The sequence below is a fragment of the Camponotus vicinus genome, unplaced genomic scaffold (assembly GCF_025532165.1).
Source record: "Camponotus vicinus isolate PSW18456_S1 unplaced genomic scaffold, iyCamVici1.0 SCAF_6, whole genome shotgun sequence".
NCBI classification, from domain to species: domain Eukaryota; kingdom Metazoa; phylum Arthropoda; class Insecta; order Hymenoptera; family Formicidae; genus Camponotus; species Camponotus vicinus.
In genome coordinates this window covers 19,733,090-19,805,178 of record NW_028141978.1, presented here as the reverse complement: position 1 = coordinate 19,805,178, position 72,089 = coordinate 19,733,090, and the positions used below count along the sequence as shown (strand labels likewise).

The 72,089-nt window shown below is 42.1% G+C and overlaps 3 protein-coding genes and 1 pseudogene across 3 annotated transcripts; 1 reads left to right on the top strand and 3 right to left on the bottom strand.

Annotated features, from left to right (window-relative positions):
• Positions 1-13,718: 13,718 nt before the first annotated feature.
• LOC145973832 (uncharacterized) lies at positions 13,719-21,719 on the bottom strand. The gene is made up of 4 exons (XM_083103406.1): positions 21,516-21,719; positions 16,467-17,587; positions 16,149-16,385; positions 13,719-13,797 (listed from the first exon to the last, which is right to left on the bottom strand). The coding sequence occupies exons 1-4, from the start codon at positions 21,717-21,719 to the stop codon at positions 13,719-13,721; spliced, it is 1,641 nt and encodes a 546-aa protein (XP_082959532.1).
• Positions 21,720-23,482: 1,763 nt separating this feature from the next.
• On the bottom strand, positions 23,483-26,241 carry LOC145973831 (uncharacterized; annotated as a pseudogene).
• A 2,272-nt stretch (positions 26,242-28,513) lies between these two features.
• LOC145973830 (uncharacterized) lies at positions 28,514-29,793 on the bottom strand. The gene is made up of 3 exons (XM_083103405.1): positions 29,269-29,793; positions 28,860-29,170; positions 28,514-28,748 (listed from the first exon to the last, which is right to left on the bottom strand). The coding sequence occupies exons 1-3, from the start codon at positions 29,791-29,793 to the stop codon at positions 28,514-28,516; spliced, it is 1,071 nt and encodes a 356-aa protein (XP_082959531.1).
• A 9,057-nt stretch (positions 29,794-38,850) lies between these two features.
• Positions 38,851-39,366, top strand: LOC145973829 (uncharacterized). The gene has a single exon (XM_083103403.1). The coding sequence runs from the start codon at positions 38,851-38,853 to the stop codon at positions 39,364-39,366; it is 516 nt and encodes a 171-aa protein (XP_082959529.1).
• The last annotated feature ends 32,723 nt before the right edge of the window (positions 39,367-72,089 follow it).

Here is a 72,089-nt window from a genome sequence, read left to right as displayed (position 1 = left end):
TAATTGCGCAAAATAAGACGAAAATAACACACATAAATCGTACAAAACCTGCTCAAATTACAGACCCGGGATGACCAAGAACGAATACACTATAACGCCGTTAAGAGATAACCCTGGGATATTCTACGAAACCATCGGTGAATTACGCACGACTAAAATCTATTGGAAAATAATTACTTATATAGATACAGGGTGACCCATTTTAACTTAGGCAGCCAAATAACTCGAAAAATAAGCAAGATAGAGAAAAATGTTTTAGACAAAAGTTGTATGGTTTCGAGGGGGCCATAAGATGGTATCATTGGTTTGACCTTGAAGAGTCATTTGAAGGTCACGTGAAGGTCACTTCAATTTTTTTAAATGGAATACCCTATATATTTTTGTACATTCTTGTAGCTTATTTCGAGAGCTTTCCAAAACACTATAATTAAGTACCTTTCCGTTAAGTACTTTTTGAGTTATGATGCTTGAAATAATTTCTTAATTTTACATAAACCGTAAAATATCTTGTAAAATATTCATTTTTCGATTATCTTACCTTAATACTTTTATGTACAAAATAATGAGAGGAATCAATTGGTGTAAAGAAAACACATAGTTGTTTTTAAGAAAAAATATGGAATTGTTAATTGCAAATTACATATTTTTTCTTCGAAACAACTATGTGTTTTCTTTACACCAATTGATTCCTCTCATTATTTTGTACATAAAACTATTAAGGTAAGGTAATCGAAAAATGAATATTTTACAAGATATTTTACGGTTTATGTAAAATTAAGAAATTATTTCAAGCCTCATAACTCAAAAAGTACTTAACGAAAATGTACTTAATTATAGTGTTTTGGAAAGCTCTCGAGATGAGCTACAAGAATGTACAAAAATATATAGGATGTTCCATTTAAAAAAATTGAAGTGACCTTCACGTGACCTTCAAATGACTCTTCAAGGTCAAACCAATGATACCATCTTATGGCCCCCTCGAAACCATACAACTTTTGTCTAAAACATTTTTCTCTATCTTGCTTATTTTTCGAGTTATTTGGCTGCCTAAGTTAAAATGGGTCACCCTGTATATGGAGAATTGGATGTTTTATCGCAAGTATAAGTAATATTATATTACATACCCGGTTATCGCAAGAATAAGTAATATTATATTACATACCCGGTTATCGCAATGATAAGTAATTTTATCGCACTGATAAGTAATATTGTATTACATACCCTAACGCGTCGGGACATGTTTTAGCAAACAAAATAGCTCTCCCCGGTACACCCCCTCACCCCCCTTACCCCAATATAAGTAACAGCTCTCGCGGTATCCCCCCCTCCTCACCCCCTCACCCCCAATATAAGTAATTCTAGATTTATTCCGTTCGATGTATCCTTATCTCTCTCTCTCTCTCTCGCATTGAATTACTCGTCACGCGAATTTATAAACAATATAAACAACGGTATTCCTTTGAAGAGGATTAGATTTTGAGGCTGACTAACGCGTCGGGACATGTTTCTTCGTGGATATTACATTACGGTGAGTGCCGATGTCCGGCTGCTGGAATTTATAAACAATATAAAATAGATAGTGCCTGATTTTATTACTATGATATTACTTCATGGAAGTTTTGAGAGGAATGGGGGTTGAAACTTATGGAGAGGATCTGTTTCCGCGTCAAAAAGTCTTCAGCTTTCGTGCAGTGAACGTAAGAGTAAAGTGCATAAAATGAATATAGAAGAAGAAGAAGAGGTTATTATCGTCGAAGATAGTGATGAAAATGTGGAGGTTATGGATGTTGAAGACTCATCTGATGATGAAAATATGGAAATAGATGTTGAAAATGTGGAGGTTGTGGATGTTGAAGACTCATCTGATGATGAGATAGGACATTTGGAAGACTTTGGCTACGACAGCGAGTGCAATGAGGAACTAAGTGAGGAACTATGTGAGATACAGGTGCGAGCGTTAAAACGAGCTGACATTCGCGATATCGACTTAATTCAAAAAATGTGCTGCATCTCCTTTTATTATGAAACACTTAACAGTGAAACACTGAACAGTGAAAAATTTTGCACAGCGTGTTTTCTACGAGTAGCAGACTTGTTTTCACGTGCTCGTGCTGTGCGTAAACATAAGACTCAACGATACGTTTTCCTATTAGGAGAAAAATGCTGTGAATGCAAAGCCTCAGTGTCTCAAATAGTTTCATGCGGTCTGTGTCCTATTTGCGTTCAATAAACTTTCAAAGATTGTGCTGGCACAGTGGACATTTATGAATGTGAAAATTCAGCAAGTGTTGTAAAAATGGTAACTAAAAAAAAATCAATGAACATGTCTTCGGTGTTGCAATATTTAAGAAATCGCGAACTTGGTGTAGGAAATTCTCCAACCGCAACCTCCAATCTACAATCTTATATACGGATTACAGAGAGGAATAGACTAGAGGCAGCCATTTGTAAAGATTGCTGTTTGCCAGGCGGGAATCGACAAGCGTGTTCTAAAAGGATGCAAGGAATCCATCAACATATCCATTGGTTGCTATATCTAGAATATACCATCGGTTATGATTCTGATTCTGATTCTGATTCTGATACGGATGCTGATCATTAATTGGAGCTAGGTCGCATGTGTAGGTATTTATTTTCAAATTATTAAAATAATTAATAAATTTTTTTATGTGCAGAAGGAGTCATCGACCATCACCCCGCGCCGTCACCTCTCTTCCACCACCCAGCCGCCCCACCATCGTCTCTCATCGACACCACCACATCGCCGTTGTCGTTGCCCTCCTATTCATTTATATTTTTATATTTTAAATTCTTTTAAATTTTTCTTACATTATCTTTTACACACACACACACACACACACACACTTTGTATAATACACATTTTATTTTTATTAAAAAAGTATTAATATAAAAAAATCTTATTTATTTTCAAAATTCCTCTCTCTTTCCTTTGCTCCATTTATTACTAAACTATAAAAAACAATTAAACAGAAAAATTATATTAAATTATCAAAAATAATTTTATTGCGCTATATCTCTCACCGCGCTCTTGCCGCGTGCGCTTCTTTCTCGCCGCGCCGTATCTCTCGCCGCGTGCGCCGTATCTCTCGTCGCGTGCGCCGTATCTCTCGTCGCGTGCGCCTCTCTCTCGCCGCGCCGCGCCGCGCTATCTCTTCTCTCGCGTGCGCCGTATCACTCCTTCGCGCTGTCTCTTTCTTTCCTAGTGTTTGCTCTCTCATGATAACTCTCTCGCAAAGAGTTATGCATGAAAGCTGGGACGGGAGAGCGCGCCAAACGCAAAGAAAGTACACCATGACATAGAGTTATAACTATATTTCTGCTTATATTTAGTATACAAATATAATTTTTGTCTTACATATTAAGAATTAAAAGCTAAAGCTGCCAGCTCGCAATCGACGAGTTGATGCTTGTTGAAGGTGTCGCTAGCGCGTATTACATTCGATACTTCTTTCGGATCCGTTACAGTGGACGCGATATTGGAGAATAGCGTAAATTTGACATCGACTGTCTCGGTCACTCTAACCCAGGCATGTTAAACTCGTATGATATTACGGGCCACATGATCTATTTTGTATTAAGTTGAGGGCCGCATGTTTTCAATGTTCAAAAAATAAATAAAATACGACTTTTATATACATACATAGTCGTTTTATATTTTATTATTTTTGAAACTAAAAATCTTTTACGATTCTTTATAAAAAGAAAAACAAAAATAGAAACTATAATAAAAAATATTTCACATTTTTTATAAAAAACAAAAGTAAAAGCTATAATAAGAAATAAACAAAATCACAGTTTAATATTTTTTAGAAGATATTTGACATCGTTTTTCACAAAGCAAGTTATCAAAATTTGGTTGAATATGTTGAGCTGATGCAATTTTCAAAATTGATGATAAATGTTGATCGGTTAATCTTGACCTTTCTGGATTTCTGTTATTTTTCATTAAAGAAAATAGTTGCTCGCATAAATAAGTGCTTCCGAACATAGCCAGTATACGCGTAACAAACGATAACATTTTAGGAAACCGATCTACAGATAAATATGTATAAAAATCTGGAATTCCAACTTCCATACATTTCTGCTTCAACAAAGAATCACATTGGATTTCAATTAATTCCATTTGTAAGTTTTCATCAACAATTTCAATATCGATAGATAGAGGTGAAGTAAAACAACGAAATTGTAATTCGCAGCTTTTAAAATCCTTCGATCGAATTCCGTTTCTAATAATTTAATTTGGTGAGTATATTCTGCAAATTTTAATTCAGGTGATTTTAGCAATAGATATTGACAGCTTTCAAAATGAGACAAGTTTTCTTTTTCTAATTGTTTTCGCCAAAGTAATAATTTTTGTTTGAAAGCGTTAATATTATCAAATAGCATTGTAACAACATGATTTTTGCCTTGAAGCTTAAGATTAAGTTGATTAAGATGACTTGTAATGTCAACTGAGAAAGTCAGGTCCTTTATCCATTGTTCATCTTTTAATTCAGCACATTCATAATTTTTTGTTTCCAAGAAAATTATGATTTCATCCAGCAATTTAAAGAATCGTTTTAACACTTTATGACTCGAAAGCCATCGAACTTCCGTATAATATGGTAGATCGATGTATTCACATCCTATATCTTCCAAAAATAAAGCAAATTGGCGATGATTAAGTCCACGTGCTCGAATAAAATTTACAATTTTGGTGACTATTTTTAAAACATGTCCGATATTTAAAACTTTGGAGCACAGTACTTGCTGATGAATAATGCAATGAAAATATTCAAAATTATTATTACCATGTTGTTTGCATGTTTCTTTTAATTTTGCAACAACTCCTTTAGTAATACCGGTCATGTTAGGTGCACCATCAGTTGCAAGACAAACCAACTTTTCCAGTGGTAACTTATACTTCTTCAAAACTTCCATAAGTGCATCAAAAATATCAGCTCCAGTAGTTGTATCATGCATAGGAATGATTTCCAAAAGCTCTTCACTTATTTTTAAATTAACATCACATCCACGAATGAAAACGGCCAGCTGAGCGATATTTTGAATGTCTGTACTTTCATCAATTGCAATAGAGTAGGCTTGAAATGTTGATATTGTTGAATTATGCTGATTTCTCAGATTCTCAGCTATTTCATCGATTCTGCTAGCTACAGTATTTCGACTTAAACTTACACCTTTAAATTTTTTTATTTGTTCTGGACACAATACTTCCGCTGCTTTAATTAAGCATTCACTAATAAATTCCCCTTCAGTAAATGGTTTCGATCTGCTTGCGATTAAATGTGATAATATGTAACTAACTTTTACAGCAGCTGTATTGTCTTCAACAGATTTAGTGAATACACTTTGTTGTTTTTGCAAAATTGATTTCAATTCCGACAATTTGTTTTCACGAAGTTTTTCAACGTATTGGTCATAGTTTGCTTTATGATTTGTATCATAGTGCCTTTTAAGATTATATTCCTTAGCAACTGCAATAGAGTTCATATCAGGCATAATATTTTATTCTTGCTTTGGACACAAAAATATTGTAGTTCCCATTTTTCTTAAAAATTACGATGTTCCTCTTCGATTGATCTTTTCTTACTCATTGTTCTCGAAGTTTGATTATATTTTTATTAAATAACTTTTTAATTTAATGTGAATAAAAATCAAAATCCACTTTACAGTTAAAAATATAATTCGCAAACGATTGAGCAAACACTGCAGATTAGATCGCACCGCATCACGTTACTATCATGTTTCTGATCGTCTTGTGTTTTTGTCTCCGTTCGGCCGCCGTTTCATGCACTATTCCCCCGCACCAGTGATGCCAGTCGGCAGACGGAATCCCCTCCACATGCCATAAACATGCTGTCCTGTCTGCCGACTGGCATCACTGGTGCGGGGAAATAGTGCATGAAACGACGGCCGAACGGAGATGCACATAAATGAGATTTATGTATGTTCAATTTAATTTAATCCTATATTTTCTCACTTTTTCGCACTAAATTAAAAATTATTGAAATGCAAAATTTAAACTAGTGCATACAAATAAAAATAAAATTTACTTCAAAATAATTGATTAATATTTTTTTCAAAAATTTTTCTAGAAGTCTCGGCGGGCCGCAACTTTTATATTGACGGGCCGCATGCGGCCCGCGGGCCGCGTGTTTGACATGCCTGCTCTAACCAATCGATCAAAAGTTACATCTATGCATTGATCGAGATCGAACATACGGTCTAACGTCGATTCAATCATCATCATGCGTACGTCTGAAGATTCGAGACTTATGAGTTTAGCGTCGTTAATCGTATGAACTCGCACTGTTAGTGGTCCAACGCTTATAAAATTGTAGATGTCTTGAGAGGCGTTCCGAAGGAGATTTAGAATGTTATGACGTTGCTCACAGAGTCCCTTCCGCAATAGCGGATACTCGTACAGATCCCACGAGCAAAAACCCATGCTGAGATATCGTCCGCTTTCCAGAGCACGCAGCATCGACAGTTTTTCGATCTCGCTCAACAGCACGTGTGGCATTCGCCATTGTATCTTGAATATGTTGATCGCAGGCTCCAGCGTCGAATCTCCAAGCAGACAATTGTCGTTGCGCGATCGTATTAAGATCAATTCGTGACGAGCGTTAATCACCACGCGTTTGTAATCCTCGCAAAATCCCAATAACATGTAGAGCGGTACGCAAAAATTGAAGTGTCCATTTGCATTGGTCGACGCATCCCAGCCGGCATTCCTCATAATCACGCTTCTATCGGATACCGTTACATAGTTTTTGAGCGTAGTAGTTATTCTTACGTTTCTATTGCGATCAATCTCAACGCCATCGAGTTTGTATCGAATCTCATCGAACATGAATGCGACGCAATTATTTCCCAGTGCCACATCAGCTCCTCCGTCAGCTGATGGTCTGTTTTTCATTAGTTCTCCCTCGATGTATAGGAAACTCTCATACGGCAACATATACAGATCCTGTTGTTGTATGGGTATTCTTATCTCATCACTGTATCCGAACGATGTATTGGCGAACGGGTTGTACGTGTGAGTCTCGATCTTGACGATACGATCGTCGAAGATTGGCGCGTCACCGATGTTGAGGATGTTGGTCATCGTTCAGCTGTTTCGCACCGCGAATCCCAAAGACTGTAAAAACGCAACGTTCGATGCGCTGAGTTTCTTTTTCTTGGATGATTGGATATTGGCGAACGTCGACGTTGTTGTTGTTGTTGTTGCTGGCCTCGTAAAGATTGCGTTATCTCTCACGTCTTTCGATCCGTTCAACACGAGCATCTCATACGTCGCATACGTATGTTATCGCCGTAGCCGTCGTACGTGTAATCTTACGGTGATCTCTTCTCCTCGAAAATCGAGCAATCGTCCGTTCTGATCGACAACGCGTAACGTTAAATCCGTAATGCTCCGCGCGATGATCGGCAGGTAAATGATCTGCGCCGGCGTTTCCGATATCTTATATCCCGGTGGTACCCTCGGTGAAAATTCATGTATCGTATGAACGAGTTTGCCGTTGTTGTACGCGCCCGCGGTCACGTTAAACTCTACGCGGATAATATTCACGTTGATAATGTTAATCGGCATGTTCGATTCGTACCATTTTCGCGGCTCGAGAATACGATTCGAGAATCCTAGCAACGATCCAATGTTGTCGGGCTTGCTAAAGTTTATTCTGTATGCGCATTTGATCTCGCTATTCATCGTCGCTTGAATCTACGGTGGGAAAGAAGTTTGCCGCGAGAACGCTACTCTTCCCAGTCAACGTGAATGTCATAGACATGTCGGCAAAACTGTTTAACGAATACTGAATTAAATAGCGCAATATCCGTCTTTAAATTCACGCGCATAGACCGTTCGAAGAAACTGCAAGCACAATTGTCCGCAGATGCTCTGATCGTAAGTTTGAACAGATGTGTGATTGTACTGTATCTTCGTTACGTTTCGTCCGAAATATCGCACCAATTCATTCGGTGGTCGAAGATTGCCGAAACTATCGAAATATACGACACGATTTCCCCTCTTTGCGTACGCTACCCAATGAGTACCCGGTCCTTCGACGCTATCCAAATTTACGATACCGCTCTCGTTTCGATATATGTATACCACCGATCGGTAAAGAGTCGCGCATGAAAACACCTCTAAAATATGGAATGCGCACACGTCTTGCCAGTTGTAGCAATTGTACGTTGGTATTTGCGCCCTGCGGCATTTTTAGCGTCTCTTTGACGTTTTTTTTTCTTCTCGTTGAGACTCCTCGTCCGTATTTGTAAGGAGCGAGATATAATCCGCGACCTTCCATGGCGCGATTGTGACGTAGCATCTCTTGCAAGTGACGTTGCGCGGCTTTTCCGTTGTTCACCGCCTTCGCTACACCCGCCGCTCCACCGATCAGGGATCCGAGCGCACCCAACATTGGTAGAATCGGCAACACGCCGCCGCGTTTCGCTACGGGAAGTATTCGTTTCTTCGCCGTTTTTTTCTTCGTCTTCGTCTTTGTCCTCTTCATACCCATACCGAGCTTTTTCTTGGCTTTCATCGCTGCCCAGACAGCTGTGGCGGCGGCTCTCTTACCGAGAGTCGAATCTCCCGCACCGATGCGATTTCGCGCTTTCTCGGCGAGTATCCTATCCGCCGCGTGTCTCTCGGTGAGATCGTTGCTCCGAGAGTATGCTATATCGTGTTCACGACACGCCGCGTCCAATGGATTGATACCACGATCGCCTCTGGCTAATCGCTTCTGCAACCGCGTACCTGGACCGCAAAACTGATAGCCGGGAATATGGAATTCGATCGGAAGCGCGTTTATCGCACGATTTAAGAGACCGCTGCCTCTCACAATTTTCGCTGACATACGTAGCAATCTTTTATTAACGGTGGCGGACCGTCGATGTGCGTTCGCTGCCACGGCTGATTGTAATGTTGCATGCACGAACGATATTGTTGAACCTCCGAATCAGCCTTTATATATTCTGGAAGCTTGTCCCACAATCGTTCCACGTAATCACCAAAATTTTGCAGTAAAACAATCTTTGGGACATACTGCAGTTGTTCGGCGGTAAGCCGGAAAATGTCTCTTTCATCCAACAGAAGGAGAAACATTTTTGATACTGAGTGGTTTCGAGTCGAGACACCTCTATAAATAGGTCTCCCCCCCTCGTGATCATTCGCAAAATTGATTCGAAAGAGAAAACATGCGGTTCGTACGACAACCTTTGACGATACGCGTGACGAATTGCGATGACAGATTACGATCAATGGGGGACAACGCGGAGATGCGCAGACACGGTACGATGCTACCGACTACTATACGCGCGATCGTTTGCGGCCCCTCGAATTGTGGTAAAACCAACGTTCTGATAAGTCTACTGGAAAGTCCGCACGGTGTACGTTTTGAGAACGTGTACGTGTACTCGAAGTCGTTGCAACAGCCGAAATATCGATATCTGGAGAATTTGTTGACGCCGATCGACGAAATCGGCTACTTTACGTTCTACAATAACAGTGACGTCATTCCAGCGAGCGAGGCACGTCCAAACTCGATTTTCGTCTTCGATGATGTGGCGTGCGACAAGCAAGATACGATAAGAGAGTACTTTGCAATGGGTCACTCGAACGTCGATCTCTGTCAGACGTATGCGAGAATACCAAAACATCTTATACGCGACAACGCGAACCTGCTGATCATGTTTAAACAGGATGGTACCAATTTGAAACACGTGCACAACGATCACGTGAATACCGACATGTCGTACGAGGATTTCAGTGAATTATGTCGTACTTGTTGGCAGCAAAAGTATGGATTCTTAGTGATAGATAAGGACAGCTCGCTTACGAACGGGCGATACAGAAAAGGATTTAACGTGTTCGCGATACCGCAAAACGATTAGTCGCTGCCGACATTCCGTCGAGAGGAGCGAAACGCTCGACATTCCGTCGACATGGCTGGAAGCGATAATATTCGCGAGCGTGAAAAGCTTGCGAAGCAGATTGAGAAAACGAGCGAATCTATCCGCATGAAACATCGCGCTTTGAAGACCGGTAAGATCGACGACGATATCGCGGTCAAGACCCATTTTGGGCCTATTATCGAGCCACTGCAAAAGATCGCCGACAACTCTAGCTCAATCACGGTGAAAAACAAGCCGGAGAGTAATGCTGACGCGAAGATTAAAACGTTACCCATCAAGCGGTACAAGGAGGAAGAGGAGGAGGTGGTGGTGGATGCAACACCGAAAAAGAGGAAACGTTTGAAGGCGAATCGTTTATCGACACCGCGTACATCCGATCTATCGGATGCTTTACTGGTTGAACCGCCGATAACCTCTACACTGTCAGCGACAACGAGAATCGTACAACCCACAGAGAATTCCCGATGACATCATATATACTGAGGACGATATGCAAAAATATAAGAGCATATTAATGGCAACGAGTGCGCATAAACGCAAATATGATGCGCAAGGTCGATTAAATAGCAACAAGGGATACAAGTATAAACAAATAATCGCACCGTTGATGTCGATCGAATCGAAAAAGAATAAATCCGGAACGGGAGTATTCATACCTCGCGCGATGACGCTAACCGACAATAAGATCGATTACGTGCACTGGGACGACCCCAACGAGCTAGTGGATCGGCTACGATTGCTCGACGCTTCGCACCGAGCTGGCCACAACGCTCACGACAACGAGATCCTGTCGATCCTAGAGGAACTTCGCGAAGCCGGTCTTATTATAAATTAAACGGTGTCTCGACAAAACTTATCAGTCGATCGATGTCACTCACATCGAAAAAAAATGCCTATCAACAAATTTGGATTATTCGAACGGAGAAATGATGCGATCGACACAAGCGATCATTGGGGTAAAGTGGTGACGAGTTACTTGCGTCAAAACGCTCTGTGTCGCGTCACTACGGACTATGACGCGAGGTCGCGCAAGATTCGCCGTGTAGCGCAACCTGTGGATGATACCGATGCAGTCAACAAACTGTACGTGGAACAATGCGTTAAAACGTTGAAGAATCAACAGAAAGAATCAGACGAGAAGCTGACTGCGTTCGAGAAGGACGTGCGAGCTTTGCAGACTGCTATAAACGAGCTTCGGCGTGCGATTAACACTAATTCAGAAACGGCTATCAATCTGTAATGAGCGGCTGTAGTGAACGGCTTAGGAGCGGCTATTGTACACTTATTGAGCATCTACAAAGGCTTATCGAACATCTACGAAGGGTTATCGAACGACTACAAACGGTTATCAAACTACAATGAGTCGCAGTGATCGAAGAGGAAACGGCTGCAAACGAGGCTACGAACAATTCAAGAACAGCTGCGAACGAGGCTATGAACACCTCAAGGACGGCTGCGAACAAGGCTATGAACACGTCAGGAACGGCTACATACGAGGCGGAATACAACTCCGGAACGGTTACGAACGGGTCAGAAACGATTGCCAACGAGGCTACGAACGGGTCAGAAACGACTGTGAACGAGACTACGGACTACTTAGAAGCGACTACCAACAGGGTCAAGGACGGCAACAAACGGGTCAAGAACGGCAGTGAACGACTATCAAACGTGTAAGGAACGTCTATCGAACGCCAATGAACGGGCCAGGAACGTCTATCGAACGTCTATCGAACGCCAAAGAACGCCAACGAACGGGCCAGGAACGTCTATCGAACGTCTATCGAACGACTATCGAACGTCAATGATGGATCGGCGATCGGGAATAACCGGGGAAGCGAAGAAACAACATAGTTTAGAGAAACGGCAGTTGGTGAACGAACTGCACGCACCGGCGAGAAAAAATTTTCCCCGAAGACACGTCATAGTGCGGGGATACGATGACCTGTGGCAAGCTGACATCGTCGAGATGCGTCCGTACTGTCGTTTCAACAGAGGTTACCACTACATACTCACTGTCATCGATGCGTTGAGCAAGCACGCGTGGGCTGTACCACTCAAAAGTAAAGGCGGAAGCGAGACAGCTGACGCTATCGCCGAGATAATTCGAGATAGCAAGAGGTGTCCGAAAAACATACAGACCGATAAGGGGAAGGAATTTTATAATGCCGACGTGCAACGGCTCGTGCGAAAATATAACATCAATCACTATTCTACGTATTCGGTATTGAAGGCATCGATCGTTGAGCGATTCAATCGCACGCTGAAAAACGACATGTGGAAGATGTTTACGCTGAACGGATCTTACAAGTGGATCAACGCGTTGCCGCGACTCGTATCGGATTACAACGCGCGCAAGCATCGAACGATCGGTATGCGATCCGTCGACGTTACCCCCGCGATCGCTGAAAGACTCTTGACTACGGTGTACAACCGCGTAAATATCGCGGGTCCGGCGAAATTCAAAGTAGGTGACTCGGTACGCGTTAGCAAGTACAAGACAATTTTCGAGAAGGGTTACACGCCAAATTGGACAACCGAGGTGTTTAAAATTGTAAAAGTGCAGCATACTAATCCCGTAAGCTATTTACTCGAGGACTATCGCAAAACATCTATCGCCGGAGCGTTCTACGAGCACGAGTTGCATCGCACGAATTATCCGGACGTATATCTCGTGGAGAAAGTACTGCGCAGGAGGGGTGACGAGGTTTACGTGAAATGGCTGGGATTTGACAATTCGCACAACTCTTGGATACATAAGGACAATGTGATTTAATTAATCATACAGTGTTTATTTTTCAAGAAAAAATATGTACAGCATATAAAAATATACATGAAATATATAAAATACAAAAATCTTTATTAATACATTCTTCTCAATAATCGTATATAATACAATATATGAAATATGAAATACATATACATATGAGATACATATACAAAAATAATATTTCTTCTAATAGTATAATACACACACACACACACACACACACACACACACACAATCGTAAAATATTGTAAGAGAGAAAGAGATGGATAGCGGGAGAGCGACGGATGATAATTAGAATAAACATATGAGAGTAAGCGCGTTTCAAGTATCACATTGGAATGAAAACAGTGGAAAGGGTCTATGGTAGAGATGAAGGTGGTGAGCGTTTAAGAAACAGAGCAACTGTCAGTATCGAATTAGATAGCGTCGAAAAGAGTGTCGAGCGAACGGTTGAAAAGAGTGTCGAGCAAACAGAAGGAAGTCTTATATATCGGATTAAATAGATTATAAAAAAGAAAAGAAGGAAGGTAAGAAATAAAGAAAAAGAAAATAAGGAACAAGAAATAATACAACGGATAATGAGATTATTTATCTTTTTCACATTAGCATGTGCCCCCCAGTAACATGCAGACCCCCCCTGTGCAACCCGCTACTCCGCGGATTGCGTAATGCAATGTGTGTGAAGGTCTATGGTCGTGTTTTAAAGGCTCCACCACTGTTTCCGGAAATGAAATTTTGCATAACTTGCTTTCCGGGAATTTTTCACCGGCATCAAGTAAAACCTTTTTGCCAAATGAGTTTTGCGACGGACCCTTCACTATGGAGCACTGCCGAAGATGTAAGAAGGTGATAACAACGGTGCAGCCCATCGATGATTGCGATGAATGTTTTCCAATGTACATATGTGTGTACAACATACTGAGCAGAACTCATAACATGAGCGAACTCCTGGTACTACATTTCGATATGTATGCGCTTAATTTGATCAAACTGCATTTTATATCACCTCCTTTTACTGAAAACCCTGATCGAGACCCTGAAGATCGTGATAACATGCTAGAACCGTACATGTAATTGCAGTTATTAGCAGCCTGTACATAGCAGGTATTATAATTATAATTATTATATTATTTTTAAATTTTTATTACTATTTCTTTTATTAGTATAACACACACACACACACACACACACAAATGTATTCATTAACACATTTATAATAAATTTATATTTTTATTGTAGAAAGAAACATTTATTTATACACCTTTCGTTGCGCTCCCATCCTTTGGCATCTCTCTCTCTCTCTCTCTCGCGCGCGCTAGTTGTATGTCTCGCGATATCTTCGTTACGCTCTCTCTCTCGCGCGTTAATCATAAGTCTCGCGATATCTTCGGCATGTGTCATTGTTCTTTCACGCTATCTCTTTCTCTCTCGCACTTAGATAGAATAAGTATAGTAATCTCTCTCTCGCATGCGCTATGATACAAAAATGTACACGGTTAAATAATTTTATATTTTATAAAGTTATCCTATAATGTCCCCACACACACACACACACACGGTAGCATATCGGTGGTTTCGGGTACGATACACCGCTTGTCATCGTACGGGCTCAGAGCAATTTTCGTCTCGCGAATTGTGTATACTTCATGCAATTTAGATCTTATACAGGACTGTTGTCTCGTCATTTCAATCTCATCGTGCAAACACCGCGTGTAATCGTCGAATGTTACCGCGACAACGTTGCTCTTGACGCCTTTTGCCTTTTTTGTGTCTGTCTTACCATCGACTCGTTACGCGTACATTTTTGCTCTAAGCCCGACGAATTCGGTCATTATCGCACCGTTATTTTCATCCTTCATCAAGCCCGGCACTTTTTTATTCACGAGCGGTATACCGTACGCATTGTTCGCAGCATAATCGCTCGTATCGAATCTAGCGATATCGCGCTTCATGTTCTCGTACACATCGACGCACTCGACGTGATATATTAGATGTCGGTGTACATGATCTTACATTTGTCGCGATACAGGGGAGACATGTACTCGTGGTGAAATTCGTACAGACACTCTTTCGATATGTCGAGTATGCACATACCGACGTGTGTGTAAATTGGTTTATAAAATTTTACTTTCAATTTGCGCAATTCTACGGCGATTAAATTTTCCGAAAAAACGCTTCGACTATGGAAATTTGGTTTGGCGATCATCGCTTCTGCGCCGTATCGTCCGTCCCACTTTGTTAATAATTTTACATCGACGCGATTACGCACATTTTCCATCGTTTTGCCAAATACCGCGTTATTCATCAGTTTATATAAATTTTTTTCAAAATCATTTTTCGCAAGTGTTCTAAACTGTGTATTTAATTCGATATAATTGCGAAGCCACGGAGATTGTGTTTGGAACATTGGCTCAGACCACCGCGTATACCGCGTTCGATAAACATGACCATGTCGATGTCGGTAAGCAATTCGAACGTAATCTTTGTATGCTTCAACATGGCATCCCACGTGTATCCGGGGAGAGTATAGTAATACGCGGGGTCGAGTCCGTAACTTTTGATGCAACTATCGCGAAAGTTTTCAAAAATATCGGCTAATAACAAGACATCGATTTTCAGGTACAAATCGCTATATTCGCCTAGCGTTCGAATGGAGAATCGCGTCCAGATATTCTCGGCGTGCGCGTAATCGCTCTCGGATATAGTTTCACCGGTCAAGGAACTGTAAAATGATTCGCGCGGTGGTAAACATGTATCTTGCAACCTATCTACAGAGTTGACGTATTCGTACGGAAAGACGCCTTTCCGTGTTAATAAACTGAAATTTTCTGCAGATAAATTTTGAAATTTCGATTTTAAAATTTTGAGTTTGTCTTTGTCTAGATAAGATGCCAATTTGTCGAGACTTGCCGTAAGAAATTTGTACGAATCGATGAAGCGTAATTTTATATGATTTTTCCATGATTTTTTTTTGTCTTCCTTAAGGTCAACATTTTTCGTAAACGAAATATATTTTTCCTTGGTTATCGGAAGTAATTCGATTTCCCCTTCGAACGCCGTGGCTATATCCTTGATAATAAAATGCGCGTCGTAACCGGATAAATTGTGAAAGACTATGGGAATGCAAAAAGATTCTTTGTAATTTAGATTGCAATTTGAGTGCGCGGGACCCCTATATCGCCCGGTCAAATGACAATGATCGTGTACACGCGTATCGTCTTCTTGCGTAAACAATTTTTCACATATATGACAATGCGTTGCACTGTGAAATTTTTCCCACTCTTCGGATGTTAAATCTACCTTGGGGACATTTGTTGTTAAAATAGTCTTAACGCGAATTGCTAAATTTTTAAGTTCTTCAGTGAACCACGAAACGCAATCGGCGCTATGGTGAGAATTATAAACGGATAACGAGTCGTCGAACGAACAATGCATATAATACGCTATGCTAAATACTTGGTGATGTTGGTACACATTTTGTTGTTCTTCCTCCTCCATCTTGGTCAAAACGCATTCCAAATCGGCATAGATCACAAATGGAAGCCGCTCTTTCCTCGTGTTGTTGAACTCGAGCCACTTGTCATTGTCGCTCGGCAATCGGATAGCGCATTCGTTCATCTCCCCGCAGTCGACCATGTGTGACTGCAACTTGTCGTTCGAACTAAAGTAATGTAAACATCTGTAAAAAATATTTAAATTAAAGATTTATGCAATGCATTATATATTTTATAATTACATAAACTATTTAAATTATACGTACCGATCACAGATATATCTTTGACCGTTGTGTTTTCTCAACTGTGAACTGACAAGTCGCGATAGATTTTTGATCCATGCGAAATGTCCGACGCTGTTACCGTCTTCCACGTACAACAAGTTGACGTGCTTATCTCGTTTCTGCTCCGAAAGACGTATCGGAACAATGTTGTTCTCTTTCTCGATGCTGTACATGTTGATCGAGATATTGTTTGTAAGTTCAAATTTTTTTAGTTGGTTCAACGTCACTGGAAACTCAATATTTTGTACATTTAACACCGTCGTATAGTGAGGATATGAAGATTCCCGATTCGTGTCTCTTTCAACGGGGTATAGAGCGGCCACCACTGCCCACGCGAAACACGCATTGTCTCTGGATTGCACGTTAACCACCGCTTTCTTCGCCGTAATTTCTCGCGGCAATTTAATATAACATCCCGCGCGCATAGAATTATATTTATTTACATTAACAGTCAAATTCTGTATTCGCGACAATGCCCAACCACTATCGCGTTCCTGAAATTCTTCCAACGATGCTAGGGTGGGCTCGATAATGCGACGCTCGTACCACTCGTGTAAATCGGACGTGCGAAAGAGTTCACAGTTTCTCGTATTGATACTTTTATTCGCACGCTTATCACCCGACACAAATTCACCGTTGAATATAGTGTTCACTTTTACACTGTTGTGTGTTTTTATAACGTCTTGCACTTGCTCGAGCACGATGTCTTTGGCATCCTCGAGAAATTGACGAGGTTCGATATAGTTTGTGTTAATCACAGCACCGGTCAGAATACGACTATCGAACGCGGTATCGATCTCTCGCCAAACGAGTCTTTCCGCGTTATTGTCGCCGCTGTAATCACCACCGCTGGGTATAAACCGTCTCTGCAATCGAGTCTTTGCACCTTCGAGTCGCGCGATTTTAGTCACCAGAGACTGTCTACTTCCGATCGAGAGTCGCGGACGCTTGACACGGCTGCGTTCTTCGAGCTGTTTGATAAATTCCTCGCAACGCTGCAGCCATGCAACATACTCGCCCAAGGTGGCAATTTGGCGGGACTGCTCCACCAGGTCGCGTTCAGTCTGCTCGATGTTTTCCATTTTCTTCCTGTCTTTTTCACACTTTTAAAACACTACGTCACAGTTTTCTATGGAGCACTTGCAACAAGTAATTGCTCTTTTCGACCGATCTATGCGCTCTCAATTCGTATTATGGTTTAACACGGTAGCAGTCCTCAATATATATTTCGTCCAACCCTTTGTTCCTATTCAACGTATGATGAAATTTTCTCCGAAACGTTGATAAGCGCCACTTCCAAGATCCCCATCCCTCAGATAATTCTTCGAAATATCTATCGTAGTATTAGATATCTGTTTATAAATTCCAGCGGCCGAGTATCGGCGCTCGTAATTCCGCGTATGGGGGTGATACCGCCAAAGAAAAGGTAATCTTAGCAACCCTAAGATAAAAGATATCGTAGTATTAGTTATCTGTTTATAAATTCCAGCAGCCGGACATCGGCGCTCACCGTAATGTAATATCCGTGAAGAAACATGTCCCGACGCGTTAGTCAGCCTCAAAATCTAATCCTCTTCAAAGGAATACCGTTGTTTATATTGTTTATAAATTCGCGTGACGAGTAATTCAATGCGAGAGAGAGAGAGAGATAAGGATACGTCAAACGGAATAAATCTAGAATTACTTATATTGGGGGTGAGGGGGTGAGGAGGGGGGGAATACCGCGAGAGCTGTTACTTATATTGGGGTAAGGGGGGTGAGGGGGTGTACCGGGGAGAGCTATTTTGTTTGCTAAAACATGTCCCGACGCGTTAGGGTATGTAATACAATATTACTTATCATTGCGATAACCGGGTATGTAATATAATATTACTTATTCTTGCGATAACCGGGTATGTAATATAATATTACTTATACTTGCGATAAAACATCCAATTCTCCTTATATACATATTTCATCTAATTCTTTCTTATCTTTGAAACAAAGGCGCAAAGCAGCCGAACATCGGCGCTGATACGCGTTGCATTCCTTCCGAGAAAAAATCGTGGAAGATGATTCTGGGGGTCGCCGTTTGTTTATACTGTTTATAAATTCGCGCGACGAGTAATTCAATGAGAGAGAGATAAGGATACGTCCAACGGAAAAAATCTAGAATTACTTATATTGGGGGTGAGGGGGTGAGGAGGGGGGGATACCGCGAGAGCTGTTACTTATATTGGGGGAGGGGTGTACCGGGGAGGTCCCCCCGCACGACGTCATTACCCCTCCCCCGCGTGACGTTATCACCCTCCCCCGCGTGACGTCACCACACCCCCCCCGCGTGACGTCATTACCCCTCCCGCGTGACGTCATTACCCCCGCGGTTCCCCCCGCCCCTCACCCCCCTGAGATCCCTGCGTTAGAACTCCCCTTGTATACCTACTCGTAAACTACCATGTTTGACGAGATTCCAATGTCCAGCGCAATTAGCGGATAGATCGGGAGTAAGATCAAAAGCGAATAAAGTATATCCTTTGAAATAATCGTCTCTGCTTATAGAATTTTCTTCGTTCAAAAAATGAATACCTGTTCCCGAAAAAAGCGTTTGATAAGCTTCGATGTAAAGCGGTTCTTCTACGGAGAAAACTGGTTGCAAAGGTCTACTGAAAATTTGCGTGCCATCGACGTACAGCGAAAAGAAATTAGTAGGGAGGAGGGGCCGTTCCGGAGCCACTTTTTCCATTGGTGCGAGAGAGAGCGCCGTAAGAGCGAGAGAGATAGAATGATATCTGAGGGGCAAGGTGTCGGCAGAGGGGAAGCGTGGGGGGTAAGTAGGGCGAGGGGAGCCGCTCGCCGTCGGGTGGGTAAACGGCGCGAGTCGTGACGTCACGCCGCGGGGGGTGGGCGCGCGTGGCGGAGGGCGTGGCGAGGGGGGAGGGCGCGGGGGAGCGAGCGGGTCGGGGGCGCGATCGAGACAGCGAGCGAGAAGGACGGAGGTAGCGCGAGCGAGAGGGGGATGGAGCGCGCGTTCGTCCTTAGATACGACGCGTCAGGAGCGTCCCTAGATACGGCGCGTTAGGCGCGCGCGATAGGCGACCGCGGATGTTTCCGTCAATTTGCGACGTTCTAGTCGCGCGCGCTTAGAAAAGAGCGATATGCGATAGGCGACCGCTGACGTTTCCGTCGGCTCGCGTTGTTTCGGACGCGTGCGAGGGAAAGATAGAGATAAAGTCGACGTTAACGAAAGAGAGAGATAAATTCGACGTAAATTGAGGAGAGAGATAAATTTCATGTAAAATTTTTATTCTGTTCGATTCACGTTACATACATACATACATAGGTATATAGGTCGAGAGCGCGAGGACAAGGTCGTATTCGTATTACATCGTTTATTCGTCGCACGCAAAGCTGCCAGATCTCCTCCGCAAGCAACATGCAACACGGCGTGAAGGGGGTAATGAGGATGTGTAAGCGTACGTGTGAGCTCGGCGCTTCGGCTAGCTTCGGATAGTAGAAGAGGACAGAATACAGTCTTCTGTCTCCTTCCTACCAAGCTGGCAACGAAAGACGGGCGACGCGCGACGCTGCTCGCTTTTCGATATCTCAATGCGTGCGACAGCGTTAAATGTTTTTCCCTTATTGCTTTTTATATTACACACATATTTTTTGACTGATAAATATTAATCTATTAAATATATTTTTTAACTGATAAATATATTATACATTTATCAGTTGTAAGAAAATATCGATATATTTTTTCATGTGAAAAATTAAATGACAATTCTTATAAACAAATGTATATATATATATATATATATATATATATATATATATATGTATATATATTCATTTTTAAGAATTATATGATTTGATTTTTTAATATGAAAAGATATATCATAATATTTTCTTACGATTAGCTAATATATATAATATATTTACCAGTTATAAAAATATCTAATATAACAAGCTAAAAGAGAAAAACGTTTAACGCTGTCATACGTATCGAGATATCGAGACGCAAGCAGCGTCGAAAATTTATATGCTCGTTATATATCGAGCGGAAAGAAGCATAGCGTAGTGGGTAAGGCGCCTGATTAGTACGCTGCCTGTCGCTGGTTCAAATCTTACCTTTGAATTTTTTTTATCTTATTATTGTGCTATATATTTTTATTATTTTAACAGACAAATTAGTATTTTAATTATAAAATATATTTAAAAATCATTGAATTAATATTTTTTTATGAAATAAACATTTATTTATAGTTCTCATTGCATAGCAAATAAATTAATTCAATGATTTTTAAATATATTTTATAATTAAAATACTAATTTGTCTGTTAAATTAATAAAAATATATAGCACAATAATAAGATAAAAAAAACTCATTGGTAAGATTTGAACCAGCGACAGGCAGCGTACTGATCAGGCGCCTTACCCACTGCGCTACGATGTTAATTGACAATTCGTTCTTTCCGCTCGATATATAACGAGCACATAAATTTTCGACGCTGCTTGCGTCTCGATATCTCGATACGTACGACAGCGTTAAACGTTTTTCTTTTTTAGCTTGTTATAATACATATTTTTATAACTGGTAAATATTGTTGCGCTTGCGGCGACGACCTCGAGATACGCGCGCACGACACAACCGATCGGCACACGCTAACCACGCGGCACCCGCGCACTCGTGAATAATAACACGGTTTAAAGGAACGCAAGAACTTTAATAACTGAACACAGGATTATTCACAACACAGAGAACACGGAACATTGATAACGATAAGCCGCGGATCGAAACGCGACCGCTCAGCTTGACAGCTGGCTTCCGACTCAAATGACGGCTGCTCCATCAACAATTCCTTGACAACGAGATCTTCTTCCTCTTTCAAGACAGACTCGACCGCGACTCAAACCAGGGACGTAACACTTGCCCTCCTCTTCGAAAGATTGTCGTCCCGCCAATCACAAAATGGCAAGTTTCTTCAGGAATCTGATCGAATTATAGTTCCCGATGTGCTTCCATGTTCTCCCTGAACTGCTGTTCCAGGTTACCGAACTGCACACCTTCTTAGGACCAAACGACTCCAGTGATTCCACAAATTTCCTCCAAAGACTAAAATCTTCAGGCCAGAGGAGGGTATCTTCCCGTGGACCCTCCGTTCTCTCAAGAGAACTTCTCAGGCCCCTGCCTCGGCATTCGCCCGAAGACTCACGGGAAAACCACGGGTCAAAAACCGTGGGTGAGGCAGCCTTCATCCCTTCCGGTAATCGTCGTCTTTCTCTCTCCTTCCTTAACCCTTCTTTCTTCCTCGTTGTCAAATTCGGAATTATCACCAAAATTTCTTTTCCTTAAACAACAAAAACAATTAAACGAGTAACAAGCACCAAACTTTTTCATTCAAAACTTTCTTTTCGGGCCTCGGATATAGAACCATTCCCTAATCAAAATAAATTTGGGAATCCCTCCCACAACACTTCGAGGATTACTCTACCAATTACAATTCATTCAAAGATAATTAGAACCAATACAACCATTATTAAAACAAGCACCGGAAATCACGAATACTGCCATCCAAGCATTCTAATGAAAGAATTAATCCCCTATCCAAGATACATCCGTGCCCGCCTTAACTTACACACACCAGTTTATTTAAAATAAATTCTTTAAACATTTCAATATTCTTTTACAAACTATGCGGATCTGATCGCGTGCGATCTAGCCGCTCCTACAAAACTATAATTATTTTTTTTAATATTGGCGACTTAGCTGTTTATTCGAGATTCTTTCGCTCGTTTCTACAGTCGTCCGCTGCGCAATCATTGAATCGGGCATAGTTGCCCGGAGCGTGTTTGACTTCGCTGATAGTCCGGGAGTCGCAGCTCGTATCCTCTTCCTGATTGAGACGCCCGTCGCCAAATCTTGCAATTCTGTCGTCGCCATTTTCCACACGAAATAAATTTTCGTCTCAGCTCAAAGCGTCAACAAGATCACAGTCCGGTCGATCCCGGACGAGCCCCCAAAATGTTGCGCCCGCGGCGACGACCTCGAGATACGCGCGCGCGACACAACTGATTGGCACACGCTAACCACGCGGCACTCGCGCACTCGTGAATAATAACACGGAAGAAACGCAAAGGAACGCAAGAGCTTTAACTGAACACAGGATTATTCACAACACAGAGAACACGGAACATTGATAACGATAAGCCGCGGATCCAAACGCGACCGCTCAGCTTGACAGCTGGCTCCAGACTCAAATGACGGCTGCTCCATCAACAATTCCTTGACAACGAGATCTTCTTCCTCTTTCAAGACAGACTCGACCGCGACTCAAACCAGGGACGTAACAATATATTATATATATTTGCTAATCGTAAGAAAATATTATGATATATCTTTTCATATTAAAAAATCAAATCGTATAATTCTTAAAAATGAATATATATACATATATATATATATATATATATATATATGTACATATGTACATATATATATATATGTATATATATACATATACATATATATATATATATATATATATATATATACACACACATTTGTTTATAAGAATTATGTCATTTAATTTTTCACATGAAAAAATATATCGATATTTTCTTACAACTGATAAATGTATAATATATTTATCAGTTAAAAAATATGTGTATAATATAAAAAGCTATAAGGGAAAAACATTTAACGCTGTCGCACGCATTGAGATATCGAGAAGCGAGCAGTGTCGCGCGTCGCCCGTCTTCCGTTGCCAGTTTGGTAGGAAGGAGACAGAAGACTGTATTCTGTCCTCTTCTACTATCCGAAGCTAGCCGAAGCGCCGAGCTCACACGTACGCTTACGCTCACATCCTCATTACCTCCTCCACGCCGTGTTGCATGTTGCTTGCGGCGGAGATCTGGCAGCTTTGGTCGCACGCGCATACATATATTATGAGCGTAGAACGGACACGCGAGGCGGATGCGTGAGATAGAGAGAGACGGAACGACGGCTTTGTTCGTCGAATCTACAAGTTGTAGTAGAGTCCAAAGAGCAGAGCGTGTAATTCGCAGTCGATCAAGTCATTCGCGTTGAAATGCTCGTGTCGACGAATCGCTTCCGGAATATCGCCGAGGTGGTCGGTTTCCGTCCCGATATCGATGAAACGCGACAGCTTGCTGTCGACAGCCTCGAGTACGTTGGTCAGCGACGCGACGATGCGATTCACGCATAGCTCGAGAGTGAACAGCGCTTTCACCGTGGAGTGCGACATAGCTATGCGGTTCTTCGCCGTCTCGAATCGCAGCGTTTTGAGGTTATTTGTCCTGCCGAATCGAAGCGTCACGGTTCCGATGATTATGGACGTCGGAGGACGCGCGACGGCGTCGTCTAAGTCGTTCTCAAAATACGCAGTATGTCGTTGCGCAGTGAGCAGATCTCTCCACATGTCCGGCATCAACGAGATCTCTTTTCCATGGCAGTCTCTTAGAGCGATATCGACGTGAGATTCTCGTTTCACGGCGATAGCGATGTCGATGTACTTGTAGGCCGTTTTGGTCAGCGGATATCGTCTTTCTAATATGCGAATCGAATGTTTCGCGAAATTGATTTCGCGTTTGAACAGCCAATTTCTGACCCACCTGTCGGAGATGAAAAAAAGTCGACGCGATATTGCGGCGGGAACCGAGAGTCGGAGCATTCGCGCGAGATAACTCGCGAAGCGCATACTCACTCGTCCTCGGTGTACAGTCTGGCTTTCTTGACTACGGGCGGAGTATCGCAACGGTCGCGGGGAGCGTCCTCGTCTTTGGCGGAAGCTGCGTGGTCGTCTCGATGGTTAGTCGGGATGGCGTGATCGGCGCCGACGGCGCTGCGGACGTCGCCGATTGATCCCTGAAGCGATACTCCTGTCCGAGTCCCGCGAACATGATCGGTCTCGCGAAGAAGGATTCGATGCTCGTGGGAAACACCGCGACGCCGTTAACCTCGGTTATCGCGGAGAGAGAGAGATTCGTCGGAGACGCTCGCTTAGACTCAGACGCGCGTTAACCTCGAGTACCACGAGAAATGTCGCGCGCCGCGATCGAGGCGCGTCTTATATACTCGTTTTCAATCGCCATTTCGATATCTTTCTCTCGTGGCGTATGCGTTATACGCGTTAATTAATGCAGCGGAAGCGGTATAGAACGACGTGTTAAATATAATCTTAACGTTAGATTTCAAGGTCTTCCTCATCGTCGCCGTCGTCGTCCGGTCTCTTGACGGACGCGTATTCCAGACGATATATCTTGGATACGATTTCGCGCAATTGATGCAGAATGCCTTCGGCGGGACATTCTATTCCCAGTACACGAAGTTCGAAGGGACCAGCCGAGGTTATCGCATCGGTGAATTCGCTGTACGCGTAATATTCGCGTTTCTTGAGGAATCGGCGTAACGAAAGGCCGCCGTTATCGCGGACGGTATCCCCGAAAACGTATCCCACAGAGCGCCGTGTCTCGCAGTCGTCATCGTGCAATTGTTCATCTTGGCTATCTTATTGTCGTTGTATATGATCGTAGCTGCGTTCAGCGTGCGTGTTTATCGCGGCGTTTATCCTAGCCTTGCGCGGAAATCCGACGTATTCGACGGAAATCGGCCATCCTATTTTAAGTTGAAAATTCGAATCGGCGAGGTAAATGGAGTCGCCCGCGAATATCACGACGTCGCCCGAGGATCTCTGATACATGGCCGATATGCGAGTGAGATTGCGGGGAAGAAACTTGAAGTAGTCGGCGAACGAGAAGGGCGCGCCGTAGCGTCTCTCTTTCATATCGATCGGCCATATGTTGCGTTTACGTGCGACGTACAAGCGATGATTCATGATTAACGCTCCGTCTATGCGCGTCAAGGCGCACAGATCTACGGTATTGGCGGGAGCGAGCGTCGTCGTCGTCGTCTTCGTAGTCGTCGGCGTCGGCGTAGTCGTCGTAGTCGTCGTCATCGTCGTCGTCGTCGAACTAGTGCCGACGATCGTCGGAGTCGAGGTTTCCCGCGATCCGTAGAGATTTCGTATACTTATAACGTCCTCTATGCTCAGTCTAAGCGGAAACCGTCTGTCCTCCGAAAGCGTATACGCGTACATGACGGAATCTTCGCTCAGGCTATGAGTCAGACCCAGAGTGTGACCGATCTCGTGCATCAGCGTCTGAAGGAGATACAACTTGTCCGACGGAGGTCTCGTCAGCGTGATGTGCCACGGTTCCGTCTCGTCGACGTGTACCTCGGTCACGTGATTGGCTAGCTCCGTCGGAAAGAACGCGTGAGCGACAGCCGCTCCCGGACCCGTGAACGGTGACGGACGCGTCCCCGTTCTCGTTGTTCTCGTACGCGTGACGGCCCGATTGATAGGATATCAGTATATCGGGTCGTAACGTGTCGCGCGAGAACATCAGGGAGGATTGCTCGGACCATAGAGCGAACGCGGTCTGAGTCGTGCGCAGAGTATCTCTGCCCGCTAGTCTGAAGTTCCACGTGAGATGCGTCTTCGGCCACTTTTGCGACAACGGGCTGTAAGCGTGAATGTCCGCGACGCCGCATCGCGGTCTGCGCATGACGCGAATCGTTTCCCGGCAGACCGTAGTACTCCTGAAACAACGACAGCGCGTTGCTCAGGGAAGTCGCGTTGTCCAACGACGACGACTGCTGATTCTCGTCGTTCTCCAGAAAGCCGTAGGTCCGCAGATAACGAGACGCTTCCACGACGTCGCCGTCGGTCAGCGTCGTCGCAGCGACGAACAGAGACATCGATAGCGCGAGCGATAGCGCGACGCGCGTCATGGCTCTCGCGAGCGTGCGAGCGGCGGCGAGGACGGGCGAGCGCGCGGGGATCGAGACGATCGCGAACTATCGGACGCGCGCGCGCGCGTCTTCCGGCGATGCTTCGCTTCGCTTCGCTTCCCGAAAGCGCGAGGAAGCGTCGGTCGAGAGGAGAAGGAGGAGGGAGGGAGGAGATGCGTCTAGGCGCGCGGGAATCGAAAAAAAATTATCTTTCTTTTTTAAAACTTCGAGCGTTTATTGTACATAAGCGCGACATACATAAAGTGATAGTAATAATACAAACGTAATATGTATAATCGTAATGCGTAATCGTAAAATCATATGTAAGAGCGTAATGCGTAAAAAAACAAACGATATGGCTAATGAGTAGTAACGTAGAAGCGTAAGTGGTAGTTCTAAATATTAGCTGGATAAAGTATAATGCTACGTACGTATATGCGGGGTAGTCGTCGCGCGGAATTCGAGAGGGAAGGCGAATCGGAGTCGTCCAAAATCCCGGAATCGAGACGTCTGAAATATAAAATATCGTATTAATAGATCGTATCAAAATACGTGGAATGAGAGAGAGAACGCGCGTCGTCGAAGCGTATTAGGCGAAAAGAGATACGTACCCCGATTAAACGTCTACGGAGCTCATGCTACCGCTCCGCCACTCTATCGGCGATTCGGCGTCGTCCTCGTCCGATTCTTCGGACAAGAAGTGCGCGTGTTCGGGGAGGAGAGGCTCCATATCGAACAATCTTCTCAAGTGAAAGATATCCATGAAGAGATACTCGTTGTATCTATCCCATTTGCGATACACGGGCCTATCGGCCCACAACAGATCTATGAATTGTCGTCGCGTACGTCTCTGCCTCCGCAGCCAGCGCCGACGTTGTATATTTATGAGCCCTCGTATTTCTACTTCCTCGTCGAACTAATAAAAATGTCGCGCGATTAAGAAATATCGTATATTTTTAAAGGTGCGAGAATAAAAAAATCGCTCACATTCCACACTACCGCTATATTCAATATAGCGTCTATCAATCGTCTTAAGTAAACGATTTTCCACATGTTCGCCCATTTAGAGGCCACACAGGTCGCGAGGATTCTGTTAAATGCGGAGTCGTCCATCGCTCTCACTATACGCGTCTTAATTGTACGAATTCCAAACTCGTTGTGAGGAAAACAATCCCTTAGCGTTAATATATAACTACAGCGCGATATTGCTATCGTCAGGTATTACATTCGCATCGAAGGCTAGCGCGATAATATAATGCGGTACGATAAATTCGTGATTGCTTCGGAAGAAGTGCCGGAGGAAGTGCCGGAGAATGCGTCTAACCGCGTACGCGCGATACGAAAGAACGTTGACACTTATTTTCGAGGTAGGCGATAAATCGGCGTACGCGCGATAAAAAAGTTAGTCGTTAAGAGTATGTATAAAAAACTAATCGCTGATATAGGAAACGTATAGGCCACACACATACACACACAGAGGTTATTACATATATTTACATATACGCATGCGTTAACGCGAGCACGAGATATCTCTATTCACATATCGCGTAATTGGTCGCGTCTCTCCAACCACCAGTTGTGCAGTTTGCACACGTTTTCTAAGGCGCAATTCTTCGCGTGGTAGGCGCAGCGATAGCAGCGCGTTGCGGCTAGCTTTCGCAGTGGCCCGATGTCCTCGTAATCGGCGTCGATGATCTCGATCGCCAGAACGCGTTGCTCCGCGACTTCTCCCGCGATGTCGGCCAACCACTTCTTCTTCTCGTGACCCTTGACGTAGATTCTCATCGTCGCGTCCGACTCGAGATCCCTCGACGCGCGATATATCGCGTCACGAATGATCTGCCTCGCGTGTCTATATTCCACGTAGCCGTCGGTCCAGTGGAATTCGTGGTGATTCAGAGTGATTCAACCAACAGGCCCGCGACTTCTCGCTCTTCGTCAGCAGATTCCACGACATCGGGGCGCAAAAGATGTGATGCGTCAGATCTCTGCCGTTCGCGAGTATCGCCACCTCCTTCGTCACGAATCGCTCGTTGACGACAAAACCCTGCAGATCGACGAAGATCGGCAGCGCGATATCGCCCGTAACCGTCGCCGTCATCGTTGGGGGGAGAGAGAGACCGACGTTTATTCGCATCTTCCGAGCGAGAGTCTCGTCGACGTCTTCGCGGTTTCGGATTCCCTCTCTCTCGTCCTCGCCTCGCTCTTCTCCTTCCATTCGACGAGTCGACGCGTCGCTTTACAGGATCTTACGCACGACGTTCGTCAGCGGATTGTACTCCATCACGCGATCATGAATGATGAGACAATACGCCGTGGTGTTGGAAGGAACGTTGTCTTTGCAGTCGAATTCCAGACGAACGTCCACAGTGGCGCTCTTGACCGCCTCATTTTGGCGAGAACAATCTATCACTACGAGCGGACCGCAGTATAGAAATTTGTTCATAGTCAGGAGCGTCTCGTCGCTCTCGGATCTGTAATACGATCATCGAAATCGCGCGTACGCGTCGTACAGTACGGCGATCTTGTGTTTATCGAAGTCCAAATTCATATCGTCGTACGGATAGAAGTCGAAATTGAGATACAATTTTACGTTGGTCAGATTGCACGCGTCGAATCTGGAAGCGTCTTGCGATAGAACATTCTTCCTTCCGGTCTGCAACGCGAAGATGACGTAACGCGGTTTCTCGAGCTGCGTGGCCGCTTTTACGGCCCACGAGTGTTTGGTCGTGCTCTGCAAAAGCGGAAACTCGTAAAGATCCCACAAGCGAAAAGGCACGCTCAGGTATCGACCGCTGTCCAATGCGCGCAACAGCGACAATTTATTGACGTCATTCAACACCACGTGCGGCATGCGCCACTGTATCTTCATCAGCTCGATTCTCGGCTCGTATTCCTTGCGCGATATCAGACAATTGTTATCGTTTCGCGCTCGTATCAGGATCAGCTCGTGACGTGCGTTGATGACGACGCATTTGTAATCCTCGCAGAAACCCAACAGCGTATCGAGAGGAACGCAGAAGTTGAAGTCGCTGCGACACTGCTCGATCCAGCCGTGAGATCCCATCCCGCGTTCTTCAAGATCTTACTTCGTTCGGTTGTCAGCGACGCGTAGTTCTTAATCGTGTTCATTATTCCGACGTTGCGATTGCGGTCAATCTCTACGCCGTCGAGTTCGTAACGTATCTCCTCAAACATAAAGGCGACGCAGTTGTTCACCAGCCATGCCGGTGTCGAGGATGCGGGCGGCTCCTTAGCGGCGGAGCTCGACTTATCCGACTCGCCGCTCGATGTCGGCGGCGGTGGCGGCGGATTATTTCTCGTCTCTAGTCTACCTTCGACGTAGAGGAAACTCTCGCACGGCAGCGTGTACAGGTCCTGTTGCTGTATGGGTATTCGTATCTCGTCGCTGTATCCGAAAGTAGTGTTGGCGTACGGATTGTACGTGTGACTCTCGATCTTCTCGACGATGCGATCGTCGAAGACGGGTTCCCCGCCGATGCTCAGAATGTCTCGCATGACGTCGAACTATCGCGCGGCTCTCGGTACGGCGAAACCCATGGATCGCAGAGAAGCGGCGTTGGCGGCGGATAACCTTCCGAAGCTCCTCTCCTTCGAGCGCGCGACTCGAGTTCCCGCGACGCGAATATGGCTGCTGCTGCCGCTGCTGTTGCGATGCGACGTCGTAGCGTTAGATTCGTTCACGACGAGCATATATCATCTTATGGCCCCCTCGAAACCATAAAATTTTGTCTGAAACATTTTTCTCTAAAATGCTTTGTTTCCGAAATAATTGCGTGCGTTAATTAAAATGGCTCACCCTGTATATAAGTATTAATATGTAAATATATTATAAATTATATATGAGTATTATGAGTATATATCTTTTCTGCTATCAGTTATATATGACATATAAAATGGTTAATTAATATTCACATCATGTCATATATACTATTTTTTATATATATTTGCATTATATATTTTGTATTATATTTTTCACAATTTCTTTATGTACATATATTCAAGTTTTATTGAATTTAATTTATATTACATATTATAATGTGTTAGAAAGAGAACGAAAACCAAAGGAGAGAATGAGAGGAAAGTACAGATGGCAGTACTAGTATACTCGCTGACTTCGCGCATGCGCATTTCATTTTATGCTACACAAACTTCAAAGGTGCCGACAGGGAGTTGCGCTACTGTATATACTGTGTCTGTACGGTGTCAAGGAGGAGGAGGAGAACGAGCGCGTCGACGGTGGCGGTGGCGGTGGTGGCGGCGGCGGCGGCGGCGGCGAGCGCGTTCTGGTGCTACGCGGTAACGACAATACCATGAGAAGCGAAATTAAATGCGCGAGTCGATTTCAGCAAACCGAACAATATCGGTTCATTATTGGGTTTTTCCCCATCTCGCGTATTACGGCCGAATAGATCACGATTCGCCTGCACGTGCGACGCAAGATGGTACGCGTCCGATAAACCCGTAAGCATTATCGCGGTTAACACGATTCGCGTCGAGTGCAACTTGACGACGGGCGCGTACGTGAACGGGAGATCCGCTCACGCGATACACGAATTCGCGCCGAACGTTTCGCCGGGATATAAAGTGTCGGAGATCCCGACGCAGATCATTTATCTGCCGGTCATCGCACGACTCGTGACCGACATATCGTTGCATGTCGTCGATCAGGACGGTCGATTGATCGATTTCCGCGGCGAGGAGATCACGATTCGCCTGCACGTGCGACGCAGACGATAGAACGAACGCGGAGAGAATAGAGCGAGTCGCGAGCGTCGTCGCACGATGCTCGTCGTGAACGAATCTAACGCTACGACGTCGCATCGCAACAGCAGCGGCAGCAGCAGCCATATTCGCGTCGCGGGAACTCGAGTCGCGCGCTCGAAGGAGAGGAGCTTCGGAAGGTTATCCGCCGCCAACGCCGCTTCTCTGCGATCCATGGGTTTCGCCGTACCGAGAGCCGCGCGATAGTTCGACGTCATGCGAGACATTCTGAGCATCGGCGGGGAACCCGTCTTCGACGATCGCATCGTCGAGAAGATTAAGGTAAGATAATCGAAAAATGAATATTTTACAAGATATTTTACGGTTTATGTAAAATTAAGAAATTATTTCAAGCTTCATAACTCAAAAAGTACTTAACGAAAAGGTACTTAATTATAGTGTTTTGGAAAGCTCTCGAGATAAGCTACAAGAATATGCAATAACAAATAGTAGGTTCCATTTAAGAAATTGAAGGTGACCTTCATGTGACCTTCAAATAACTCTTCAAGGTCAAACCAATGATACCATCTTATGGCCCCCTCGAAACTATAAAACTTTTGTCTGAAACATTTTTCTCTAAAATGCTTTGTTTCCGAAATAATTGCGTGCGTTAATTAAAATGGCTCACCCTGTATATTTGCATTATATATTTTGTATTATATTTTTCACAATTTCTTTATGTACATATATTCAAGTTTTATTGAATTTAATTTATATTACATATTATAATGTGTTAGAAAGAGAACGAAAACCAAAGGAGAGAATGAGAGGAAAGTACAGATGGCAGTACTAGTATACTCGCTGACTTCGCGCATGCGCATTCCATTTTATGCTACACAAAATCGGGAGAGTTGCGCTACTGTATATACTGTGGTACAGATATTCGTCGTCGTCGTCGTCGCCGTCGTTCCTCTCCCCGGTCTTCTCGCCCCGGTCTTCTCGCCCGGTCGCCGTTTGCGAAGAATCGCGGCTCTCAGATACGCGCCTATGTCGCGCAGCTCGTACGATCCGACGGGGATCGCGATCGTCTCGTCGTTATCGTCGAAGTAAAATTTATTGTTCGAGGAATTCACGTTCGGTATCGTATTGTAGGTTTCGAAATTGGTCAGACCGAGTTCGTAATCGTCGTCGCTCAGATCCAGAGACGGAAAGTAGCTCGCTGTGAGAACGCTGCTTCTCCCGGTCAGCGTAAGAATCAGCGACATGGTAGCGCGCAATCGTCGTTAGAGACCGAAGGGCTTCTTCCTTCTTCCCCAATCGACTCGTCGAAGAAAACGCAGGCACAATTGTCCGCAGACGCTCTGATCGTACGTCTGTTGAGAGTCGCGATTGTACGCGATGCGCGTGTCGCGTCCGAGATAGCGCTCGAGTTCTCGCGGCGGCCGAAGATTGCCGAAAGCGTCGAAGTAGATCGCGTCTTTTCCCCTTTTCGCGTACGCCACCCAATGCGTACCCGGCCCCGAAGCGTCGTCCAGGTTCACGATACCGCTCTCGTTGCGACGAACTCGCGCGGGCAACGCGTCGCGCAGGAACACGCCTCTAAAATGACGCACGCGAGCGCACGCGGCCGCGCGATTCAACTGTTCGTTCGTCATAACGCCGATCATAGCTACGACGTCGTCTAACGTCCGCGCGGACGCGCGACTTTTTTTTTTCTTAACCGCTCGTCTACTTCTCGCGACGCTTCCACCGCGCTTGTAAGGCGCAAGATACAAACCGCGACCTTCCATCGCTCGATTGTGTCGCTGCAGCTCCTCCAATTGTCGACGCGCCGCTTTACCGTCGTTCACCATCTTCGCCACACCGGCCGCTCCGTCGATCAGCGATCCTAACGCCCCGAGTGCCAGCAACAGCGGCAAGAAGCCGCCGCGTTTCGCTACGGGAAAAGCTCGTTTCCTCGTTCTCTTCGTCGTCGTCGTAGTCGTTCTTCTCTTGCCGCCGCCACTGCCCTTCTTCCCGCCTCTCCGCGTTCCAACCATACCCATCCCTAGTTTTGTCTTCGCCTTCATAGCCGCCCATACGGCCGACGCTGCTACTCTCTCGCCGAGAGTCGAATCCCCGGCCCGGATACGCTCGAACGCTCTCGCTCCGAGCGCCCGATCCGCGACGTGTCGATCGGCGAGACATCGCCGCTCTGCGAATAGGCGATGTCGTGCTCGCGGCAAGCTGCGGATTGACGCCTCGGTCGCCTCGCGCGAGCCGCTTCGCGAGACGAGTACCGAGGCCGCAAAACTGATATCCGGGTATATGTAATTCGAACGGAAGAGCGTTTATAGCTCTATCGAGTAAACCTCTACCGCCGATGACAGCCGTCGCGGCGTCCTCCGCGTATCTCATACGCTCCGATCGCCGACGCGCTCGTCGTTACGCCATTTCGTTTTGTATGCACACGTCGCAGTCTTTGATGCACGGCGGCGGGCCGTCGATGTGCACTTGTTGCAACGGTTGATTGTGATGCTTATGACAGAGACGATAGCGTTGCACATCCGGATACATCCTTCAGATGTATAGGCAATTTGTTCCACAATCGATTGACGAAACGACCGTACTTGTCCAGCAGAAGCTTCTTCGGAACGTATTGCAACTGATCGACGCTGAGTCCGAGAATATCGGAATCGTTCACCAATAGAATAAACATGTCGATTCGTCGCGCGCGCGCAGGTGTCAAACGCGCGTAACGTCATCGCGTCACCGTCGTCGTCGATCGGACACACCTAACGACGCGATCGTTTTCCCTCTATATATATACAAGCGAACGCGAATTCTCGTCCGTTGCTCGCGCGCGAGTCTGCGCACTGACGTGCAGGTTCGCTCGCGACAACGGGGAAGAATCGTAAGAAAGAGAGAGAGAAGCGATGCGTTTCGTGCGTCAACCGATCGCGATAAGAGTGTCGAACGTCGACGGTAAGACGCGCTCGATGAACGAGGAACCGCAAAAACACGGTCGTCTGTTACCGACCGCGATTCGCTGCGTAATCTGTGGTCCCTTTAATTGCGGTAAAATGAACGTGCTGATAAGTCTTCTGGAGAGTCCTCACGGCGTGCGATTCGAGAACGTGTACGTTTACTCGAAATCGTTGCATCAGCCTAAGTATCGATATTTGGAGAAGTTGTTAAAACCGATGCGGGATATCGGTTACTTCACGTATTCGAACAATACCGACGTCATCTCGCCGAGCGAGGCGCTACCGAACTCGATATTCGTGTTCGACGACGTAGCCTGCGACAAACAGGACACCGTGAGGGAGTACTTCGCTATGGGGCGTCACGCCAACGTCGATTGCTTCTATCTGTGTCAATCGTACGCTAAGATACCGAAACATCTGATACGCGACAACGCGAATCTGTTGGTACTCTTTAAGCAGGACGGCACTAATCTGAAACTCGTGTACAACGATCACGTGAATACCGATATGCCGTACGACGATTTTCACGCGCTGTGTCGCGTGTGTTGGAAATACCGATACGGTTTTCTAGTGATCGACAAAGATAGCGCGCTACGCAACGGCAGATACAGGCGAGGATTCAACGATTACGCAGTGCCGTAGGGCGTCGTGATCGTCGTCATCGCCGTCATCGCCGGGATGAATCAGTCGTCCCGAGACGGAGGCGATCGTAGAGGGAGAGAGAGATAAGAGAGAAGGCGAGACGGCGACGAACGACGCGCGATGACGGACGTCGATAGACGCGAGAAAACCGCGAGAGAGATAGTGAGAACGCGCGCGTCGATTCGCAAGAAGCACAGAGCGTTGAAGACCGGTAGGATGGATAGCGAGATCGCTCTGGAGACGCGTTTCAAACCGATCGTCGAGCCGTTGTGTCGTATCGCCGAACGCGTCGGAGACGATTCCGCGCGAGGCGCGAGCGCGAGAGAGGAGGAGGAGCGGGTGAAGCGCGAGATCGCGAAGAGCGAGATCGATGACGGCGGTGACTACGACAACGACGCGTTAGCGCAGGGCGTCAAGAGAACGGCGACGCGGGAGGAAGAGCAAGACGAGGAAGAGGCGGAGGAGAGCGAGTTACCACCGCTATCCGCGAAAGGATTCAAGGCTAAGCAATCTCGGCGTTTGGACGGAACGTCGGATTCGCCCGCGGCGACTTCCACGCTCGTAGGAGCGTTGGACGTGTCTCCCGCGAAACAGCGCGAGTTCGCGAGGAGAGTACTCTTCGCAGTAGGTATATAGGGCCGGTTCTAACCCAGGTCCTCTCAGGGGGGGTGAGGCGCGAGGGAGATTTCGGTGGCGCGGGGGAATGACGTTACGCGGGACGGAGGGGATTTCGGTGGCGCGGGGCTGCGGGGCGGGGTACGCCTGTTTCGGCGCGTGTTGGATGTTTTATCGCAAGTATAAACAATATTATATCACATACCCGATATAAACAGTATTACATATGCCGATGTCCGGTTTATAAAAAATATAAACAGCTGCATTCCTTTGAAAGACAACGCGTGCGAGAGAGAGGGAACGATAGCGGGAGGAGAACGCGTGCGAGAGAGAGGGAACGATAGCGCGAAGAGAACGCGTGCGAGAGAGAGGGAACGATAAAGACTTATAAGAGAGATAGCGCAAAGGATGGAAATACATGCGAAGAAATTACATCATGATTTAGACTTACAACTCTTTATTCTTCTTTTATACATATTTTTTTGCGTACTATGTGGACTAAAAACTAAAGCTGCCAGCTCGCAATCGACGAGTTGATGCTTGTTGAAAGCGTCACTCGCGCGTATTACATTTGATACTTCTTTCGGATTTATTACAGTGGACGCGATATTGGAGAATTGCGTAAACTTGACATTAACTGTTTCGATAATTTTATCCAATCGATCAAAAGTTACATCTATGCATTGATCGAGATCGAACATACGATGTAACGTCGATTCGATCATCATAATGCATACGTTTGAAGATTCGAGACTTATGAGTTTGACGTCGTTAATCGTACGAACTCTCACTGTTAGCGGTCCAACGCTTATGAAATTGTAGCCATCTCTAGAGTCGTTCCGAAGGAAATTTTGAATATTGCGACGTTGCTCGTAGAGTCCCTTCCACGTTTCGAGAGATAATATCAGTTCCTTTCCTCGATGATCTCCTACGGCAAACTCCACGTAACTCGGCGGACCCACATTAGTAGATATGGGCCACTATGGTGCGTCAAAACAAACCCCCACCACTCGGCCCTTGGCGCCGTGAGCGTGACCGGGTGAAGTGGAGGGAGGCGTTCTGATTGGTGGACTAGGATATTGATAAGCTGGTTTAGGTGCTAAATACCTGAAGAAACAATACCTCACCTCCCGAAGTCTCGATTTTGATTGGCTTGCACCATAGTGGCCCAGAGCTGTGATTGGTCGACGCCGCCTATGTCGCCGATTTATCAAATTTTTATTTCCCTACCTCCACGGTACTAGACTCGAAGAAGCAATCCTCCTCCCACTCCAGCTCTGGTCCACCTGTATAGGGTTCCAAGTCAAATTCCCGTTACCTACGTCTTGGCAGAACGAACCCCCCACCTACCGACTTTCGGGGGGTAGCCGGTATATGTCTCGAGGAAACAATCCTTACCTCCCCACTCCATCTCGGGGCCCACTATGGAATATCGAAACAAGCCTCTCCGCTCGAACGGTTCATGACGCGCTTTATCGGAAAAGACAAAGTCTCAGCACGAGACAATAATTATAATTAGACTACATTGCACTATAGAGGTAAAAAGATGAACATGCAGATGATTGAACGCGAGGTGGGGTGTTATAAAGGAAGAAGGGAAAAGCTAAAAGTATTAAACATGAATTAAGATAAAAAATTTTCACATTTATTAATATTTTTCAAAACCAGGCATTTTTTTATAAAATTTTTGCTTATTATTAATATACAGAAATATATACAAAAAAGAATTATATTTATATTGTTATAAATTTATCATTTCTTCTTATGCTACTTACAATATTTATAATTCTATTTTTTAAAATAAAATCGGAAAATGCGCGACTTTTATTTAAAAAAGAAAAAGACGCCCAAGAAATAAGAATATTGTTATACCGTCGCATATCCGTATGGTAACGAATATCTGTTATTGATAAATCTACGCTTTACTAATACCGGCGCACATATTTTTCATTTGTTTCACTTCGCGTAATAATTTCATGAAATGCCGTACGTCGAATCGCATTAAATCGTAGATTTATCGAAATTTCGCTATTTTCTTCTTCGTTTTCTTGTGTTTCTTTTTCTCTCGCTAATAGTAGATTTTTTATAGAATTAAAATTAATTCGCCGCGAGTTCTCGTAATTGAGAGTAATACCCTTAACTTTACAAGTTTCGTGAGTATTACCCTCCGGTGTTCGCACGATGTAGGCGTAAAATTTCGGGCCCCCGGACACGAACGCCTCGATATAGCTACCACGGCAGTAGCTTTCGAGTTCGTCCGTCATGTCGCCTAGAAAATTTCCCGTAGGCGGCACATATTCGTTCGAATCACCGGTGCTTATAAAAATACACGAATCTGTATCATAATATAATACACGACAGTAGTTAGTACTAGACCGGTTCTAACGCAGGGATCTCAGGGGGGGTGAGGGGCGAGGGGATCTCAGCGGCGCGGGGGAATGACGTCACGCAGGATGGAGGGGGATGACGTCACGCGGGTTCTAACTCAGGCCCTATCAGGGATGACGTCACGCGGGTTCTAACTCAGGCCCTATCAGGGATGACGTCACGCGGGTTTTAACTCAGGTCCTATCAGGGATGTCGTCACGCGGGTTCTAACTCAGGTCCTATCAGGGATGACGTCACGCGGGATTTCGGTGGCGTGGGGGATGACATCACGCGGGATTTCGGTGGCGCGGGGGACGCTTGGGGACAAGGCTACCAGATTGCACACGCTGCGTCCAGCGGCGGCACGATTTGTATCCCCACCACTTTCGCACACTAAGGCATAAGCTCTCATCCGTGTACGCTCGACATTCGGTCATCTTCGGTTTACAGAGGAAGACGGATAGATTAGCTTCTATCCCCTTCTCTCCTGAGAGGTCTAGTGTATCTTACCTATCTCTCTGAATACAATAGCTATGTGATCCTCGAAATCTCGAGCTGGCGAGTTGGCGATGCAAGTTGCATCGTTGCAAGTATCGCAGCGATACTTATTATCACACATAATATTTCCCTATTGATTTCTTTTTTATAAAAGTTTATATGTTGTTTAAAAAAGAGAATATAACATATACAAAAACAAATTTTACATATTTTTATCTAAATTTTTATCTAACATATTTTTATCTCAATTTTTATCTAAATTTTTCCACTTGGCCAATATGTACGCTTTTTTATTAAAAAAAATTTCTTTAAAAAAATAATTGTAATAAAATATTTAAATTTATTTTAATAGAATTGTATTTTTTATTATTATTTTGTATTAATGTATGACGTACATCTTGTTGCTCAACGGAAACCGCGAGAAGGTGATGGTCTCTTCCGTTAAAAAGGAAATGTAAAAAATTTAATAAATGAATAATAATAAAAATAAAATTACAATAAAATAATAAAATAATGATAAATAATAAATAAAAATAAAAAATAAAATTATAATAAAATAATAAAATATAATCAATTTTCTAATTGATAAAAGGTCAAAATATTATTTCACATTTCCTTACATACATACATATATATATAGGGTTCGCCATCAAAATCCGGACAAATTTAAATTTGAATTTCTCGCCTTATTGAACTTTGGCAGTGGGTTGTTATTGTTTTTCCGCCAGTTCAATTGTTTATAATAAACGTACGTAATCTCAAAATGTCCGAACAAATAAGATCGAGTGCGGAATATAACCGAAGAGCGGCGATAATAGAAGGCCTTCGCGCTGGACGTTCTCAGACCGAGATTATTCGGTTTCTCGGTTACCCAAGATCAACCGTGTATGATGTTGCGGCTAAATTTTTTGCTTCGGAGAAGTCCACAGAAGGTTCTGCAAACCCGATGAGGAAGAGGCACTCGAAAGAAAAATCTGTAAGAACCCCAGAAATCATCGCAAAGGCTCAACAGCTCATTTTAGAGGACCCTGGGCAGTCTCTGACAAAAGTAGCTAAAAGTTTGGATGTGAGTGACACTACAATGCGTCGAATTGCTGAAGAGGATCTACGCTATAAATCCTACGTAATAAAAGTTCGTCAAATGCTCTCCGAGGCTGCTAAGATGAAGAGAGTTGCTCGCTGTCACTTGCTTCTAAGTTCGCTGAAAAACGAAGCTGCGGGGCGCATAAAGTTCTTTTCGGACGAGAAAATTTTTTCTGTCGATGCCAAGGTGAATTGAAGGAACGATCGTTGGCTCGCCCACGACCCTGATGAAGTTCCCGTAATAGCTAGGACGAAATTCCCGGACTCTGTTCACGTCCTAAGCGTCGTCTCCAATGAAGGTCACATTATGCCGCCACATTTCTTTCAAAAACACGAGACTGTTACAAAAGAGGTTTATTTACATGTTCTGACGAATATTGTGAAGCCATGGCTGGATACTGTGACCGCCGGAAGACCGTACATCTTTCAGCAGGATGGCGCGCCTGCGCACACGAGTCACTTAGTTCAAAACTGGCTGTCGGATAACGTTGACATGTTTTGGTCTAAGGAATTCTGGCCTCCGAACAGTCCAGATTTGAATCCTTTGGACTATTTCGTGTGGAGCGTCATTGAACGAGTGACCAACAAGTCGAGACATCCCAACGTGACATCTCTCCAGGCGGCTATTGAGGCAGCGTTCGCAAATATGGACAAGGGCGCATTGCAGAGAGCGTGCCAGCGCTTTAGGCCAAGAATCGAAGCAGTTATCGATGCAAAAGGAGGTTATATAGAATAATTTTCTCGTAAAAGGATGTCACTATTAATGTGTAAAAGGTTTTTCTGTAATTCTTACATTTTGATAAATAAAATTTTATTTAAAGAAATTATTCGTTTTGTCCGGATTTTGGTGGCGGACCCTGTATATATATATATATGTATATATATATATATTTATTTACACACTTATTTTTTAAGTGATATATATAAAAAGTTATTTTAAAATTATTTATCGCAGGAAGGGCCGGCTACGTCAGCATCCGCATGGACTTTTAAATTGTTTTTATTAGCGGCATATAATTTATCCGCCGACATAAGAGATAAATGCTCTTCATTAATGAGCATATTTAAAGCTGTTTCTCCTCTAGTTTTTAATGCGGACTTAAACACACAAATGGCATTAACGGAAACCGTTGTAAAGCTATTACGTACTTTCGTTTTTAAATTGTTCAAAAGAGAAAACATTCTCTCAGGATCGGCATTAGAATTCGGAAGCGTCCGAATAGTATTTATAATATTCGTTAAATTGGAATATTTAGAAACATTATTCGTGTGCCGACGTTGTAAAATTGCTTTCCGTTGTAATATTGTCAAAATTTAATTTAGAAAAATTTTGTTTTTCTTCCACTGTCTGATGCTAATGAAATCCATTCTTTTTTTAAAGCATCTTCATCAAAACCGTCGAGAGTTTTAGCTACGAAAGAAACATCATCAAATGATGTTTGTCTATTATTATCGAATAAACTTATAGATGGTTGAAAAACTTGTAACTTTAATAAAAATTCATTATTTATAGGTAACCTTTTACAAATTTCTTCTGCAGCTGTCACATAAAATGTTAAACAGTTCTCTCGAACAATTTTAACTATGTTTATGTGATCTTTCAACGTCAATTCGTTCAGATATTCCTCACATTCTGATCCCAAAATAATTTCATTAATAGGTTTTTGATTTTCTTTTAATGAGAATATAATATTTGAAGAAAATGGTTTTAAATATTCTTCTTTTATAAAATTTCCACAGATTTGGAAAAAAAAGTTTTTAGATTTTGACTGCAATAAATGGATTCTCGTTTCTGACGCTTGAAAGAATGCATTAAATGCGTTAAAAAAATTTAAAACATATTTTAAAAAAAGAAAATAAGCTTTTATCTCTATGTTGTTCGTCATAGATAATAAATATTTTCCAGACTTTGTTTTTTCACTCACAACCATTTCAGTAAGAAAATATTTAATTGTATCCCAAGATTCAAGAAGTCGTTCGATGCATAAATAATGAGAAAGCCAGCGTGTGTCACATAATTTTAATATTTTGTGATTTGTTTCTTGGAAACATTCACAAAATTCGCGAAAAATAGCTGTTCGTTTTGGACTGCTATTTAAATATTTTGCAATTTGTTTTAAAAATTCATCGCAATATGCAGGCATTTTGGAACAAGCAGCATGCGCTGCTAATGCGGAGGAATGGCACGCGCATGAAAATGTTAAAACATGTGGGCATATTTCTTCCAATTTTTTTTTAAACGATAAATGTTTCCCTGTCATGACGGAAGCATTGTCGCATGATAGGGCAACAATATTTAAAAATGGTATCTGTAATTTCCACATTTCACTTTTAAATGCATTGAACAACTTTTCTGCGCTTGAATCTTTGGCATCAATATTTATTAATTTAACTAATTGCGAGCGAACATCTAATGTCTCCGGATCAACGTATCGGACAAAAAAAGTCATCCATTTATTATTAGTGAGATCAGATGTTTCATCGATAAATATCGAAAATTTTGTGTTTTGAATAATATTGACAACACGATTAGTCTCAACCGGGCATACAACGTTTGTAATAATATTTGTACATTTTGTTCGGCCCATACTCATACTATTCAACACATTAGGATCTTTTCCTTTATGTTGGAAAAAATTAAGAATTTCTTTTGCCGTTTGATAAGGAATATTTTTCTCGGCAATTAATGCGGCATATCTGATTTCCGCTGATTTCTTACGCTCATCAAAAGATAAAAGTGATTCATTAATTTGTATATTTGAATCCTCATTCGAAACTCTTGTTTCAATATAATTTTTTTCTTTATTTATATGAACATTAGATTCTGCGTGACGATAGATTTGCCATAAACCGCCAGCGATAGATTTATCACAAATCGAACAAAAATATAAGCTTGCATCATGTGGCACTTCACGTAACCAACATTTAAATTGCTGAATTTCTAACCATTTTTGTTGAAATTTTGATTTACGCAATTTTTTTATTGGCGAATCAACATTATTATTATTATCAGTTAGCGTATTTACCTTAATATTATTTTTGTGACACGCAGAATCCGCATGTCTTGATAGTGTTGAATTGCACGAATAATTATTATTGCATATACTACAATAATAAAGACTATCGTCGGATGGTACTTTGCGTATCCAAGATTTATATCAATCATCACTAAGCCAAGCTTCTAAAAAATTTCGCTTACGTTTTTTGGTTAATTGATCACACATTTTGATTATCTATTCTTAACTTAATTTATTTTCTCGTTGGCACAATATCACCAATCTTTTGATCATTGTCGATTGCTTTGAACTATCTTTTGACTGGGTCACGAACGTATTCGCAAGACAAGCACAGTCAACAGTCAACAATCAACAATTAGTCGATAACAGTCGACATGAGTCGAGAAAAAAACAATGTCAAACACATATAATATTTTAAATATATATTTGGATATACAGAGTGTCCCAGATCACCCGTACATCCCTTTTAAAATGAAAATAAATGGCTTTTATCAAAAATCGCGAACAATTTTTAAGTAAATCGGGTACGCTCTATCAAATGGTGATATTTTCAACTTCTGATTCCGACCGGAAATACGCCATCCGCATCGGAAGTCGAATTTTTTTAGAGGTACATGGTACTTTTTATTACAGATTCGAATTGTACATGAAAAAATAAGAAACTTTTGTATCAAACGTTTTTTCTGAAACGTATTTTTTTTTAAATATGTTTTAAATTTTTTTAACGCATTTAATGCATTCTTTCAAGCGTCAGAAACGAGAATCCATTTATTGCAGCCAAAATCTAAAAACTTTCTTTTCCAAATCTGTGGAAATTTTATAAAAGAAGAATATTTAAAACCATTTTCTTCAAATATTATATTCTCATTAAAAGAAAATCAAAAACCTATTAATGAAATTATTTTGGGATCAGAATGTGAGGAATATCTGAACGAATTAACATTGAAAGATCACATAAACATAGTTAAAATTGTTCGAGAGAACTGTTTAACATTTTATGTGACAGCTGCAGAAGAAATTTGTAAAAAGTTACCTATAAATAATGAATTTTTATTAAAATTACAAGTTTTTCAACCATCTGTAAGTTTATTCGATAATAATAGACAAACATCATTTGATGATGTTTCTTTCGTAGCTAAAACTCTCGGCGGTTTTGATGAAGATGCTTTAAAAAAAGAATGGATTGCAGTAGCATCAGACAGTGGAAGAAAAACAAAATTTTTCTAAATTAAATTTTGACAATATTACAACGGAAAGCAATTTTACAACGTCGGCACACGAATAATGTTTCTAAATATTCCAATTTAACGAATATTATAAATACTATTCGGACGCTTCCGAATTCTAATGCCGATCCTGAGAGAATGTTTTCTCTTTTGAACAATTTAAAAACGAAAGTACGTAATAGCTTTACAACGGTTTCCGTTAATGCCATTTGTGTGTTTAAGTCCGCAATAAAAACTAGAGGAGAAACAGCTTTAAATATGCTCATTAATGAAGAGCATTTATCTCTTATGTCGGCGGATAAATTATATGCCGCTAATAAAAACAATTTAAAAGTCCATGCGGATGCTGACGTAGCCGGCCCTTCCTGCGATAAATAATTTTAAAATAACTTTTTATATATATCACTTAAAAAATAAGTGTGTAAAGATATATATATATATATATATATATATATATATATACATATATATATATATACAGGGTGACCCATTTTAACTTAGGCAGCCAAATAACTCGAAAAATAAGCAAGATAGAGAAAAATGTTTTAGACAAAAGTTGTATGGTTTCGAGGGGGCCATAAGATGGTATCATTGGTTTGACTTTGAAGAGTCATTTGAAGGTCACGTGAAGGTCACTTCAATTTTTTTAAATGGAATACCCTATATATTTTTGTACATTCTTGTAGCTTATTTCGAGAGCTTTCCAAAACACTATAATTAAGTACCTTTCCGTTAAGTACTTTTTGAGTTATGATGCTTGAAATAATTTCTTAATTTTACATAAACCGTAAAATATCTTGTAAAATATTCATTTTTCGATTATCTTACCTTAATACTTTTATGTACAAAATAATGAGAGGAATCAATTGGTGTAAAGAAAACACATAGTTGTTTTTAAGAAAAAATATGGAATTGTTAATTGCAAATTACATATTTTTTCTTCGAAACAACTATGTGTTTTCTTTACACCAATTGATTCCTCTCATTATTTTGTACATAAAACTATTAAGGTAAGGTAATCGAAAAATGAATATTTTACAAGATATTTTACGGTTTATGTAAAATTAAGAAATTATTTCAAGCCTCATAACTCAAAAAGTACTTAACGAAAATGTACTTAATTATAGTGTTTTGGAAAGCTCTCGAGATGAGCTACAAGAATGTACAAAAATATATAGGATGTTCCATTTAAAAAAATTGAAGTGACCTTCACGTGACCTTCAAATGACTCTTCAAGGTCAAACCAATGATACCATCTTATGGCCCCCTCGAAACCATACAACTTTTGTCTAAAACATTTTTCTCTATCTTGCTTATTTTTCGAGTTATTTGGCTGCCTAAGTTAAAATGGGTCACCCTGTATATGTATGTATGTAAGGAAATGTGAAATAATATTTTGACCTTTTATCAATTAGAAAATTGATTATATTTTATTATTTTATTATAATTTTATTTTTTATTTATTATTTATCATTATTTTATTATTTTATTGTAATTTTATTTTTATTATTATTCATTTATTAATTTTTTTACATTTCCTTTTTAACGGAAGAGACCATCACCTTCTCGCGGTTTCCGTTGAGCAACAAGATGTACGTCATACATTAATACAAAATAATAATAAAAAATACAATTCTATTAAAATAAATTTAAATATTTTATTACAATTATTTTTTTAAAGAAATTTTTTTTAATAAAAAAGCGTGCATATTGGCCGAGTGGAAAAATTTAGATAAAAATTGAGATAAAAATATGTTAGATAAAAATTTAGATAAAAATATGTAAAATTTGTTTTTGTATATGTTATATTCTCTTTTTTAAACAACATATAAACTTTTATAAAAAAGAAATCAATAGGGAAATATTATGTGTGATAATAAGTATCGCTGCGATACTTGCAACGATGCAACTTGCATCGCCAACTCGCCAGCTCGAGATTTCGAGGATCACATAGCTATTGTATTCAGAGAGATAGGTAAGATACACTAGACCTCTCAGGAGAGAAGGGGATAGAAGCTAATCTATCCGTCTTCCTCTGTAAACCGAAGATGACCGAATGTCGAGCGTACACGGATGAGAGCTTATGCCTTAGTGTGCGAAAGTGGTGGGGATACAAATCGTGCCGCCGCTGGACGCAGCGTGTGCAATCTGGTAGCCTTGCTTGAGGACGTGTTGTTTTATGACAAGTATAAACAATAAAACAATGTAAACAGCGATATTCCTTTGAAGGATTGGATCTTGGAACCTTCTTTTTCTTTTTTTCTTTCTTCTTTATTTATTTATTTTTTATTTATTTATTTTTTATTGCTGATGTTCGGCTGCTTTGTACCCTTGCCGCGCGTGTGAGAGAGAACGATAAGAGTGCAAAAAGAACGTGTACGAGAGAGAACGATAGCGAGACTTATAATTAGTGCGAGAGAGAGCGCAAGAGAAAGGCGTATAAATAATTGCAATTTTTTGTTACAATTAAAAATATATATATATATATATATAATTTATTTAAATGTGTGGGTTTAATAAAAAGTATACAATATAAAAGAAAAATAATAATATATAAAATAGGCCGTCGGCTATGTTGGGGAAGCCGTTTCTGAAAACAGAAGAAAATATATGCATTTCATTAGTTTAAATTATTTTAATAATTTATTTTAAGATATTTTTGATTATAAATTGTAAGTTACTTACAATGTTATCCATGATCCATTTATTTAATTTGTGCAAATAGGGCACATGTGGCAGGCCAATATTTGATTCAAAGATTTGTTGTCGCGGCAACGCGCTGATCCACTTGTAAGATCCGTTCAGCGTAAACATCTTCCACATGTCGTTTTTCAGCGTGTGATTGAATCGCTCAACGATCGATGCCTTCAATACCGAATATGTAGAATAGTGATTGATGTCATGTTTCCGCATGAGCCGTTGCACGTCAGCGTTATAAAATTCTTTCCCCATATCAGTCTGTAAGTTTTTCGGACATCTTTTGCTATCTCGAATTATCTCGGCGATAGCGTCAGCTGTCTCGCTTCCGCCTTTACTCTTGAGTGGTATGGCCCACGCGTGCTTGCTCAACGCATCGATGACTGTGAGTATGTAGTGGTAACCTCTGTTGAAACGAGAGTACGGACGCATCTCTACAATGTCAGCTTGTCACAGGTCATCGTATCCCCGCACTATGACGTGTCTTCGGGGAAAATTTTTTCTCGCCGGCGCGTGCAATTTGTTCACCAACTGCCGTTTCTCTAAACTATGTTGTTTCTTCGCTTCCTCAGTTATTCCCGATCGCCGATCCATCGTTGTTTCGATTCGTCGATCAAACGATGTGTGCCTCGAGTATCACCGTGCGTTTTATCATTCATTGCTAGACGTTCCTGGCCCGTTCGATAGCCGTTCATAGCTGTTCGATAGCCGTTCGATAGACGTTCCTGGCCCGTTCGATAGCCGTTCATAGCTGTTCGATAGCCGTTCGTAGCTGTTCGTAGCTGTTCGATAATCGTTCGATAGCCGTTTATAGCTGTTCGATAGCAGTTCGATAGCCGTTCATTACAGGTTGATAGCCGTTCGATAGCCGTTCGTAGCTGTTCGTAGCTGTTCGATAACCGTTCGATAGCCGTTTATAGCTGTTCGATAACCGTTCGATAGCCGTTCATTACAGGTTGATAGCCGTTCGATAGCCGTTCGATAGCCGTTCATTACAGGTTGATAGCCGTTTCTGAATTAGTGTTAATCGCACGCCGAAGCTCGTTTATCGCAGTCTGTAAAGCTCGCACGTCCCTCTCGAACGCAGTCAGCTTCTCGTCTGATTCTTTCTGCTGATTCTTCAACGTTTTAACGCATTGTTCCACGTACAGTTTGTTGACTGCATCGGTATCAGCCTCAGGTTGCGCTACACGGCGAATCTTGCGCGACCTCGCGTCGTAGTACGTAGCGACGCGACACAGTGTTTTGACGCAAGTAACTTGTCACCGATTTACCCCAATGATCGCTTGTTCTAATTGCTTCATTTCTCCGTTCGAATAATCCAAATTTGTTGATGGGCATTTTTTTCTCGATGCGAGTGACGTCGATCGACTAATCAGTTTTGTCGAGACACCGTTTAATTTATAATAAGACCAACTTCGCGAAGTTCATCGATGATCGACAGGATCTCGTTGTCGTAAGCGTTGTGCCAGCTCGGCACGAAGCGTCGAGCAATCGTAGACGATCCACTAGCTCGTTGGGATCGTCCCAGTGCACGTAATCGATCTTATTGTCAGTTAGCGTCATCGCGCGAGGCATGAATACTCCCGTACCGCATTTTTTCTTTTTCGATTCGATTGACATGAACGGTGCAAGTATGTGTTTATACTTGTATCCCCTGTTGCTCTTTAATTGACCTTGCGCATCATATTGGCGTTTATGCGCACTCGTCGCCATTAATATGCTCTTATATTTTTGCATATCCTCCTCAGTGTATATGTCATCATCGGAAATTCTCTTGTAGATCAACTCGTATAATCCAGGTGTACCAATGTACCTCACTTTGTCTATGATTATAGAGTCAACTGCGCCGATGTCGAATCGTTTGTTACCGAGCCACATTTCATTCTCGTCGAAATAGACACCGTACACGTGATCTGGTTTTTTTCGTCGCCACTAAGGAGAGCACTCATGTACTTTTGTGCCAGTGGCCCGAAGTGCTCTTGTAACATTTTTTGACCTTCCAACGTTTGTAACATGTTTCGAACAGATGGTGATTCGAGCGGGTTGCCCGTGGTTTCGAAAACATTTTCGATTGCGAGTGATTCGGGTATCGTGGGTTGTACGATTCTCGTTGTCGCGGACGGTGTGGAGGTTATCAGCGGTTCATCCGATGTATGCGGTGTCGATAAACGATTCGCCTTCAATCATTGTCTCTTTTTCGGTGTCGTATCCTCCTCCTCCTCCTCCTCCTCCTCTTCCTCTTCCTCCTTGTACCGCTTGATGGGTAACGTTTTAATTATAGCGTCAGCGTTACTCTCCGGCTCGTTTTTCACCGCGATTAAGCTAGAGTTGTCGGCGATTTTTTGTAGTGGCTCGATAATAGGCCTAAAATGGGTCTTGACCGCGATATCGTCGTCGATCTTACCGGTCTTCAAAGCGCGATGTTTCTTGCGGATCGATTCGCTCGTTTTCTCAATCTCCCTCGCAATATTTTCACGCTCGCGAATATTATCGCTTTCAGCCATGTCGACAGAGTGTGTCGGCAGCGACTAATCGTTTTGCGGTATCGCGAACATGTTAAATCCTTTTCTGTATCGCCCGTTCGTAAATGAGCTGTCCTTATCTATCACTAGGAATCCATACTTTTGTTGCCAACAAGTACGACATAATTCACTGAAATCCCCGTACGACATGTCGGTATTCACGTGATCGTTGTACACGTGTTTCAAGTTGGTACCGTCCTGTTTAAACAAGATCAGCAGGTTCGCGTTGTCGCGTATAAGATGTTTTGGTATTCTCGCGTACGTCTGACAGAGATAGAAGCAGTCGACGTTCGAGTGACGACCCATTGAGAAGTACTCTCTTATCGTATTTTGCTTGTCGCACGCCACGTCATCGAAGACGAAAATCGAGTTTCGACGTGCCTCGCTCGGTGGAATGACGTCACTGTTATTGGAGAACGTAAAATAGCCGATTTCGTCGATCGGCGTCAACAAATTCTCCAGATATCGATATTTCGGCTGTTGCAGCGACTTCGAGTACACGTACACGTTCTCGAAACGTACACCGTGCGGGCTTTCCAGTAGACTTATCAGAACGTTGGTTTTACCACAATTCGAGGGGCCGCAAACGATCGCGCGTATAGTAGTCGGTAGCATCGTACCGTGCCTGCGCATCTCCGCGTTGTCCTCCATTGATCGTAATCTGTCGTCGCAATTTGTCACGCATATCGTCAAAGGTTGTCGTACGAATCTCATTTTTTTTCAACACTGCTGATTGGATCGAACGCCTGCCTATTTATAGGTGCGCGAAATCACGAGTCGCTCAGTAGAGAAAAAATGTTCACCCTGCTAACAAATCCTTCCGATATTCGCGATTTGAGCGTCGAACAGCTACAATTTGTGCCGAAAGCAGTTCTATTGAGAACGTGCGGTGATTACGTCCACTACGTGTGGGTCAAACTTCCGGAACACATAAAAGCGGATCCGGAGGTTCAGATGTATCGTCGCTGTTACGAACATTACAATCAGCCGTGGCAGGAAACGCACATCGACGGTCCGGCGCCGTTGATAAAGAATTGCGGCGAATGTCAACGAAAATAGGTAGAGGCCTATTAAATCACGCGATAAACGCACTTCCGATCGAATTCCATATTCCCGGCTATCAGTTTTGCGGACCAGGCACGCGGTTGCAAAAGCGATTAGTCAGAGGCGATCGAGGTATAAATCCATTTGACGCGGCGTGTCGCGAACACGATATAGCATACTCTCGGAGCAACGATCTCACCGAGAGACACGCCGCGGATAGGATACTCGCTGAGAAAGCGCGGAATCGCTTCGTTGCGAAAGATTCGACTCTCGGTGAGAGAGCCGCCGCCACAACTGTCTGGGCAGCGATGAAAGCCAAGAAGAAGATCGGTATGGGTCTGAAGACGAAGACGAAGAAAAATACGGTGAAGAAACGGATACTTCCGGTAGCGAAATGCGGCGGTGTATTGCCGATTCTACCAATGTTGGGTGCGCTCGGATCCCTGATCGGTGGAGCGGCTGGTGTAGCGAAAGTGGTGAACGACGGAAAAGCCGCGCAACGTCAGTTGCAAGAGATGCTACGTCACAATCGCGCCATGGAAGGTCATATCTCGCCATGGAAGGATTATATCTCGCTCCTTACAAATACGGACGAGGAGCCTCAACGAGAAAAAAAAAAAACGTCAAAGAGACGCTAAAAATGCCGCAGGGCGCAACTACCAACATACAATTGCTACAACTGGCAAAACGTATGCACATTCCATATTTTAGAGGTGTTTTCATGCGCAACTCGTTACCGATCGGTGATATATATCAAAACGAGAGCGGCATCGTAAATTTGGATAGCGTCGAAGGATCAGGTACTTATTGGGTAGCGTATGCAAAGAGGGGGAATCGCGCTATATATTTCGACAGTTTCGGCAATCTTCGACCACCGAATGAATTGGTGCGATATCTCGGACGAAACGTAATGAAGATACAGTACAATTACACACCTGTTCAAACTTACGATCAGAGTATCTGCGGACAATTGTGCTTGCAGTTTCTTCGAACGGTGGATGCATGTGAATTTAAAGACAGATATTGCGCTATTTAACTCAGTATTCGTTAAACAGTTTCGTCGACACGTCTATGACGTTCACATTGACTGGGAAGAGTAGCGTTCTCACGGCAAACTTCTTTCCCACCGTAGATTTGAGCGACGGCGAATACGAGCTCGCTCTAACGGATTTTGAGACTTATCACACGATACCGAATGTGAATTCCTCGAATAATAAATTTTACTTTGGCAAAGACGACGAGGAAATTACGATTCCCGAGGAATCGTATGAGTTGCAAAATATACATGAATTTTTGAAACATGCAATTTCACGGAAACATCGCAATAAGAAACACATTGACGGCGGTGACTATGAAGATGGTGAATATCCGATAGTGCTCCGCGCTAATTACAATACAATGAGGAGCGAGATCAAATGTGCCTACAGAATAAACTTTACCAAACCCGACAACATTGGATCGCTGCTAGGATTTTCGAATCGTATTCTCGAGCCGCGAAAATGGTACGAATCAAACATGCCGATTAACATTCTCAACGTGAATATTATCCGTATAGAGTGTAACGTGACCGCGGGTGCGTACAACAACGGCATACTCGTTCATACGATACATGAATTTTCACCGAGGGTACCACCGGGATATAAGATATCGGAAACGCCTGCCCAGATCATTTACCTGCCGATCATCGCGCGGAGCATTACGGATTTAACGTTACGCATTGTCGACCAGAACGGACGATTGCTCGATTTTCGAGGAGAAGAGATCACCGTAAGATTGCACGTACGTATGCGACGTATGAGATGCTCGTATTGAACGGATCGAAAGACGTGAGAGATAACGCAATCTTTACGAGATCAGCAACACCACCAACAACAACAACAACAACAACAACAACGTCGACGTTCGCTAATATCAAATCATCCAAGAAAAAGAAACTCAGCGCATCGAACGTTGCGTTTTTACAATCTTTGGGATTTGCGGTGCGAAACAGCTGAACGATGACCGACATTCTCAACATCGGTGATGAACCGATCTTTGACAATCGTATCATCAAGATCGAGACTCACGCGTACAACCCATTCGCCAATACAACGTTCGGACACAGTGACGAGATAAGAATACCCATACAACAACAGGATCTGTATACCCTGCCGTACGAGAGTTTCCTATACATCGACGGACAACTAACGAAAAACAGAGCAACAGTTGAAGGAGAAAGTGATGCGGTACTGGCAAATAATTGCGTCGCATTCATGTTCGATGAGATTCGATACGAACTCGATGGTGTTGAGATTGATCGCAATAGAAACGTAGGAATAACTACTACGCTCAAAAACTTTGTAACGGCATCCGCTAGAAACGTGATTATGAAAAACGCCGGCTGGGATCCGTTGACCTATGAGAATGGACATTTTAATTTTTGCGTACCGCTCCACATGTTATTGGGATTTTGCAAGGATTATAAACGAATGGTGATTAACGCTCGTCACGAATTGATCATAATACGATCGCGCAACGATAATAATTGCCTGTTTATGAATTCTAAAACGCTAGAGCCTGTAATAGACATATTCAAGATACAATGGCGAATGCCTCACGTGCTGTTGAGCGAGATCGAAAAACTGTCGATGCTGCGTGCTCTGGAAAGCGGACGATATCTCAGCATGGGTTTTCGCTCGTGGGATCTGTACGAGTATCCGCTATTGCAGCTTACAACCAAGCATTCGTGGGCCATTAAGACCGCGACTCAACTGGAGAAACCACGATACGTTATCTTCGCTATGCAAATAGACCGGAAGAATTCCTTGACTAAGAATGCGACTCAATTCGACCACTGCAAACTAATCAACGTGAAACTCTATCTGAATTCGGAATGTTATCCGTACGACGATATGAATCTGGATTTCAATAAAGGCAGATGTGCCTTTATTGAAATCCAGATTCTGTTCGACATGTACGCGCGCTTCTGCAAGAACTATTACGGATACGAGTATCTCGAGCCGAGTCTTTCCGTCTATGAGTTTCAACGTCAGGGTCCGTTCGTGATTATCGATTGTTCTCGACAAAACGAATCGGTCAAGAGCGCAACCGTGGATGTGAGATTGGAATTCGAATGTAAGGAGAACATGCCGGCGAATACCACTGCGTACTGTCTCATCATACACGATCGTGTGATCCAGTACAATCAGTTGACCAACGTTGTACGCAAAATCACCTAAGCGATAACATCGACACAAGAGAGAGGGGAGGAGGATATAAATCAAAGTGCTGCGAGATGATTTTAGAGTTTGTCATTCCTCTCGACTGATGCATCGGGGAGAGAGAGAGAGAGAGAGATCTCGTCATGTCTATACCAACGTTTGTGGATCTGCAAGGATTTATCATCGACAAACTATTCTTCGTGAAAGAAATGGCAGTCCTGAGGAAGGGATATGTTCTCTCGCATTATTTTTTCGCAAGTCCTGTACCGTGGAGCGTGCTAACAAAATCTGAGCAACGTCAAGTTTTATGGGTGATTAGAAATCATCACGGATTACAGTGGGAAGACAGAAACGTTCCATATGACTTGGCTCAGCGTGTAATTACAACAGCTGTCGTTGGTACGATACACGAAGAAGAAGAAGAAGAATCGTCTGTCGTGTACGTTAAAGGTCTTGAAAAGCGAAAATGGCTGACCGATATACTAGACGATGCGGGAAATGGCTATATTATTGAAACCTTGGATGCAGACTATGAAGATATTGATTCTCTAAATAAATTAGATATTACCAATAGTATGCGATGTGGAAAACATGTTAAGAATTGCGCATTACAAAATGTATTCAAAATATTTAACTGGTGGTCGCAACGCCAGAAAAAATTGCAAGAAAATAAAATATGTAAACATTAATATGTCTCTTATTTCCCCTTTCTAGACCTTTCCTTGCGTATCTAAGAATTTTTTGTCTGAGCGTTATCTTCCCTTCTCCTAAAATTCAAAGCGTTAGAAGCATTGATCCCCCCACCACATTATACTTTTGGAAGATGAGCGTCATGTATCGGTTATTTCTTATACGATCAGTGTCGCGTTAACACCGCTCTCGTGGTTCACTTTTCATAACTCCCAGAGAAATGTACTACGTCGAAAGAAACAGAAACAGCGGCAGCGGCATCGGAAGACGCGTGAATAATTACGTACCGAGTCGTGATAAAACTCCATTTGAGAACAAATGTGACGAGTAAGTTTTATTTAACTTTTTTCTATTTTTTTTATATATATTTTTTTACAAATTGTATTATTACTATTATTTTATTTTTTCTGTAGCATTTCGTTGGAACGTCGTGCGGTTCGTATATTAGGTAGACGATACGCATTGACAGCTACGGAATTCAAATTCCTCGAAATTGGTATCAACGTAGGTCCACCGAGTTACGTGGAGATTGTCATAGGAGATCATCGAGGAAAAGAACTGATATTATCTCTCGAAATATGGAAGGGACTCTACGAGCAACGTCGCAATATTCAAAATTTACTTCGGAACGACTCTAAAGATGACTACAATTTCATAAGCGTTGGACCGCTAACAGTGAGAGTTCGTACGATTAACGACGTCAAACTCATAAGTCTCGAATCTTCAAACGTATGCTTGATGATGGTCGAATCGACGTTACATCGTATGTTCGATCTCGATCAATGCATAGATATAACTTTTGATCGATTGGGTAAAATTATCGAAACAGTTGATGTCAAATTTACGCAATTCTCCAATATCGCAGCCACTGTAATAAATCCGAAAGAAGTATCATATGTAATACGCGCGAGTGATGCTTTCAACAAGCATCAGCTCGTCGATTGTGAGCTGGCAGCTTTAGTTTTTAGTCCATTGTACGTAAGAAATAAAAAATATATATATATAAAACATAAATAAAGAGTTTTAAGTCTAAATCATGACGTAATTTCTTCGCACGCATTTCCATCCACCCAATCCTCTTCAAAGGAATACCGCTTATATTGTTTAATTCGAAAAAAATCTAGAATTACTTATATTGTGGGAGAGGGGGTGTATCGCAAGAGCACAAAACTATTTTGTTTGCGAAAACATGTCCCGACGCGTTAGTCAGCCTTAAGACCCAATCCTCTTCAAAGGAATACCGCTTATATTGTTTAATTCGAAAAAAATCTAGAATTACTTATATTGTGGGAGAGAGGGTGTACCGCAAGAGCACAAAACTATTTTGTTTGCGAAAACATGTCCCGACGCGTTAATCAGCCTTAAGACCCAATCCTCTTCAAATACCGTTGTTTATCAACCGGACATCGGTTTATGATTGTTTATACTTGTCATAAAACATCCAACACGTCCCCAAGCGTCCCCCGGCCCGCCCCGCAGCCCCCGCGCCTACGAAATCCCCTCCGTCCCGCGTGACGTCATTCCCCCGCGCAACCGAAAACCCCCTCCATCCTGCGTGACGTCATTCCCCCGCGCCGCTGAGATCCCCTCGCGCCTCACCCCCCCTGAGAGGACCTGAGTTAGAACTCTCCTTGTATACCTATTTACTAGATATATCTACCTGACTTCCGCCTGGACCGTTGACTGTGACGGACGCGTCTCCGTGCTCTCTCATATTATACATTATAAAGAGTTTCATCTGAGTTCTTTCATCGGTCTCCCCCGTTGTTTCGGGAGTGTATATATTTTTGCCGCCTTCTGAACGCCGCACTTTTCTGTATTCCTTCATTTTTGCTGTGACTCGGCGTGTTCGCGGCCGCCACTGTAATCTGCTGCGTCACGTTGTGCCCGGCCATCTTTGTTCGACCGGGCGCCCGCGTGGCAACGACACAAGACTTCTTGGTCTGTATTTGACTCATTATGTCCATCCAGGACCCTATAAAAGACCCTATTAATCCGAATCTTTCTTCAATTGACAATGACGCAACTATAATACGCTCAGAATCCGATATGACTGGTCCCAGTGATGAGGACAAACTTGACTATATTGCTAATTCCCTTCCTCCCTTTTCTCCTTCTTCAAGTCCCGCTATGGAAATTGAGATAGACTCTGGATCTAATGATGCCATACCTGTTTTTCAGCCGGCGACCGCTGGACTCGACCATTCTGTGGCGATTCCTGTTCCTGCTCTTGATGTGATTCCGGATTTACGATCGAGCTCCTTGAAACCTGACCAAAAATCGAATAAGAGAAAAAAAGAACATCACAATTCCTTGGCATCTGTGAGTAAACGTCAAGTTCTGGGTGTGGGGGATGGTCAGCTGCCTCTCCAAGGTAAGACAACTCTTGTCGATGCTTCTTTTAAGGGCTCCTCCTTACCCGAGACTGGCTCTCAGGATCTTCTCTCTACTCGCGATAACACGTATGACATTGATTCGTTGGGCCCTTTTGACGTTATTGTACAAAAAGACAAAGAGAATAATCACTCTTCCCCTATAGACCCATTAGCGGTAGGCCGTCTCCTTTATACAACCAACAAGAATGACATTCTTGAGATAAAAAAAGTTGGTTTTTCAAAAATTAATATTCGCCTTAAGTCACGCGAAGCTGCTAATGGTTTAATTTCTAATCGCATATTAAAAGAGAAAAAATATTTAGTATATGTTCCACTTTATCGCACAACAAGGAAGGGCATTATTCGAGGTGTTCCACTCGATATCACAGATGACGAGATCTTGAGAGGTCTTGACTCCAAAATTAAGATCTCATCAGTTCAGAGGCTCAGTAGAAGGAGGAGAGATCTTCCTTCCCCTCCTCTCCCTAATGTAAATATTAATGTAAATAGTAATGTAAATATTACCAATCATAATAACTTGACCCCCTCTCGAACTATCCTTGTTACGTTCGGAGGTCAGACTCTTCCAGACTATATTTATTTATTTATGCTAAAATATTCAGTTCTCCCTTTTATTTCGAGGACTTCGCTATGCTTCTCTTGCTATCGTTTTGGACACATCGGCGCACATTGTAAGGGCCGTGCTCGCTGTATTGACTGTGGGGATGACAGGCATGAGGGTGGTGTTCTCTGTCCTAAAAAGGATTGCGAGCCGACGTGTATCAACTGTGGTGGACCACACAAAGCTTCCAACTATAATTGTCCGGAATATATTGCCCAGAGGAGGACGAGAGAGATCTCCGCACACGAAAACATTTCCCTCTCGGAAGCGGCGTCCCGTGTCCGAGGGCGCTCCAAAACTCCGCACGAACAATTCTCTTCAGGCAATAGTGAGTTTCCTAGACTCCCGTCCACTTCCTCGACGTCTCGAGGGCGTTCTGGACCTCCACCTCCGGCCTACCTCTACTCTCAGGTGTTGTCATCTTCCTCCTCCTCCCCTCCCTTTGAACTCGGTAACTCCTCGGCGAATAACTCTGTATCCCTTTCCCAGTCTTCTCACCCTTCCGATTTTATTGCTTCCTTGTCAGGAACCCTCCCAAGGTTTAAGCACAATACTCCTTTTATACAATCTAAGCCCAGCGATGTTAACAATAATAACAATTATAAACCTTCCTATCAAGACCCTCGTTCGAAAGGATTCAGCCCCGTGGCGGGACCTTATCCACAGTCGGTCTCCCCACCCCTCCTCTTTTATATCCTAATGGCAGGGTTCCCTCGTCTCCCTCTGGTAACGGGGTGGCTTTAGGAGCGGGATCTGATCCCCCTCCCCCGCCACTTCTATCATTTATCTTGACTGCTCTCGCCCTCGCAGCTCAAGCAACTCTTACAAATACTTTACGACATCATCGAGAGGCTCGAACCTTTCCTTAGATTACTGGGCCTCCATGACTTTATTTGTAAAATCTCAAACCAGCTTGCGGCAGCCTTTGATGTTACGAGTTTTTCTAATGCCCATGCTTGAGATGCCTGAGATTAATTGCTCCGGACGTCCGACTCTCTCCCCTTTGGCCATTCTCCAATGGAATTGCCACTCCCTGTCGAGCAAACTCGATGTGGCCACATCTCTTTTTGCCGGTTACGACGTGTTGGCTCTCTCTGAGACGTGGCTTACTGTGGATTCTCGTTTTCTTTTACACGATTTTAACGTTTTTCGGAAGGATTCCCCCTCTCGATTTGGAGGGGGGCTTATTTTAGCTGTCCGCTCTTCATTAACTTACACTTATATTGAAGATACTTTTTCAATTGAAAATAAACTTAATACTCAAGCTATCATTATCCATTTCGAAAATTTGGAATTATCCATAATCTCTATCTATAGAAACCCCAACGGCTCCCTTTCTCGAGAAGACTATAACTCTCTTTTTGCGTTTTGCCAATCCTTTTCCAACGCCATTCTGGTAGGCGACTTTAATGCTCATCACAATGAGTGGGGCAGTGAACGAACAAACAACGAAGGAGAGAATCTGCTCTCTGCCGCGACTGAGGCAACCTTTTCCTGTATTAATGACGGATCCCCGACCTTCCTGACCCGCCCCGGCCAAAGGATTTCGGCGATTGACCTTGCCTTTATTTCTCCATTATCGGCCTCTGCGAATCCATTACACTAAGCGACACCTTCTTTAGTGACCACTTTCCGGTGGTGACTCTCTTTAAACGTGCTCCTTTAAGGAAAAAATTTTTCTCTCATAAATTTAAACACAGCAAAACTTTAGACGAATTGTTTTTAAAAAATCTTTCCTCCTCTTTTGGCTCTCTTAAGGAGGCCTTATCTGATCAATCGCTTAATCCTAACCAAAAGTATCTCACCTTTTCAGAGCATATTCTTCAACAGTGGCCATCCTACTCGGGGGAAGCTCGACCCCCGAAGCGGCGCCCTCGACGCGGAGAGGGCAAATTCTCCCCACCCGCCCCGTGGTGGAATGATACCTGCCAGGAGGCGGTGAATGCCAGACGCAGGCTGCTCTCTATCCTTAAGAAACAACCGTCCTCAAATTATCTTGGTTTTAAGAAGCAAGAGGCGATCTCTAGAAGAGTCTTGAGAGCGGAGAAGCGCAGAGGCTGGAGGGAGTTTTGCTCTAACTTAAACCCAAATACTCCGGTTATCCATCTCTGGAACTTTATTAAGCGATTTAGAATCCGTCATTTTGAGAGTCCTAAGACTCCTTCTTCCTCTAACTACTGCTCCTCGGATACCGTACAAAATACTATAAATTCTCTCTGCCCCCCATTTGCGTTTCACCAAGCTTTTTCATCTATGAAAGATTTTCCTCAGAACTATTCATGTAAAATTTTTGATCACCCTTTTTCTAAAGTAGAGTTAACCTCGGTTATCCGCTTCCTTAAAATTCGTTCTTCCCCCGGCCTCGATCGCGTTGACAACCGTATGCTCTCTCTTTTACCGGATGAATACCTGGGGATTCTCCTCGACATCCTCAATCAGATATTTGACTCCGGGTCGTTTCCGGCTTCTTGGCGACACTCTTTGGTTTATCTTATCCCCAAATCGGCTCCGGGTAAGCTCAGACCGATCTCTTTGACTTCCTGTCTCCTTAAGATCTTAGAAAGACTTATTCTATATCGTCTAAGCTGGTGGGTGGAATCGACCGGTGTCCTCCCAGCCTTTCAATTCGGCTTCCGAAAGCGATCCTCATGCCTGGATAACCTGGGTATTCTCACCTCAGAAATCCATCATGGCTTTGTTTCCAAACAATCGACAGTTTGCCTCTTCCTCGACATCCAGGGAGCTTTTGATAACGTAATCCCTTCCCTATTAACCTCACATTTAATTGACATGGGCCTCCCGCCCAAATTTTGTTGGTTCGTATTCCAATTAACATGTCTCAGAGAGCTGCAATTTGTCGTTGACGGGGATTTAACAGAGATGCTCTTCTCTTGTAAGGGTGTCCCTCAGGGATCTATTCTGAGCCCGATCCTCTTTAATTTATATTTGTCGCGTTGCGGCTCTTCTGTGTCCGACGGCTGTCGTCTGGTCCAGTTTGCGGACGATATTGCTCTCTATATACGGTCTTCTGACCTAGATTTTTCACGTGTGGCTCTTGAGCGGGCAGCGGGTGCCCTCTCTACTTTATTGCTTAACAGAGGTTTGGTAATTTCCCCCTCTAAATCGGCACTTATGATTTTTACTAGAAAACGGACAAATTATTTGAATTATTCCATTTCTTTGAACAATGCTGACATATTCCCAGTGTCTTCTTATAGGTTCCTGGGAGTTCTCATGGAACCTCATTTGACAGGTAATCTACACGCTAAATTTCTTATCAATAAGTGCGGTAAACTTGCTAATGTCATTAAATTCCTTCGGGGAGTGTGGTGGGGCTCTTGTCCTAAGACCATGCTCATGGTATACAAAGCTATGATTAGGGGATCCTTCGACTATGCCTCTTTCCTGTTTCCGTTCAGCAACGCGAGCCTAACCGAGAGCTTGGAACGAGTCTCCAGGAGGGCCCTGAGATATTGCATTGGCCTTAGACGTTCGACCCCATGTAATGTGGTATACGCTGAATCTAGTATTGGACCCGCTCGCTTTAGATCTGATTTGTTGGCCCGTAAGCTCATATTCAAATCATTTGCTACTAAGCCAAACATTCTTATTAACAAACTACAAGATCTCCATTTCACGAATATGGATACGGGCTTTCGCTCTAATGTGTATGAAAGGTTTCCTCTATATCGAGCATATCGATTTGTTAGAGAATACAAATCAAGGATTGCCTTCTTCTCCAGGATTCCAATGTTTCTTTTTTCTTATGAAACTTCGACCTACGTTCCAAACGTAGACTTTACACTGCCACATGTGGTGGAACAGATTTCCTCTGCGGCATATCCTCAGCTTGCTTTTAGATCCTCTCTCTCGCATCATATCGAGGGAAGATGCCTATTTTTCACGGATGCATCCAAAACTAATTCTCACCCGCATACTGGCGCGGCTTATTATTCTCCAGACATACCTATGCAGCGAAAATATAAGCTTGATGGATGTTTTTCAATTTTTTCGGCTGAATGCATTGCCATCATATGCGCAGTGGATTGCATTCTTGAAAGGGCTATCAAAAAAACCTCGATATTCACAGACTCCCGCAGCGTGGTGGAGACCGTGTCCAGATGTACGCTGGACGGGGACCCCCCATATCTGATATTGATTCTTAAAAATAAGCTGAGGTCGGCTTCTCTTCAAGGATTAGACATCGTCCTTATCTGGATCCCTTCCCATGTGGGAATTCTCGGCAATGAGACAGCGGATTTCCTGGCAGGAGAGGCAACTCGGCATGGAGAGGCGGTTGATTTTCTCCCCCCCCCATACCGATTTTTACTCCGTTGTAAGGGAGAGATACTTTGATGCGGTCGAGAAACATTTACTTGCACTGGTTAAAAACCATGGCAAACAATATTTCACTCTCTATCCCGCCTTCGCGAGAAACCCTTGGTTTGTTAGACTTAAACTGAATCGATCGGAAATCGCAACAATTAGCAGAATCAGATCTAACCATTACAATCTAAATTACAGCCTCCACAGGTGTGGCATCGTCGGACGCCCGGAGTGCCCTTGCGACTCGCCCCTGCAGGACATCGAGCATATCCTTTGGTCTTGTCCATTGTTGAATGATCCTAGAAAGCAACTGCTCGACTCATTACGCAAAGCCTTAGACTGTCCTCCGCCATATAACGTTTTCGAGCTGTTGACGGTGCCCTCTGCAGAGACAGCTCGCTCCATTGTTTCCTTCCTGCATAAGAGTGACTTACGGGTGTAACTTTCTTGACTCAGACTGTGTGGACTGTTCCTTCCCTCCTGTGTGTCAAATACATTGAAGACCATCTGGCAGCATGGGCAAAATGTAAGATTGCCCAGTGCCATTAACCGAAGAAGAAGAAGAAGAAGATATATCTACCTCATCCGGTACCATCGCTGATGAAGATGGCCCGGCAAAGGAAATATCGACACGTTGACGAAGAGGTTGCATATAACACATATGATTGCGCGGTTGTTGTGAACGGCATAATTTGCAATAAGAAACGCCGCATTCGTGTTTTAAATTCGATTTAACGATACGTCCGCAACTGTCGCAAAATCGCACGATGCTACAAACATTAGCGCGTGTTCTACCGTCGTACGATTTGTCGCTACGATGACGCTCGAAACACCCTGCACCGTAAAATAACCGATTGCACGCGTCGCATTTTATTTCGGCGTAAGTGGAATCGCACGGCGGTACGGATAAACATCGCGGGCATTTATTTAAACACCGGTGACTATTAGGCCTATCATTTCGAAAGCCTACATTACACGCTACACAATAATCGCGAGTACCAGCGGCTTTTAAATTTAAAATAGGATTATAATGTTGCGAATCCTCGCAATACGCGATATTTAATCGCCGCGAGGACTCGCGTCCGAGAGAAGTGAGTATTTCGGTTCCGTCATACAACGGTTCTTCGCCACGACCGTGTCACGTTCTGGTAACTTCAATTAGTTGGTTCCGTGAGACAGGATCTTCCAACAGTTTTACGAGTTCGACAGAACGTTTTAGTTGTGGGTTCTTCTTGTGGTTAAGGGGGTAAAACCCCAGGATAATTAACTGCTTTGAGTTGGATTTTCTTCGCTGATGATGATTAAAGAAGTATACTCTTGTTTAAAATTTGAATTCTTTATTCTGAACTGACTTGATCTAGCGTTTTACAATGCGAGTAAGAATCTGAGTGAGTCTAAGTCTAGAGTAAATCTACGAAAATGTCCGCTCTTCCGTTGTTGGAAGTGTTTTTATACACTTTTGAAATTGAGTGGTAGGGGTAATTTATGACAGAGTTTTAAAAACAAATTCCTTGGCTTATTCTATGAAATGGATTTTTGCGAACTTCTTGGGTGGTCTTTAAGAGAAAGTTTTCTAGGAATACGTATTAACTGAATGCATTGCTTGCAAGGTCGTGTCCTACATACATTATAGTTGTTATAATAAATTACGATAAATGACCTTTTTCAAAGATTTACAATAATTGATTATTTAAAATATTGGTCATTTATCATGATTTTTACATAAATAGATTCTCCTTAATCTTTTAGACATATTTTACATTATTTTATATAGTTCGTATAATAAAAGGAGTTCATATTTAAAAGGATTTCCTTATATCGGTCCTTGTCTTTCCCAAGTATTACATATAAGTCTATCTCGCTCGTATAGATGATTCATATATGTCTCTCTCTCTCAGATTCACATTTTATTATAGGTGACATATAAGTGTGTCTCTCTTAGTTTCATGTTAGTTTGTACTTGTAGCTTATTGGATGGAAGATAGTGAGAAAAGAAAAATTTCTGCTGGATCTAGGGGTCGCCGGACGTGACATCTCGCCCGTTGGAGAAATTCGGTCCCCGAATTTAAAATACTATTTCTTATAAGAGATGCTTTTGAATAATGAATAATTTATTAGTTGAAGAAATGCTAGTAATTTTATTAATATAAGATGTGTATGTTATATGAGGAGATCAGAAAAGGGATTGATAATGAGAACAATAATAATAATTGTTAGTTAATATGAATAATGGATTTATTTGAGTTTTGTATATATATAGCGCTTCCTATTAAATATAGGAAACAGAGGCATGTTAATTTTTGGATTTTTTAATTTTTCTTTTCTTTTTTTCTTTTTAACCATTCTATAGTAAATGTAATATATCCTATATATTAAAAATTTTCTTTTCTCCTTTTTATTTTATTTTTAAAGGAATGAGAGAGAGATATAATAATTGTATACTTATTACTAAAAAATTTTCTAAAGCAAAAGTTAAAACGAAAACTCGTTATTCCTAAATTACGATTATTTAGTTCGTACAAATGCTTGAATTACGATACAATTTGCCAATGTGAAACGCAAATACATTAGTGGAGTCGGTGTTGACATATATTTTTACGCATATGTGAAGGATATTGAATTATATAATATTCAGCGCAATATTATTTATTAAAAATTCTATAAGTATTGCTTCCTCTTATATATATATTTTATATTACGCTTATAAGCTGGAGTGTTCATATTTATTTAAATGTAGTTATATCGTAGTTACAATGTAAAAAGAGAGTGTATAGAATATATATATATAATATGTGTATAATATGTAGAATATATAATAATAAGACATGTAAAGAGTATAAAATATATAGTGTATGAAATCATATGTATATAGTTGAATATATATATAGTTACGGGAAAATTGTTACGTCGCACAAAATTTGTGTTACTAAATGATTTACGCGATGGATATTGTCCATGATATGTTGTCTGCAATGAAAACAATCGATGGCTCTGCGAGTACGAAGTAATAAATTATAGCATCGCCCGCAGTGTAATGTTGTATTTTGAAAGTGTCGAGAAATTATGTGTAAGTGTCACCACACTGGTGATACTTGTCGTTCGCAAAAGATATGTTCGGCTGTAGCACAACTATCACAATAAATTGTGGTTGCACTCACTTGAATATACCACGCGGATTGACAAATGAAATGATACGCTTGTGCCGCGTCTGGATTTAAATAATCTCGATAATATACAGGAGGTCGCACACTTTGCAAGGGCGTTACAGGGGGTGAAACCTTGGGGAATCGGCGCGGTTATTCCTACGGTCCTATGCTGGTGTGTCCTCGGAACTTGTGATTCGGGCACGGATGCTGTTGAGGGGGTTGATGCTGCCGGTGGTGATGAAAATTGCGAAATAGATATGCGGGTTGATCCACTTACTGTTGCCGTTGATATTGGATCACTCGTTGTAATGGTCGTTGTCATTGTCGGCGTGCCAAAGGTATCGTAGGATGATGTGATCCGCGCATTGTTATCTTGTAGACTCGTTCTCTGTTGCTCGTATGCCACGAGATCGTCTAGTATTTCCCTGATATCGTCTATCGCAGGCATGGGACGAGGAGTTGGCCTTGGATGATCGTAGATAGGTTTCCTTTGCATAGGTGGTTGCTCGGATCTACTATAAACTTCAGGATCCGTCGGTTCGGTAGTGACTGAGTCTGAATTTATGAGGAAGATCTTAATTACAAGATATATTAAAGATATTCCATCATAAATACCTTCTGCCATGTCCATTGAGGCTTGTATGAATCGTATAAGTCTTTGCTGAGATTGATATTCACCCATATGAAATGCTTTTAATTTTTATTGTTGTCTGTCAGAACTACTTTCATACACACTGGTCGTATTTGACTGAACGCGGGGCGGTTCTTTGCTAATATTTATAGGATGCATATCTCTTTGTCCTAGATTCCTCATGGGTGAGTTGTTCTCTTGTCTCTTGCTTAGCTGTTCTATGATGCACGTGCACCAAGGACTTAGCAGGAAAAAATAAGCGATAGTGAAGAGAGTACTAAGAAGTCCGGTAACATAAAATAAAGTATAATGAACAGTAGTTCTCCATTGCTGCGTTTTTCTATTTTTTATTTGTTCAGCTTTCCTAATGATGTCATCGAATGTAGCTTCTATTTGGCTATTATTCAATTGCCATAATTCATGTGCAGCTTCTTTCAATTCGACATTATATTTTTCATATGTAGGTTGATATAAATTTAATATGCTGAGATTGCTGATAGGCGTATAATATTGCAAGACTTTTGTTTCTTGTACAAATGGATGAGTTATAGCAGTGGTCCTCGTATTGATTTTACAGCCACGTTGTATTGTAATGATTCCAGAATTACTGATCATGACTTGCTTCACATAATTCGGACATTCTATTGATATAGTCTCTTCCGTCGGGGTCGAATAAATCCAAGTTCCGGTGGTTGTAAGAGTTTTCCAATAAATACTTTTTAATTCTTTCATTATTATTTTACAATAATTTGGCTTTATTCGGTGGTTTAAAAGAAGTTCTACGTTGCAATTAGGCGTTTCTCGCAATTTATTTAAAGGGAAGGTCGTTGGGCAGATAAAAGTTGCATCATGTGCGATGCATTCTTCTAGCTCTCTTCCTTGAAATAGATAAAAATTATCAGCGTTTTCATTCAGCCCGATATATTCTATGTTAGGTTCAATGATGGCGAATTTTGTTGCATCGAATTCTTGTTTTACTGGTAATGGTATCGGTCTGTATAAAGTATATTTTCCTGATGTAAGCAATGGTATGTGTAAAATATAAATTAAACGATTGTGAGCATAGGCGACTTGTAAATGTGATATTTTTATTAATTTGTCTATTTCTCCTTCGTTAATTGAAATAGGAAATTCTGCGTATGGTATTTGTTCTCTTATGAGTTTGAGATTTTGAATTAAATGTTGTGGGGATATCATTCTTGGATGTATCAGTCCTTGCTTTCCAAAAAGGATGCCATCTATTAAAATATTTAGATCTATTTCGTGTTCTATTAAAGCATGGTCAATACTTTCGATTATTTCCTCGAATTGCCAGTGGATATTGTTTTGAATAAGTTGTTCTTTCATTTTGCTGATATTATCCCTTACATGCTGACTAAGATTAGATAATCTCATTTGTATCTTCGAAGTAGCTTCGTATAGTTCTCCGAAATGAATTCGCGTTGCAGATGTTTGATTAATCAACAATGAAGCAAGGTCATTGGTTTTATTTTCTACATGCTGTATGGCAGAGTTGATATGATAAGCGTCTTCGGTTGTCATTGTCCCGAATAATACTTTACTGATTTGTCCAATAAATTCAAAAGGTGCTCTTTTTATTCGATGGTCTCCGATAAGCTCGCGAATGTGATTTTGATATTGGACGATTTTATATAATTTCGCAAGTAATAGGACGAGTTGTTTTTGTGCTACGCATATTTCTGAAATGTTATCACATTGTTGTATGGTTAATTCTATTTTCTTCTGAATTTTTCCTAAGATGCCAAAAATATCAGTTATACAGGGTGACCCATTTTAACTTAGGCAGCCAAATAACTCGAAAAATAAGCAAGATAGAGAAAAATGTTTTAGACAAAAGTTGTATGGTTTCGAGGGGGCCATAAGATGGTATCATTGGTTTGACCTTGAAGAGTCATTTGAAGGTCACGTGAAGGTCACTTCAATTTTTTTAAATGGAACATCCTATATATTTTTGTAGATTCTTGTAGCTCATCTCGAGAGCTTTCCAAAACACTATAATTAAGTACATTTTCGTTAAGTACTTTTTGAGTTATGATGCTTGAAATAATTTCTTAATTTTACATAAACCGTAAAATATCTTGTAAAATATTCATTTTTCGATTACCTTACCTTAATAGTTTTATGTACAAAATAATGAGAGGAATCAATTGGTGTAAAGAAAACACATAGTTGTTTCGAAGAAAAAATATGTAATTTGCAATTAACAATTCCATATTTTTTCTTAAAAACAACTATGTGTTTTCTTTACACCAATTGATTCCTCTCATTATTTTGTACATAAAAGTATTAAGGTAAGATAATCGAAAAATGAATATTTTACAAGATATTTTACGGTTTATGTAAAATTAAGAAATTATTTCAAGCATCATAACTCAAAAAGTACTTAACGGAAAGGTACTTAATTATAGTGTTTTGGAAAGCTCTCGAAATAAGCTACAAGAATGTACAAAAATATATAGGGTATTCCATTTAAAAAAATTGAAGTGACCTTCACGTGACCTTCAAATGACTCTTCAAGGTCAAACCAATGATACCATCTTATGGCCCCCTCGAAACCATACAACTTTTGTCTAAAACATTTTTCTCTATCTTGCTTATTTTTCGAGTTATTTGGCTGCCTAAGTTAAAATGGGTCACCCTGTATACATATTTCATCTAATCCTTTCTTATCTTTGAAACAAAAGCGCAAAGCAGCCGAACATCGGCGCTGATACGCGTTGCATTCCTTCCGAGAAAAAATCGTGGAAGATGATTCTGGGGGTCGCCGTTTGTTTATACTGTTTATAAATTCGCGCGACGAGTAATTCAATGAGAGAGAGAGATAAGGATACGTCCAACGGAAAAAATCTAGAATTACTTATATTGGGGGTGAGGGGGTGTGAGGGGGTGAGGAGGGGGGGATACAGCCAGAGCTGTTACTTATATTGGGGTGAGGGGGTGAGGGGTGTACCGGGGAGGTCCCCCCGCGCGACGTCATTACCCCTCCCCCCCCGCGTGACGTCATCACGCCGTTCCCCCCCGCTCCTCACCCCCTGAAATCCCTGCGTTAGAACTCCCCTTGTATACCTACTTTTACGATTAGAAGTGCGATTCGTAAAGGCACTTTCTGAGACGGTTAATTGTATTATTTATGCCGAATTCGATAATGTCATAGAAATCGACTCGTCTCGTCAGGCCATCGTCGATTTTTCGGGGTAGGATTTTTATAGACGCTTAAAATTGTTCCCCCTCTACTTCGCTCAAAACGCCGACTTCATTGCGCAACGTTTCGAAAAATATTCAGTTTCGTAGGAGACACGCTCGGCGTCGTCGTTTCGTATAGAGCCTCGCGTCGAATCACATAAGTTTTTGTAAGATGGATATAGTCGTCGATATTCAGGGTTTCCGCGATGCGGAGAAAAAGTTTATCCCTAAGGAGGTTGCTGTTGACGCTCCAATCGCCAATCATTGGATTATGATACCGCCGCATTCGTTTGCCGAATTACCCGAAAAAATAAGGCAAGAAAACAACTGGCTCACGCGAAATCATCACAGCATTGAATGGTTCGATGGCGAAACTAATCCGAAATATTTTACATCGCAACTGCGGCAAATTACAAGATGCGTGCGTCACATTTATGTTAGAGGAAACGAAAAAACGAGTTATTTGCAGAATCTACTTTCTAGAAATATATATATAATTTGGAAGGCATTTCACCGGCATTCAAAAATCTGACGGTAGAAGAAGAGTGCGGACATCACAGATTTCGAAAATTCGGAATCTTTCATTGCGCATTACGCAACGCTTACAAATTAAAAAGAAGCTGGATAGTTACGCAAAATAATTTCAACAGCGACGGAGACAGCATTACTCAAACGATTTGCAGTTCTTCCGAAATTTTGGTAGTAAGCGACGACGACGACGACGACGACGATGAAAATGAAAATATTAAAGCACAATCAAATAATAAAATAGAGAAGAAAAATCTGCAAAAAATCGAACGTACGGCTATTAACCGCTCCACGCAAACAGACATTGAAAATCCGTTAGCTGTACAAGCCGAAAACAAGCCACCAAAAGAAATTATTCAAATAATACCGCTTGTTCGCTCGTCTTCGCTGCAAACAAATGGACTCTCGCGAAATTCTGCAAGCATTGCGTCAGCTAGATGTCAAACATGTGGGAGTCTATCCTATCGACAGATTACCGATGGTGTGGACGAGGTCGACGGCCATCGTCGCTAATACGGACAATCATAATATACCCTGGAGAACACTGGATCGCTTTCTTCCTCGACGAACACGGTACAGGGACATACTTCGATAGCTACGGAATACCGCTCTTGTATCCCGGTTTTTTCCTACGTCTCCGACGAAATACCGAACAACTACAAGAACTTTTCTCTCAAACCTGCGGACACTACAGTTGTGTATTTTTATATTATATGTGCAGCGGTTACGATCTGATGGATTTCTTAGTCTTTTCTCCGAAAATTGCGAATATAACGATCATTTAATCGTAGAATTATTTCATAAAATTTTTCTTCGCGAAAAGAAACATGAAAAATATAATGTTAATTAATAGCGTGTTTAATTGTAAGAAGATATAAAAAATATTTTTGTGAAGTACTACGAATTGTAAGCAGGTATATTAATAAATGTGAAAATTTTTTGCGAATATAGCGATCATTTCATCGTAGAATTATTTCATAAAATTTTTCTTCACGAAAAGAAACATAAAAAAATATAATGTTAATTAATAGCGTGTTTAATTGTAAGAAGATATAAAAATATTTTTGCGAAGTACTACGAATTGTATGCAGGTATATTAATAAATGTGAAAATTTTTTATCTTAATTCGTGTTTAATACTTTTAGCTTTTCCCTTCTTCCTTTTTATAACACCCCAGCTTGCGTTCATCTGCATGTTCATCTTTAATTTTCCATTATCAGAATCCACTGAAGCGCGAGAGAGTGTAGTCTCATTATAATTATTGTCTCGTGCTGAGATTTTGTCTTTTCCGCTAAAGCGCGTCATGAACCGTTCGAGCGGGGGGCTTGTTTCGATGTTCCATAGTGGGCCCGAGACGGAGTGGGGAGGTAAAGATTGTTTCGTCGAGACATATAGCGACTACCCCGAAAGTCGGTAGGTAGGGGTTCGTTCTGCCAAGACGTAGCGACTAAGGGTTAGGTAACGGGAATTTGACTTGGAGCCCTATACCGAACCAGAGCTGGAGTGGGAGGAGGATTGCTTCTTCGAGTCTAGTACCGTGGAGGTAGGGAAATAAAAATTTGCTAAATCGGCGACATAGCCGGAGTCGACCAATCGCAGCTCTGGGCCACTATGGTGCAAGCCAATCAAAATCGAGACTTCCAGGAGGTGGGGTATTGTTTCTTCAGGTATTTAGCACCTAAACTAACTTCTCAATATCCTAGTCCACCAATCAGAACGCCTCCCTCCACTTCACCTGGCCACGCCCACGGCGCCAGGGGCCGAGTGGTGGGGGTTTGTTTTGACGCACCATAGTGGCCCATATCTACTTACGCATATATATGTATTTATATATATATGTACAGGGTGTTCCATTTTATTTTTGTCAGTCAAATATCTCAATATCACATAGTTTCAGAAAAAAATGTTTTAGACAGAAGTTGTATAGTTTCAAGGGGAACATAAGATGGTGGCAATGATTTGACCTTAGATAGTCGTTTGAAGACCACCTTCAACTTCTTTAATGGAATCCCCCCTTTTTCATTGCATTTATATTCTTCTAGCTTACCTCGAGAATTTTTCAAAACACTATAATAAAGTATTTTTTCCTTGAGTACTTTTTAAGTTATGAGGCTTGAAATAATTTCTTAATTTTACATAAACTATAAAATATCTCGTAAAATGATTTTTTGATGATCTTACCTCAATTCTATTATGTACAAAATAATGAAAGAAATCAATTTATGTAAAAAAACAGTTATTTTTAAGAAAGAAATATATAACTGTCAATTGCAAATTACATATTTTTTCTTAAAAACATCTTTTTATACTAATTGATTCTTTTCATTATTTTGAGCATAAAAGAATTAAGATAAAATCATCGAAAAATTTTACGAGATATTTTAGTTTATGTAAAATTAAGAAATTATTTCAAGCCTCATAATTCCAAAAGTACTCAATGAAAAAATACTTTATTGTAGTGTTTTGAAAAATCCTCGTAAGCTACAAGAATATAAATGCAATGAAAAATAGGGGTGAAAAATAGTTCCATTTAAAAAATTGAAGGTGATCTTCAAATGATTATCCAAGATCAAATCATTGCCACCATCTTATGTTCCCCCTTGAAACTATACAACTTCTATCTGAAACATTTTTTTCTAAAACTATGTGATATTGAGATATTTGACTGATAAAAATAAAATGGAACTCCCTATATATATACACTCACCCGCAAAAAAAGCGGTACACCTAAAATTTGAGAAAATTTCATCAAATTTTAAATGATCATAACTTGGTAAATAATGATGATAAAAATACGTTTAAAAAAACAAAATGAAGGCTGTAATGTCCACTTTAAGAATATTTAAGTGGCAATTATGCTCAGCCATTGTTTTCAAAATGGCGGATAAGGAAGTGAAAGGATGTAAAATTGATTATTAAAGGATCGAGTTTGGGACGGTGCACGGCGTAAATCAGGTAACGCAGCCCAATGAGACCAAATGCTCGTGAAAGTGTGGAGTGTTATCTTTAAAATGTTTTTTTACCGAGCTCGGTACGATGATTTTTCGCTGAGTTATTCCGAATTTAATTAAAAACGCTCTTTTTTCTTCTTCAATTTGCAGCTCAGCGAATAATTATCGTATCGAGCTCGGTAAAAAAGCATTGTAAAAGTGATACTCCACACTTTCACATGCATTTCGTCCCATTGGGCTGCGATACCTGATTCACGCCACGCACTGGAGCAAAGCGGGAACCTTTATTTATCGGTTTTGTATGCTTTCATTTATCCGCTATTTTGAAAAAAAATGGTTGCACATAATTTCAATTTAATTTAGGTGTGTGTGTGTGTGTGTGCTCGTTTGTATACCACAAGGATAAGGACCCCGTGGTTCGTCAGCTCCACAGTATTTAAAGACTCCAAACCCTCCTTGTGGCGTGTGTGTGTGTGTGTGTGTGTGTGTGTGTGTGTGTGTGTGTGTGTGCTCGTTTGTATACCACAAGGATAAGGACCCCGTGGTTCGTCAGCTCCACAGTATTTAAAGACTCCAAACCCTCCTTGTGGCGTGTGTGTGTGTGTGTGTGTCTGTGTGTGTGTACGGGCGCACGCATGTGTGTATTAATAGTGGGTATGACCTCCTCGTGCGCGTATTACCTCATTCATACGATCAGGCATACTCTGTATTAGTCTTTTTATTTCATCCTGCGTAAT

Excerpts from the sequence above, each read along its gene's own strand:
- LOC145973832 (XM_083103406.1), bottom strand. The coding sequence starts at position 21,719 with ATGAAGGCTGCCTCACCCACGGTTTTTGACCCGTGGTTTTCCCGTGAG. Across the intron at positions 17,588-21,515 it reads CTAAGAAGGTGTGCAGTTCG|TGTGAAAAAGACAGGAAGAA; the intron begins GTAACCTGGAAC and ends GTGTTTTAAAAG. Across the intron at positions 13,798-16,148 it reads CACCAAGTATTTAGCATAGC|GCTGCTAATAACTGCAATTA; the intron begins GTATTATATGCA and ends TGCTATGTACAG.
- LOC145973830 (XM_083103405.1), bottom strand. The coding sequence starts at position 29,793 with ATGCGAGACATTCTGAGCATCGGCGGGGAACCCGTCTTCGACGATCGC. Across the intron at positions 29,171-29,268 it reads TCCTCTCGATACGCTGTTGG|GAATACGAGCCGAGAATCGA; the intron begins GTTTCTGCGAGG and ends ATATCGCGCAAG. Across the intron at positions 28,749-28,859 it reads AATCTGACCAACGTAAAATT|ATCCGAGAGCGACGAGACGC; the intron begins GTATCTCAATTT and ends ATCGTATTACAG.
- LOC145973829 (XM_083103403.1), top strand. The coding sequence starts at position 38,851 with ATGTCCGAACAAATAAGATCGAGTGCGGAATATAACCGAAGAGCGGCG.